The following is a 72089-nucleotide window of genomic DNA, read 5'->3' as shown; positions in this document are numbered from 1 at the left end:
TTTAATGGAGAAAGGGCACATATCCAAAACTAAAAAAAAAACTGTAGAGGCTACAATTAAAAAATTAAATATGTGAAATTTGTGTGGAATATGTATTTCAGTATACTTCTTCAGATAATCTATTAAAAATTCACAATAAACTCGGTTTCTTTAATACAAACGGTTTTTTATTGCTGGTGTAAAATTAGAAAAATGTGACATGTGCCCTTTCTGAAATAAACGATTCAGTTTATAGCATTTTCTAAGGCAAGCAAACAAAGGCCAGTGTTGCTTATTTTGGATGGGCACTCAACCCACACCAAAAGCCTAGAAGTAATTGATTTAGCTAGAGAAAACGGAGTTGTTCTCTTATGCTTGCCTCCCCATACCTCCCATCGGCTTCAGCCGCTTGATCTGATATTTTTCAAACCCCTGAGTGTTTATTACGGGGACGAGCTCCGTAAATGGTTACGTTGCAATCCTGGAAAAGTTGTGACGCTTTGGCAGATATCCAGCATTTTTGGGTCTGCTTTTGTTCAAGCGGCCACAATGTCGACCGCTTAAAAGGCTTTGAAAAAACCGGAATATGGCAACGGAACAAAAATATATTTAGTGAAGCAGACTTCCTGCCTGCGGACACAACAGATGTGAGAGAACAACCTATCACTACCGGTACGCAAAACAAAGAAACAAAGCCCACCGAGCCTTTTATTTCTTCCCAGAATACTAAAGATTTGAATCTTCACCTCATTACTGAAGCAGCATCATCAGACCCAATACCGGGTTGCTCCTGGATGTCAGATGCTGTGGCAGGGGAAAGATCATCTTTTCAAGTACCATCTCCAGAAAATGTGCTACCGTTTCCTGAGAGCAATTCAATGAAAAGGTCAAACCGTAAAGAAGGAAAAACTGCTATTATTACAGAATCCCCTTACAAAACCAAGCTTCAAGCCCAGAAGCAGAAACGGGAGGAAAAAATCAAAGCAAAAGCAGAAAGAGCAAGAATGAAATTATTCAAAGAAGAAAAAAATAAAGATAAAAAGGACAAAGCACAGAAAAAACAGAAGAAAAGGAAACTCCATAAAAATAGAAATGAAAGTAAAGGTAAAAAATTGAAGAAGAAAATACAACCAGAGACTGATGACTCAAGCGATGATAAAGATGATGCCCAATGTTTGTATTGTGGGTACTTTTATTCCAAGTCAAATAAGGGATGGATAAGCTGTGTACGATGTAAGAACTGGGCACATAACTCTTGTGCTAATGTAGACGGTGAAGATGACGAAGTAGTTCTCATTTGCAAAGATTGTCACTCTGACTAGTTTCAGTAGGCCCAGGCCGTCCTGGGTATGATGTTAAACTGCCTCTTCCCACCTAACCATTCCCTAATTCCTACCAAATCCCCCTCCAGAGTCTTTTAAGTACCCGTCCTCTGACCGTTCCAGTACATGGGTCGCTGGGAGTGCTTAAGCCGGCACTAGATGCCCTATCTGGTGTCGGTGAGAGCTGATGTGAGCTTATCTCTGCCGAGGCGTAAGTCATGTACTGGTTCAGAAGCCAGCCACTACGGTCCTTCGTCAGAGAGTGTTCAGTAGGCAGGGGTGTCGGAGCCCTTGTTGCCACGTGCGAGTCCAAGTTGTGCGCGTATTCCCCACTTGGTAATCGATGGAAACCGGGCCTCGGGGAGCTGAGGTAGGGTTGTCCCCCAAGCTACGGTCTTGGGACACCCGAGGGCATGCCCGCTCCCGGTGAATCGGCCCGCACTACTAAACACGATGCGCTGGTGACCTTATCTATGGATATTACAACCACACCACCCTTAGGGCAAGAATTCGGAGGAAGAGATCCTAATGATCTAGAGAAAAAGCGACAGTTGTCAGATTCTGAAAATGAATCGTATATCAAACAAAGGAAAGTGGAAGAAAAAGTAAGACTTGAAAATATGAACGTTCCAACTCCACTATATCTAATCGTTAGTCATAAGGATGAGGGCAAAACTCTAACGAAGGTTAGTCCTTTCCTTATTAACAAAGCGTTTGTTTCCTCAGGCGGTCAACCTAAAGCTGTGAGCAAATTAAGGAATGGAACTATCTTGGTGGAGGCTGCGAACTACATCCAAGCCAAAAAAATTCCTTCAGATGACGAGTTTTTTCGATCAGGTGGAAGTCTTCGTTGAACCGCACTCTTCACTGAACACCTCCAAGGGGATCGTCTTCTGCCGTGACCTGATGGAGTGTAGTGAGGAGGAAATCAAGGACGAGCTGCAGTGTGAAATGGTAACCGATGTGGTCAGGATGCTTCGGACGGAGAATGGGAGAAAGGTCCCTACTCCCGGTCTAATTCTGACCTTTGCATTTCCCCAACCCCCAAAAACTATTAGGGCTGGATACTTATCCTTGACGGTACGGCCTTACTTCAAAAATCCGCAGAGGTGTTTCCGTTGTCAGAGATTCAGGCACTCTACCAAGACGTGCTCGGGACCTGAGACATGTTCCCGTTGCAGCGATGTTAATAACAGCAATCCCAGAGACGCCTTATTCGAGGGAAGGACAGGCAATGCAAAGTCCTATCACAAAATGTGAATGGGGGAAACAATTCAATATGTTGACGTGTGTTCACTCTACCCGTTCGTCTGTAAGAGGGGATGTACCCTAAGAGCCACCCTACTATCTACGTGGGCGACCGGGAATTTAGACAAAGAGGCCTCTAAGTAGAGGGTCTCCTCAAATGCAAGGTCCTACTCCCGCTAAATTTGTTCCATCCTGTTCTCCCCACACGTATGAACAATAAATTAATGTTTCTTTTGTGTAGAACTTGTATGGAGGAAATGTGATCGAGCGACTGCGATCACTCTAGTAAGGAAAGAGCACTGACCGGGACGTGGACTATGAACGAAATCCGGAAAGCTGTGAGTAGGGGTTACGTAATCCTGGATTTGTTTGAGCTATGGGAGTACGAGGTGGTACGGTACGAGACCGGCCGACTGTTTACCGACTTCATCAACAAATTTCTAAGTGCTGGAAACCATGGTACTTGATGTAAGCACAGCTCACTCCACGGCCGAAGGCCTCTAGCGGACGGAGAAAACTTGGTTGGTTCGTCTTTTGTCCCGTCCTCGTCATGCTCCTCTTTTGGTTCACCTTTAATATTGGGGTCTTTGGTTTTCTTTCGCAGTTCCAAGAGGAGGGGTTTGTACTGTTTTTCCAGACGGACTTCAGAGGACAGGTTTCCTTGTGTGAACTCCTTATACTTTCGTTTAATAGCTGTTCTCAATTTAGATATCTCGGCCGTTAGCTGTTTCTCGTGTCGCTCCATTATTAATAATTATGACGCGTCCTGTTCTTTGGACACTTATATACACTCACTTTTCAAGGTAGTTCGACTTGACTGAAGAACAATGCTCGTTTTTGTATTTTCGAAGGAAGTGAATGATTTCACAAAGTGACGCCTCCGTACCCAGTTTCTTGAAGTATACCGATCTCGGTACCTGTACTCGTGCCCTAAACACGAAGGTTCTCTTCCAGCCGTCCCTCCACTGGGGGATCTCGGCCACTGTATACTTGTCGTTCTCTACAGTCTTATCCATAAACTCTTTTAACTGCGCGATAGGGTTTCTTACTCTACCGTGTATGTGAATTAGGTCAGAGTTGAGTAGCCAGAACTCACTCGGATTAGCTCATGTGAACCGCTTCCACGCCTGAAATACAGTTTATAATGCTATACACCCCGTCCCGCAGACTTATTCCGAATCTATCGCAATACATGGGCACCGTTGATAAAGCCGCCTTGAGAAATTCAGAGGTAAAGAGGCTCTGACACAATTGTTTACGCCTGCAAACTCTTCGTTCCTCTAGCCTCTCGGCAGTCCGTCAGAGACCGGACCGTACGCTACGTTGTAGCTGACGTCACTGTAACACTTTGATGCCAGTACGTGTCTGTAGATCGTAACGGGCTTCCTAATTGGCATTGTTCGCTCCGTAAGGATGATGCAACGTGAAGTGTGAGGGATCTTACAGCCGTACTCGAGCATCTTTATGCAGACTTGAGCAAAGTCAATACTGCCGTGTGAGTTCCTCAATGGTACAAACTTTCCGAATTAGTCTGGGAAGGGTCTAAATCTGGACAACAGATTTTGCGGGTCCCGCACCGTACACTTTAGCATGTCTTCGTGATACACGACGAGTTCAAATGGTACGCATTTCTCCTGGCTCTTTTTTTAAAACTCTATCCAAGTATCGCGGTTATAGAACCGTTCGTTAGCCGAAATCATTAACAGTACTACGGGAGGGATAGTACCGCTGTACTCTCCTTGGCGTTTGTGTCTCCAACACCTTCTATTAAACAGGAAACCGTGGGGTGGACGTCTGCAGTAGTTACCCCAAAACTTCCCCTTGTCAGGATAGTACCAGGTACACAGGTTTGTGTTGACCTTGCAGGGTCTCTTGGTCGAAAACCCTCTGATATCATTATAGGCGTAGACCCTCACCTTTTATATTCTACTGTGTTAGGGCGAATAATGTCTTTGAAGTTTATCCAGCTATCGTGAGTATGGTCAAAGCCACGCCACCGCACCAAGGCCTTGGAGCCTTTCCGCTGAAGGACTTTATCGACGAGATAGACATTTCCTGTTGCGGTTCTTATCAGCTCTTGCTCGTAGAACCCGCCTTGCAAAATGTTGCCTCGTATGTCTTGTAAAATATACGTTACGGGTTTTGTAGGTTTTTATTGCGAAGATTGTAAACGTCTCGTTTGACCAGTTGGGTAAATAACCCCTTTTAAAAACTCCTTTGTGTTTGCTTATCTTAACTCGGTCGTTCACATTGTATTTAGGTTTTGTAGGCTTGATGGGTCTAGTTTTGTTCATTCGGTCGAGAATTTGTTTACATGTTTCTGTCTAACATCTTTTGGTTTCATGCCGGTCGTCCTATGTACTGTACTCCTTAACTATAATCGGTAGGATACTTAACCATTCGTAGCTGCCGCGTGCCGTAAACCTTTTATACATTTTTTCTTTAAGAGTTCTGTTTAGTCGTTCTACAATGGAACTTTTCAAATGTGATTGAGTGGAGTACAGGTTAATGTTGTGTTTCCTTATGAGTTTCTTAACGTGGATGTTGTACCACTCTTTACCTTGGTCCGTTTGAAAGTTTTCCTCTTATGTTTAGCTAGTATGGGCCCTAGTGCGGCTGCAACCTCTGCACCGGTTTTTTTCTTTATGGGGACGGCAAATACGAATTTTGTGAAACAGTTGAGCATCGTTAATATATACTTGTACTCTTTGTTCACTCTTGCGTGTGGAATTATCTCTACAAAATCGGCCTGATAGAAATCGTTAAGTTCTTTCAGGGTGACCTTGCGTCTAGGATAATTTCGTCTGGCCGGTTGGTGCAGTTCTCTCGCTATAGCGTCCATGTTGGGAAATGATCCTTAGGTGGTAATACAAGTGTATTTATAAATGTTTAAGTGGTGTGGTTTTTGAAACATCCACGTCAGGCACGCGAGTGTCTGACGTCCAGGTTAAACATTATTGGGTTTGGAAATCCGTCCAGAAGTGACTGGTTGACACTCCGTGACCAATAATAATGCCTTATCCCTTATTTATTAGACACACACACACACACATTCATGGTCCCAGGATTTTCAGGAGTTTAGTCCGTCCTTAGAGGCCAGATCCGTACCGAACCGTTTGAGGCCCTAGTCTTGTTCATCTCCATGCCCAAGTCCAAACCCCTTACCGAGCCCCACCGTTCATACATACCCATTTACACAGGGACGGTTTAACACGACTATATTGTGCAGCCCAAGTGACGCGGTCTACCGCCCTACATCACACGTATCGCACGTACACATTGGTTTTACCATGTGTATACAGGTGTTGTTGGAAAGAGAACAAGAAAATACGGTTTGGATCTTACGCAAGTTTCCTTTTTGAAGTACTATATCTACCTTCACGTTAAGGTTCTTACCCAAACAGAGATTATACCAGAATTCTATACAGTACATTGCTCCCTGGTTGGAAGTGATATACCACTGTCATTGTTCGACAGTTTTCGTGGTGGATTTCTTCTAGCTAGGATTCTATTTCGTGGGTATGGAATTGTCGTAAATGTGAGATTAGTGCTTCCCCCATTTCAAACTGCTCACAGTATTTTGCTCCGCCCAAATTGGCAAGGGGTGGCACTATACATCTATCGGTTACACCGTTTGGAGGCACCCCATAACCAAACCGGTAGTCGCAACAACACCTACAGCGTACGGTTGTTTTAAACGGATTATTACACGATTTACAGAGGAATTTAGATCGGCTTTGTTCCCATACTCCCTTTTGGGTATATATACGTCTATCTACGGAAGGGCGGGTGTAAAGGCACCGTAAGTCCCGGAAAACACCGTGGGTAAACGTATTCCTCCAACACTCCTTGCAGTACTCTTCACCACCCTGGAGGTAGGATTCAGGGCGTACGGTTATACAGTTCGAGGTGTGAGCGTTAGTCAAAATGCCGGAAATTTTGCGAAGGGATCTGTGCCATGTCCGAGAGAGAGAGAGAGAGAATGATCAAACATAATGTTGCACTATCGCATCGCGCATACTCCCCACGTGAGTCCCCTACCAATGGAATACAGTGCGATAAAGCAGTTGAACCGCACTCCTAGCCGTACGGTGTTGGCTACGCTACTGACGGTTCTACGATTGCTTGTGCATTTACCCATACTCCTGTCGTCACCACCGTCACCATCCATCTCTGACGGGGTATGGACACGGGCTCGTAGCCAACTGGAGCAGGATGCACTCTGCGAGTGGTTACGTTACTTTGGAGGGTCGTCACCGTAGCCGTCGCAGCAGCCACCAGGTAGTGGAGTACGGTTTAACCCTGTCGGGGCCGTGGGTGCCCCTACCCGACCCCTGTATTATTCCGACCTGGATCCCGTGGGACGAGGTCCCTACTCTACAAGTTGGTACGACTATGTTCCAACACATAGTCTTCTCTACAGTAACTTTTTGTCTTTTGTCCGCCTTATTTTATTTTCTTCAATATTTACTGCATCTGATGAACTACTCAGGACTAGTGCTTTTAGAGTTTCAAGATTCAATTGTTTGCTAGTTTTAAAATTTAGCGTTAGCCCCTTAATTTTACAAACTTCGACGAGAGCGTTCTTGTTAGTGGACCACACTAGGTATGCATACGTTTTGGGACCACCGGAAACAAACTCCATTATATACGAGCCTTGGCTGTAGTCAGACAATTCGTCTGTCATTTCGCCCAAATAATCCCCTGTGGGGACTTTGTGCATGCCCTCCTTGTATACATACAGAACACGTCTGTGTCATAGTAGAAAACTTGGTTCTCAAGGGCTTCGAGGTGTTCGTACAACTTGAGTCTTGCTTGGAAGGTTGTATAGGCGGCTAGTACGACGTTTACCGTTCTGAGAGACTCACTGACCTCATTTATGTACTGTCAGCTGACGAGCAGAACCTCGTCATTAATTTCATGTATGGTATTTACCTTGATCCCCGGACTTCTTAATAGTGAGTAAAGTGCGTCTGGTTCTCTGATTATTAAGTTTTTAGTCTTATTCTCTCGTTGGCCGAATTTACCCCAAAATGAATTGTATAGTAAATGAAAATAGTAGTATACACTATAACGCTTATTAACTGTATACTAGCGTACTGGCTAAATTTTTGTATTAAAATTACTTAAAACTACCTAATTAGTAGGTTAGTGGGTTAGATTTCGAAACTATCGAAATACACTAGTTTACTTGGATATGTTACTGTGGTGTGCTGCAATCTAGCGCGCCTCTGCCACAACTAACTGGAATGGAATAAGTTCGGTCTCTTATAAGGACCCAGTCACAAGGATCCAGGATACGGCATTGATTACTGTGACCCTGGGCGGACGGGCTAATCTTGCCAAGCGGAACTGGACCAGGATACGGCGTTGCTTGCGGCTTTGATTAACGGCTGTGTTTCCCGGACGCGGTGATCCTGGGCGGACGGCATTCCCAGACGGGAGTGCGGTAGACATTCGCGGGTGTGGTGCGCTCGAGCCGGATGCGGTTGCCTCAAAAATCTCAAAAAAATAAAAACACTGTAATACCCCATTTGAAACTAATATTACAGCACGTTTTGGTAAATATTCCAATTGATGATTTTACTAAGGTCCGTCAAAATGTTTAGCAAATTTCCCCTGTAGGGTGGAAGCTATTAACGTAGGTCGCATGGAAGGCTTAAACCATGTTATGATCATGTTTAGCATCATTACCTTTAACAAAAATACGCTACCATAAAGATTGTGTATCAATAATCACTTATCGCTGCAAACCCTACCTGATTAGATGGCTTATCTTGCATATAAATGGAGTGAGCATTAATCAAATATTATTTAACAAAATAATAATTTTTTTCAGCTAAACATGTTATGAAGAAATGGTCTAACATTCGAGACTCTTTCCAAAGAAGTGAGAGAAATTTCAAAAAATCCATGAAGTCTGGAAACGCGAGGAAGCCAAAGAAGTGCTTTATTTATGGCAAGCAACTTAAATTTTTTGAAAAAAAAAAACAATTGTACCCCACGACACAGATGAAAGTTTTCAAGACAGTGGGAAACGTACTCAGATGCAAGAGGTATCTGGCAATTCGGACAATGAAAATGGGCAGGTCAGTAATAATGATAGTAACAAATCAGAAGGCGTTGCAGGATATAGTGCTTCTTTAAAAAAACCGGAGAAACAGAAGAGCATTAAAAGGAAAGCTGATCCTGTTGAGCTGGAGCTACTAAATGTAATCAAGCGAAATGATCGGCACTCTTCATTTTTTGCTGGTATTATTTCGTCATTGGAAACATTTGATGATGACGAAGTTGTCGAATTCCAGCTAAAGGTGTTACAAACAGTCTCTGATATTAAGAAACGCAAACAAAATGCTAATTCCGCCAACAAAAACACCACATGTTTGCCTACCCCAGACAAACAAAATGACATTATAACAGTTGAAGATCGTCAATATCTAAATTTACAGCCAAGGCCCTCTACGTCTTCTACTGCTGCTCAATATTACCAAAAAGTCGGATCATCTCCAAGCTCCATTGAATTATCAGAACAGTTTTCTGAAAATTCATCATTGGACGATTTTCACTTTTAAATCATTATTTAGGTTTTATCTTAAACTACGTCATTATATGAGTTTTGAAGTACATTACATTTTGTCATAACTTTTTTATTGTTATTTTGTTTTCATTAATTTACTACAATACATGTACTTTTCTCTCATTGTTAATGTACCTATTCGATATTATGATTTACAATAAATAATCAAAATAAATCCATGGTTTTATTGATGCGCTTACCTTATTGTAACTGCCAACATTTCTACTGGTTGTATGCACTCTCTGAAAGTAGTGTTGTGGCGTTGTATGGAACCCTTGATGGTATTATGTAAAGCGTCGAACGTTTCAATACTCATCCTAAAATAATTAAAGAATTTTTCACTGTCACTTCTAAGTCACCAAAAAGAATATAAAAAGCCCAACTTGCTTTCTTTTCACGTTTAAGGGTGTACCCAGAGCACTCGATTACAGTAGAGTCCCGCCAATCCGAACTAATTGGGACCGAACCTTGTTCGGATTGACGGGAAATTCGGACTAGGCGGATTTTTGTTAAATAGTACCATTTATCAACTTTCAAGTGCAATTTACGTGGTTTTAAAACAATTAAATGCATACAATAATCAAATGCAATAAACAATAGTAAGTACGTATTAAACGTAATAATAATATTACAGCTTCCTGTCTTTGTACGGTAACATCGCGTGGTCGAAACTGAGTGCCATTGTTTGTGCGTAATGAATCTAGTAGAAGCCACCTGTCTGTGGTGGGCGGGGCGAGTTGGTCGGTGACCTTGAAACAGTGTGGCGCGCAAAACTATTGGACTGCCACTACCTCACCCCTATCCCCTCCACCACCCACCCCGGTGACGAGTGGCGAGACGACAGTTTAGTGCAATCTTCCATACGCGCAGCACGTGCTCTTACTGTGTATTCTGTAGTTTGTGGTTTGCAGTTTTGTTTGTTCTTTGCTCTGCTCTGTGCGTATATCCGATATCATTATGGCTAGTAAACGTAAACACAACTCGTGTACGTTAAAAGAAAAACTCGAAGTTCTCAAAAGACTAGACAATGGTGAAAGTGCTACTCAACTTTCAATTGAATTTGGTGTCGGTAAAGCGACGATCAGTGACTGGAAAAAGAAGCGGGCAAAAATCGAACAATTTTGCTCTGTTACAAGTGAAAACACTCTAGAAAAACGTCAAACTACTACTGTGTCATCGTATGACAAACTCGATGAAGCACTTTACTTGTGGTTTTCTCAAGAGAGACAAAAAGGCATTCCCATTACCGGCCCTCTTATTAAAGAAAAGGCGCTTCTACTAAACATCCTTATGGGAGGCGATCCGTCATTTTCGGCTAGTTGCGGTTTTTTAGATCGGTGGAAAAAAAAGGCACGGTATCAGGCAACTGACTGTAACTGGCGAAAATATGTCTGCAGACAGCAACGCAGCCGCAGAGTATCTTCAGGAGTTCAAAGAAATTACATCCTCCTACTCACCCCAGCAAGTGTACAACGCTGATGAAACGGGGCTAAATTTCAAAGAGTTGCCAACAAAGAGCCTAGCTTCAAGAGAAGAAAAGTCCGCTCCAGGATTTAAAATGGATAAGCAACGACTAACCGTATTAGCATGCAGCAACGCTTCCGCCACCAATAAGATACCTTTGATGGTTATCGGTAAATCCAAAAAACCTCGATGTTTTAAAAACATGAATATGAACGCTCTGCCGGTTTACTATAAAAACCAAAAGAAAGCTTGGATGGATCGTGCTTTGTTTCAAGAATGGTTTGAGAAACAATTTGTGCCCAACGTGAGAGCCTACAATGAAGAAAATGGACTGCCTGATAGAGCGTTGTTACTCATAGATAACGCTCCGTCCCATCCGGATGACTTAGAGCTGGTTATTGGTGATATAAAAGCCATTTTTCTACCACCGAACGTTACTTCGATCATACAACCAATGGACCAAGGAGTTCTACAAGCGTTGAAGCAAAATTATCGGAAAAAGCTGCTCCGAAGCCTGCTTGAGGAAAATGAAGACCTCACAATTCTCCAAAAGCTTAAGAAAATCACGATCAAAGATGTAATTTTCTGGGTGGCAGAGGCTTGGGAGAACAAAGCGTAGGAGCTCTGCAGAAATCTTGGAAAAATCTTTGGCCTGATCTGCAGTTTGTTGAAGAGGTTGTTCCACCGGTAAATGAATGCGAACTTCTTCCTCTTGTAAAAAAAATACCGGGATGCGAAAATGTAGAGAAGGAGTGTGTTGATGAGTGGACGGCTGTAGATGACAAAGGCTTCGAGGAGTACACATACGAAGACATCGTGGCACAGGTGCAAGGAGTCCCAGCTGATGACTCATGTAGCAGTGAGGATGAGGGAGACACCCAAACTACCGATATTGTTCCACACAGCGCAGCTGCAAGTGCCTTTGACCTCGCTCTACGCTACGTCGAGCAACATGCCGCTGCTACTCCCAATGACGTAATGTTCATTCGGCGTTGGCGAAACGTTGCAACGTCCAGTCGTTTTAGTGTGTTGCGTCAAAAGAAGATCACTGACTTTAGGTCTTAAGAAAGTGTTGGGTTTTGCAGTGTTTTGTTTTACGTTTTTATCCCTTATTGTGTCCAAGTTAAAGTACAAATTATTTGCTAAGCCTTGCGTAGGGGTTTGTACATTATAAATACAGTACAGTACAGTACTATGTTTCATTTATTAACAGTATAAATTCCGTACAATGTATGTATCATCTAACGTTTCAAATGTAATTTCAGTTTCTATATGTCAGTAAGTAAATGCTTTGAGAAATAAAACTTACGTTTTACTATAATAACTGGTTTTAATTTATTTTCCTGCCTTTTTAACAATTTTATATTTTCTCCTAGCCGTGTTCGGATTAGGCGGATTTTCGGATTGGCGGGGTTCGGATCGGCGGGACTCTACTGTATTTCTTTTTCTTCTTTTCAACCGTCTATACAAAAGTAACATTGCAACGGCTTTCTTACGTTCTATTGAAGCACAAGCTGGTGTACGACTGCTGGAGTGCACACTGTGTGTTACCCGGCACGGTGTCGGCGTAATGTGAACAGTGCACCCGTGCCGGTGCCAGCTAGGAATAGGGTTAACGGCTTGCCGGGTAAATGTGAAACAGGCCTTACTGATTGATTATTGTGTTTTGTTTCAGGTGGCGGCTTGTACAGCTGACGATAAACTCTTATAGTAAAGCCATAGGATATATCCAGTCGTTTCATTTCACAATCCCGCCACTTTTTTGTTCCCGCCACTTTTCCCGCACGTGAGGTAATTTTCCCGCCAATATTTTTGTTCCCGCCAAACCGCGACATGGGCGCCGCCATCTTGAATCACGTGATCTGCTTTCGACCAATCAGAGCGCTGGGCTATACTCCGGGTTAGTCTACTAGTTTGGTTATGTTATTGTTTTCGTGAATCAAACTATAATTTGTATTAGGCTGTAATAAATTAACTTTATTCGACTAATATTCTATTCATATGAATAAAATGAAAATACATTTATATTTTACATAGTATATTATTATGTTACATATGCTGAAAACAGTACTGACAGCGAAAGTGATATGTGGACAGAAACAGACAATGTTCCAGAAATTGACGTGTTTTGTGGGGAATCTGGACTAACTGAAATACCAGAATTAGATAAGGACAGCACTATTCTTGAGTTTTTTACACATTTTATAGACAATAATCTACTCCATCACATAAAAGAGCAAACTAACCTGTAAGCTCAACAGAACTTGAGAAACCAAAAATCTACAGATAAGTTAATTCTAACAAGTAGGATGAATTCTTGGAAAACTATGACACTTGGGGAGTTGAAAAAATGTTTGGTCATTATTTTCCACATGAGTATCAACCAAAAGCCCAAGATATATCATCATTGGTCAACCGACTCTGTAGTGTCATGTAACTTTTGCCCTAATCTTATGAGTAGAGATAGGTTTTGGCTTCTCTTGGCCAATTTTCCACTTAAATTACAACAGGCTTTTTATTGAAAAGGGGCTACAAGGCCATGACCCTTTACATTAAGTCCGTCCCTTGTTGGAAACTTATACGGATTCGTTTCCAAAAAGCCTACCTCCCAGGCGAAAATGTTACCATTGACGAAGAGATGTGTAAATTCCGTGGAAGGCTGCATTTCAAGCAGTATATGCCCCAGAAACCCAGTAAGTACGGGATTAAACTGTTTATGGTATCAGAATCAAACTCTGGTTACATTTGGAATTTTAAATTGTACTCTGGCCATAGCAATACAACTATACAACTAGTTGACAATCTAATGGGTGACTTGACAGGTTGTGGACGTACTTTGTATACTGACAGATTCTACACTAGCCCTGCTTTAGCTAACTGATCTTGGAAGTAAAAAAACAGGACTTGTTGGAACAACAATGAAAAACAGGAAAGAAATACCTCCAGGTGTAAAAGAGGCTAAGCTGAAAAAGGGGGAGCAGATTTTTAGGAGAAAAGGCAATGTTCTCGTAGTACGCTGGAAGGATAAGAGGGATGTATTTAGGGTTTCTTCTAGGCACACTGCTGAAATGGTGACTTATTCTGAAAGTGTAATAGGGAAAATACCAAGAGGGCCTGTGTTGTGAGCTACAACAAAAACAAGTTTGTAGTTGACCAAACGTATGTCCTACGGTGCATTTGATCATAGGTCAGTGAAGTGGTGGAGAAAATTATCATTCCACATGTTTCTTATTTGTTTGGTTAATGCTTGTATTTTGTGCAATAAAACTACAAACAAGAAGATATATACAACTGATTTTATCATAGGGCTTTGTGCAGCACTAGCACCAGCGAGATGGAAAATCCGCGGCCGAACAGTAATGGCAGCAGTAGAACTCGGCTCAGCCGACTTTCCACGGGTAAACATTTTCTGGAAAATATTCCAGTGCCACCAAGGAAGACCAAAATGGAAAGGATGTGCAAGGTTGATAAAGGAAAAATCCCTAACAATTCGATTGTTTGTTGGTTTTGAACAAAACACTAAACCGGTTGTATCTCAGAATCACCCCAAGTGCAGTTACTGTTTTTTTTAGCTTAACAGGGCAGATTACACTTTGTGCAGGTCATCTGTGTTGTCTTTGTGTGTGTGTGTGTGTGTGTGTGTGTGTGTGTGTGTGTGTGTGTGTGTGTGTCAGAGAGAGAGCGAGCACAACGACCTTTCTTCTCAGCCAATGTCCCTGGTTGTCAAACCTAGTTTCGTCTACAGGAAGCAGTCATTTTGCCCCCATTTTAGGTGTTGGCGGGGGGTGAATCTTGGCCTCGCAGCTTTTTCCTCTCGGAAACTACACCTGCAGTACATAATGCTCTGTACGTCTGAAACTGTAATAAGGTATAATCAACGCTGTGGTCCATCTGCCTCATGTGACGGCGATATAGAAGCCATCCATTTACAACCGATATATTAAATACCCAGTGCACTATTCTCATATAACCTCTTCTGCTGCGGACATGAATCCTGCACAACGCAATCAGCATTCCAAATATGTCCACGCCTCCCATGGATTCATTATACACTTCTACAATGTGTGGTCTTGTAACTGCAATTCTCCGATTATCTTGTTCAGACCATCTCGAGCACACCCCAACCGGCTCAACGCTGTGAACAGCTGACAGCATGGTGATGCGCTTGTTGTCGTCTAACCATCGTACAGCAACCAAAGAGTTTTTTTTAATCAACTACGCTGTCATAGGACCCTCTTCCTTGCTCCTTCATCTCTTGGTCGCTTTGGAGAGGGGCGTTGTATGTTCTGTCAACACGAACCACCTCAGTAGCCCACAATCCTCTATCTTTTAGGTATCTGACCAATTTAATGGATGAAAACCAATTGTCTCAAAATACTCTGTGGCCAATGTTGTGAGCCAGATCCAGACACAAATGAACCACGATATCACCCGAATACCCCAAGTTGTACTGTGGACAAGTTTTCTCCTGGCCCACGTACACAGCAGTCACCACATCTCAAAAGTTTTGTAACCCCACTTTTTTGTTTCCTTTTTACATATTGTTTCATTCTGGAGGTCCCTTTGAAAGGGATCATGTGCTCATCCACTGACTGGTTTTGCTCAGAGGGGATGTTTTTGCAAACATATTGCAGATGGTTGAGCAACGGTGCTACTTTAAATAATCTGTCTGCGCCTGGAACTCGTGTGGTGTTATCAACCACATGAAGATATTTTAAAATTAATTCAAATCTGTCACGTGACATAACATTTGCCACAGGGGGAAAACGGGTTTCACTGGCCCAAAACATTCTATACTGGGGCATCGGAGTAATCCCAGTGAAGAGGAGAATGCCAACAAACTGTTTTATTTCAATATCAATTACTTCCAGTATCCTACCTTGTTGTTGGGCCTACAAATTACTCTGTTGTGTAAATAATTAAATTGTTTCATCGTCAATGAAAATCTTAAAATAGTCTAGCGGAGATTTATTTATCGTATCAGCTGGTGCTTAAGGGATATTTCCACTCTAATTTGCGTCTGAAGGAATAAATTGTTGCTTCCTCCATATTGCTGCTGGAGATACATGACGTTCACGTCCACCTCGACATCTAATACCTCTGATCCTTACTCTTCCTCTTTGCCTTGGTTCCACATAAGGAGTGGTAGCAGCAGTTTGCCTTCCTTCCCTAACTCTAGGCCTACCACGAGTCGGTCTTTGGGAGGAAAGTCCTCGTACAACTTCTGCCTGATCTTCAACCTTTTCACAAATTACCTCAACCCTGCTGGTAACCTCTTCTTCACGAATAACTTCCTCAACCCTGCCGTCAATCTCCTCTTCACCTTCTTCTGCCTCCTCTTCTACACCTTCTGGCCCTTGGACAGTTTTCTGTGCTTCCTCATCTTCAGCAATTGGATACTGAAAAACCACATATAAATTAGAAATTGGTACTAAACTTACTTAGTACATAGGACTAGTATAATAAGCGGTCATAACCACAATAGAATAATCGTATATCGATTACAAATATCACTGTTTCAAACCTTTTAACTTTTTTGTTGTAACAGTTCTGTAACCATTTCATTTACGAGAGTCACGACAAAGCAGTTCGTCATTTTTGCATCGGCTCATGTCTAGTCAAAAGCTCTCAAATACGTTTATTCATCAAAATAATTCAAATTATGAAGGAAACAGGATTTTTCAGAACATTTGCCATCGTTCAGTGAAACAAGAAATCATGTTTCTTGTTTCACTGAACGATGGTAAATGTCCGGAAAAATCCTGTTTCCTTCACAATCCTTCCATCGTCAAAAATAACCTTCAAACAAAGAGTTCAAATCAACTAAATGTTACAGTTTTGTTTTTTGAATTATATAAATACACACAACCAAGATAGTTTTATATCTCTTGTTAAACTATTAAGATTTGTATATATATAAGCAGGGGACCTATACTATGAATTTTAAATATCTATGATGTAATTATTCTGTAGATAATCATGAATATCAATAAATTCAATACTTATTTATACAATTATTCGATTGTGATGGCCGCTTATTGTACTACAGCCTAGGCTGTATTACATTTTATGCTCCAGGGTGTAAAACGATATAGGCCTACATTGGGCCAAAAGAAACTATCTGCTGTATAAATATAAACTAAAACAAGATCCACATAAGTAAATGTAGTTGTATAAGTGCATGTTAAATTATGGTACATAATTTGCATAACCTCTTCCAAATTATGGTTCTGGGCTAATTGGCGTTCCAGTTCTGCGTTAACATTTTTGTTGAAAACCAGCTCATCTGCCTCATCATCAGACATATCTTCTAAATCAGAGACATCACTGCTTGGCAACAACAGCCAATCCTCAATATTATCCTTATCCATCTGAAATAATACGACTATTATAATAACTAGGAAGTCAATTATAAATATTTGTTACATATTTTACAATAATTACAGAAATAATAACTGCTGAACTAATTAACGAAGCACTAAAGCTGGAATCGCAAGACACAAGTATAATAGATTTTCCTTCCTCACCCGGTAGAAAATTCAACCCAAAAGTTAAAAAATGTCTTTTACCTAATGGAATAACCAAAGATAGGAAGTTGCTTGTTTACAGTAGACATTCTGATGCTGTATTTTGTTTGCATTGTTTGATATTTGCTTTGCCATCAGAAAGAACAATTTGGGGTACCACAGGTTATAGGGGTTGGACGGATCATAGAGGAGATCAAGATATTGAACTTCATGAAAAATCAAAAATCCATATTTCTTCTCAGATTGGTAGATTGCAATGGATATCCAAAAAAAGAGTTGATACTTGTGGTGTACATATCTGAATCCAATATAAATAGTCAGCTATCTAAAATATATTTGTTAAGATAGGAATGTTGATTGTCAATCTGGCCGTTGGCGGTTACATGTATGTGACGTCATAGGAGACCATACTTTTTGAAATAGATCCTATTGGCTACTGAGGTCACGCCACTTCTCCCCGCCAACGTTCCTTACCGTTCCAGCAGCGAGTGTTCTCTCCCAGTCCAGTTTTACCCACGGTCCGTGAAACCCGCGTCCTCCCGACCAAGATGTAGTCCAATAGTTTTCCTTAATTGGTGTAATTTTATTACCCAGTTTTATTACCACCGGCCACGAACATCACAAATGGCGACGAGGATTTGTGGAAATTAGTGCGAAATTCCGAGTGTACATCGCCGCTGGACATCAACAGTGAACATCACAAAATGGCGAGTGAACATCACGGAGATTAACAGTACGAATTTTCTTTAGTTTCAAACCAATTAGTGTGGGAGGAAGTGTAGTGTGCAACCAAATTATTTTAGCTACTAGTTGATGTGGCAAGTACAATTAGACGAATTACCGTTTCCTGCAACTAATATAATGGCGCAAATAGGAGTTATCGGGGAATATGACGGGTCAGTTGAAACCTGGGCGTCATACATCGAACGTTTTGAGCTGTATGTGGACTGTAATAGCATTGACGCAGGTAAAAAGGTCAGCACGCTTGTAACTGTGATAGGAGTAATAACGTATAGTTTGTTGAGAGACCTGTGCACTCCTAATAAACCGTCGGAAAAGACATTTAATGAACTGGTGCAACTTGTGCAAAAACATTTATTCCCGACTCCTAGCTTCATCGCGGAGCGATATCGTTTTAGTAAGCGAGTACAGTTGGAAGGCAAGTTGGTTGCCGAGTATATTGCAAATTTGAAAAAAATGACAACCCATTGTGACTTTGGCGCGTCGCTAAATGATTACTTGAGAGACAGACTGGTGAGTGGCATCAGAAGTGAAAGTGCCAAACAAAAACTTTTATCGGAAGCCTCGTTAACGTTCGAGCAAGCGACCAAAATAGTGCTTTCAATGGAGCAAGCAGAAAAATCGGCGGCAGCTCTATCAGTCGGAAGACCCGAGCGGATCCATCAGTTGAGCAGCGTGGTGGCCAGGAGGGGGAGATTCGGCAATGGCGCACCGCATTCCCAGACAGCACGGAGCGACAACGCTGGAGCGGCCTGGAGGGGAGCAGGGGGGACAGCCAAGGTCAGCGGCGGCACGTCATCTGGCCCTGCTGGATGGCAGCGGCGATCCCCGCCAGGTGGCAGTGGCAGTGCGCAATGTTTATGTTGTGGCCTCACAGGGCATTTCCGTTCACAGTGCAGGTTATTAGGTGTGAAGTGTCATTTCTGTGGTAAACAAAACCACATAGCAAAAGTGTGTCGTTCTAAGTTAGCTGGTCGGGAAGGTAAAAATGTAAATAGAGATAAGACTAATTTTAGAGATAGTAAAAGCACTGGGAATTCCAAAAATTATCGCAAACATAACTACCTAGAAGGTGTTGATGACAGTAATCAGGTGTCAGGGGACACTGAGCAATTTGTGGATGATGTAGCCAATTTATTTAGGATGAATGAAAAGGTGACTGACAGGGTCAAGGTAGACCCAATTCTGCTTGATTTAATTGTTAATGGTAAAAGCTTAACGTTTGAGGTTGATACAGGGGCTTCTGTGAGTGTTTGCAGTGAGAAATATTACAATTCTCATTTCCAGATGTGTAAATTAGAACCTAGTGAGTTGACACTCAGCTCTTATACCGATCAACCTATCACACCTGTAGGCAAGATCGAAGTTGAAGTTAATTATAACAAAGTAAACAAAGTAATGGACTTGTATGTCATCAAGTCTGGTGCTCATCCACTTATAGGTAGGGAATGGTTGTGCTCTAGGGGTTGAAATTTCGTTTTAAAAATAATGACAGGTTATTTGAGATAAGTAAAACCGATGCCGATAGTTGTCTTGAACTTAAGAACAAGTTGTTCAAAGAAGTTCCACGAACATCACAATACTGATTTGACTGAGCTAAATGATAAATTAGTCAGTCATCACCGTGAGGTTCTATCGGTCGTTATAGACTGCTATCGGTATCTGACCGAGGAGATGTTGGCTTTTCGAAATAAAGAGCCTCTAAACGCAAAACTAGTAAATTTATTTCGATTGCTTGCTAAGTATAACCCAGACGCAACTTTATTTGGAGAAGCTTGATAAGTCAAAAGAAAATAAAACTGAACTTGGTTCCAATTTTCTGAGTTACAGAAACATTCATGATTTAATAAATCTCATGAATAGAATTGTTGTTTCAAGAATTGTGGATCATGTTAATGAAACTAATACGTATTCTATAATTCTTGACTCCGCACAAGATGTTAGCAAGAAGGAATGCACAACAGTGCTAATTCGATGTATCGATCACAGAGATACATTCGGAGAAATCAAAGAGAATGTGAAGCCAGAAGAGCTGCTTGTTAACGTTTTTACTAGCGGAGACACAACTGGCAAAAACTTATCAATTGAGCTATTAAAAACTCTCCAGGAAATTGGATTTGATAAGAATGGTATGATTGGGCAGAGCATGGATGGTGCGGGAAACATGCGTGGTCCATTTAGTGGGGTCATATCATTTGTCCTCAAGGAATGCCCTAAAGCATTCTACATTTTGTGTTGTTCGAATAGATTTGCCTTAGTTGTCGAAAAATCAATGGAATTGTGCCCACAAATAAGGGACATGTTCTCAACTCTACAAGAACTGTACAATTTCATGTCTGGACATAAAAGACATCATATTTTCGTAGAGAAGTTTGAAAAGAGTCAATACGACAAGGTGGTCAAGCAAAAACGATGCCGTAAAAAACCGTTATAACTTGCTATGATGTCCTAAGAGAAACCCTGGAAGACATAATCTGATAACACTCAATCTGAAACGGACTCAAGAACATCAGCAAAAGGACTTCTGAAAGCACTATTTGATTATGAATCTGCTGCAGTTATGATCATTGCTGTCGAACTAATCAAAATTCTGTCACCAGTGACTGTTTGTTTACAGTCTAAAATTATTGACTATGGAATGATTCCGACAGTGGTGTCTGAAACTATTTCTAAACTCCAATCTACGAGAACCGACGGGGGATGGGACAAAATGGTGGGCAGTATTAATCATTTTGCTCAAGAACACAATCTCCAGAAAACTTCAAACAAACGAATCCGAAAGAGAAAAAGATTCATGGACGAACTTGCCATTGATTAAATAATATTATATCCTATGGCAAAACTGAGGACAGAAGTCTTAAAGTGCTTGATTCCGTGATCACACAACTACATGATCGTTTTCCTGAAAGGTCATTAAATTTTGTGCAGCAAATGACTCATTTTTCTCACGAAAAGCTGCTAAACACTGAGGACGACACCCTAAACCCAGACATTGTCAGTGACCTGTGTGGTTACTATGGATTGGATACCGAGAAACTTTGTGAGGAGTTTGATGTTTTCAGCCAGTTATACAAAGGCAGCTATCAAAATATTGACCTGTCAGATGTCCTTTCTTCAAAAGATGATAAATACAAAAATGCAAGACTAACCAATGAAGAAGTTGAAACCTAAGATTCTTCTGATGAAACATTGGATTGTACAAGTACAATTGCAAAGCAACGATATCTTGATCAATGGATCAAGAAGGGCTTTATAAGACCCTATCGCTGTTTATTGAACATACCTGGGTTTCCATATTTGACATCATTGTATCAGATGTTCTCGCCCTGCCAACAACAAGTTGCTCAGCTGAAAGAGCAATGAGCAAACTTGAAATCGTTAAAAATATATTGAGAAGCAGTATGGGTGATAACTGGTTGTCTGGTATGTTGGTTTTGGCATCCGAAAAGGATATTTTACAATCAATTCCAAACAGTGAGATCATAGACAAATTTGGCATTTCAAGTGAGAACAGGAAAAAACTACTGCTTTACAAAGGTCATCAAGGGTAATCAAGGGTTAAGTTCATCAAGTTAGTTACCTTTTTGAAACACCTCTAGCCATTTTTACTTTTAATTATAGTACTGTACATTGATTTATTATTTTGTATGGCATATGTGTTGTTTAAACATTTTATTAAAAAAATTTGACAATAATTATACTGTATAATTTATACACCCCGATGAACTGTAAATTTTGGGGGGGGGGGAATGCGCCATAGCCTTTGGGGCGGATGGGCACCCCTGGAGGTGGCCGCGTGTATACCCTTGCAGTTCACGCATCTGACATCGTTCTTGCATCCTTCTTCTTGGTGGCGTTCATCGCCGCAGCGGGAACATGTCTCAGGGCCCGAGCACGTCTTAGTAGAGTGCCCGAATCTATGACAACGGAAACACCGCTGAGGATTTTTGAAGTAAGGCCGTACAGTCAGGGATAAGTATCCAGCCTAAATAGTTTTTGGGGGTTGGGGAAACGCAAAGGTCAGAATTAGACCAGGAGTAGGAACCTTTCTCCCATTCTCCGTCCGAAGCATCCTGACCACATCGGTCACCATTTCACACTGCAGCTCGTCCTTGATTTCCTCCTCACTACACTCCATCAGGTCACGGCAGAAGACGATTCCCTTGGAGGTGTTCAGTGAGGAGTGCGGTTGAACGACGACTTCCACCTGATCGAAAAAACTCGTCATCTGAAGGAATTTTTTTGGCTTGGATGTGGTTCGCAGCCTCCACCAAGATAGTTCCATCCTTAATTTGTTTATGTATTTAGGCTGACCGCCTGAGGGAACAAATGCTTTGTTAATAAGGAAAGGACTAACCTTCGTTAGAGTTTTGCCCTCATCCTTATGACTCACGATTAGGTATAGTGGAGTTGGAATGTTCACATTTACTTTTTCTTCCACTTTTCTTTGTTTTAAATATGATTCATTTTCAGAATCTGACAACTGTCGTTTTTTCTCGGGATCATTATAATCCCTTCCTCCGAATTCTTGCCCTAAGGGTGAGGTGGTTTGGATGTCCATAGATAAGGTCACCAGCGCATCGTGTTTAGTAGTACGGGCCGATTCACCAGGAGCGGGCATGCCCTTGGGTGTCCCACAGACCGTAACTTGGGGGACAACCCTACCTCAGTTCCCCGAGGCCCGGTTTCCATCGATTACCAAGTCGGGAATACGCGCACAACTTGGACTCGCACGTGGCAATATGGGCTCCGACACCCCTGCCTACTGAACACTTCCTGACCAAAGACCGAAGTGGCTGGCTTCTGAACCAGTCACTTACGCCTCGGCAGAGACAATCTCACATCAGCTCTCACCGACACCAGATAGGGCACCTAGTGCCGGCTTAAGCACTCCCAGCGAGCCATGTACTGGAACGGTCGAACAGAGCGGGTACTAATAAGACCCTGGAGGGGGATTTGGTAGGAATTAGGAAATGGTTAGGTGGGAAGAGGCACCTAAAATACGAATAGGAATAGGAAGCTTTATAAAATACGAACTGTAATTGAGACAGTTGGAAGTTTTTGTCTAGCTATGTTATTAACCAAGACCTAGCAGTCGACGAAAATTTGATGCTATGGAAGGGGACGTTGTTTCCGACAGTACATTCTCAACAAACGGAAAAGGTTTGTTATCAAGCTTTATGTCTTGTGTAACTGTAAATCAGGTATCGTTCTTGATTTTCTGGCCTATACTGAAAAGGGCACCCAGTACACAGAAACTGATAATACTAGAGGTGTTTCAAGTTAAGTAGTAAAAACCACGTTTAATATGTTGATAAACATATAGGGCCATGCGGCCCTAACTTTGCCTGTAAAAATAAAGAATTTTTCATTTCATTTCAAAACATGGTAACAGGCAATTTGGACTATTGCTGGGCCTTAGTGCAACACACTGCAACCGCTGTGACCCACATAGACGTCTTGAAATCAGAAAATCTTCATTTCTTTGTAATCACACATCACAATAAGAATAAAGAACCATACGGGACAAATACATTTTACTTTTCTTGTTTTGTTCTGTACAAAAATGACTGTAGTCTACCTTCAATTGAGAGAGGACATAATTATTCAATAAATCAAACAAGAACTATATGCAACAGTTCTCCGTGAAGGGAAGCGAAAATATAAAATTAGATCTTCTATTTTAAATTGAAATGCAGAACATAATTTTATCTCAAAAAATTACCATCAGGTTTTAATTCCGTCAGACAATAGTGATCATGTGGATTGTGACGAACTGGACTTATCGAAGAGTAAACAAAATCTTGATTTGTGCTGACAGTCATGCAAGAGACTTGTCATGGCATCTGAATGCACAAATAAATGAACTTAACAAGAAGGAAATGGATAACAATAAGAAATTTGTAAAAACAATGGTTGGCAGAGAAGATTTGTGAGGAAGCTGGGATTGGATCCTTTCAACTTGAGCACGTGCCTTCCTCTAAACTAAGAACACCGGTAGACTCCACTCTCAATTTGGGAAATGGCAAGTCGACACAATAGGACCCCTCACCATTGGTGTTGCAGCCTTCAATAACAATGTCTTGAGTATATTTCACCTTAATTTAGAATCAATTAGGAATACATTATTTTCTTTAGACTTAGTGTTGGATAGGTTAAGCTGTAATGTTTCATGTATTAATGAGCATTGGCTATGCCAGGATGAAAGCCTGCTCTACATTCTGGCTGGGTTCACTTGGTTGGGTTCTAGCTGCTACTTATTGTAGAAAACCACCACTCACCAAAGGTGGCTGTTATATCTTTGTGAAAAATGGATTAGATTATAGGATTATTAATGTACAGAACTTTTATGTATAAAAAGAGTTTGTAGTATCACCTATCTACTTGCAGTGTTAAAACTGTAATTGTAAGCATTTACCGAACCTCTGGATTCAGATGTTGCTATGTTCAATAACATTTTTCTAAACCTTCTACGATCTTAAAATCTGTATTGCCTAAATAAAGAAAACACAAGAAATTAAGTCTACATCCTTAAGAGAGAAAAAAAAGTCAGATGGTTTACTCCTGAACTTATAAAATCAAGAGAGACCTTGTTGTTTTTGAATGATAGGTTTCAGAAATGCAATAATTATTTACAGAAAAATAGGTTTAAGAATGACTATATGGTGGTAAAAAGATTATATACATTTAAAATAAAGCAGGCAAAAATAGCAGCTAATCATACCTACATTTAAGTCTAATAACAAGTGTAAAGTAGGACGGAACATTATTAAAGCTGAAACTTGTCAAAATGATTAAGGAGGTGAAACAAATAATATTAAATCAAAACAACTTAATGAGTATTTTACTGACGCTGCTTATCTTTTGAATAATAATATAAAGGATGAGACCAGTGCTTTAAATTCTTTAAACCAGTACATTGTATCTAGTCATAATAACATATCTTGTAATTTTAGATGGCGCAACATTACAGAATATGATGTCTTAAAATGTGTAAAAGAGTTGTTCTTCTTGTGAAGACATATTTGGATCTTCCAATAACATTTTAAAGAAAGTCATATGATTTATATTGGAACCCTTATTAGTATACTTATACAATATTATGCTTCAGCAAGATATTTTTCCAAGTGTTTTGAGAGTTGTTAAAGTCACCCCTATCTACAAGAAGGGTGACTAATCCTGCTAGTTATCGTCCTATATCATTGGTTCCAATTTTTAGCAAGGTATTTGAGTATTGCATTAAGAATCAATGATATTTTTATATGTCAAACAAGGGGTATATTTGTCCAGAACAGTTTGGTTTCTAGCCGTAATACAATTCAAGCTGTGGAGTTTCTAATGTTTTAAATGACTTTGAAAATAAAATTATTTGTTCAGCTACCTTAGTAGATTTATCTAAAGCTTTTGATTGTATTCCACATAAATTACTCTACAAAAAAAAAAAAAACAAGAAGGTTACGGTGTAAAAGATGAGGAATTGAAGCTCTTCTCATCATATCTCAATGGTAGAAAACAAATGGTTGGACAAGGTAGAGGCAAATCGGATCTTAAAAATGTTACAATGGGGGTACCACAAGATTCAGTGTTAGGGCTTTTTGTGTTGGTAGTGGCTGTGAATGAATTAGAACACAATATACCATGTTATTCTGTACTATATGTTGATGACACCACCCTAGGGAGGAGCAATAAAAAAAAGATCAATTATTGATAAATCGTAGGAGGCTGCTAGATGACGCAAATGACTGGTTCACATCTAATTCTCTAGTTGTAAACCATGATAAAACATGAATCTATATATGTTATTCAATTGACGAGTATTTGTCCTTTATCACTAGTGAAATAAAATTTTATTCTATTGTTTTTATATATCTTGTTTCTTTTAAAATTTATTTATTATTTCTCATTGGACAAAGCCTTCGATGAGCATTTGTCCTGTGTCAATTTTAAGGCCACCGTTACAGATTTGTTGAGTTGTTGTTTGTTTTATTCTTTGTTATTCTTATATATTTTATTTCTTGTTGTTTTGTTATGAACTTATTTATTGTAGTTGAACACTAGTTTTTAATTACCGTAAAATGGGGTGAATAGCAACACTGGGGTGAATAGCAACAAAACTTCCGAAAATCTTTTACAAAATGGTAGAAAGGCACAAAACTGATAATCCACCGCGGGATATTTTTTTTTTGAAGCTGCAAACCTTGAAAGTTACAGGGAAAAATAACGTTGTTGTGTTGGCATCACTTTACTGCTGTGTATTGAAGACGACACATGTGCTTTTAATAACCTCAACAATTGAATCTTTCTAAACTTCTCATGTAAGTACCAAACTAAGTTCTTTCATACAACCAAGTAGGTTTTTTTATTGTGCTAAAACATCTATGAGATCAATTACAGGAGTTAACAAATCTATCTATTCTGAAACATGTTGTTCAATAATTTTTAGGTTATCATGTCGGATATTTTTAAATCACGGGGTGAATAGAAACAGAGAATTGTTGTGTTTCTTTTCACCCCACGGATTACAAAATTAGATAGTAAGGTTATAAAATTATATATATACAATATTTTGGTGTTATTTTAGTGCTTGTTTACTGTCTCAGTTAGTATGGAGTTATATAGTATGCTTAAAATTAAGGCTACTATGAATGTTACTAAAAGTAACCAATTTTCAACAGGTCTAGGCCCAGGTAACCTAAATTAAATCTCAGTACCTATGGTACATATCTCTCTTTCTCGTTTTAACAACTGTGTAGTAATGTTTAACATATATTACGTATCGTACTGTACATATAACATATCCATGTGTGTATGTTTAACATATGTACGGTAACTTAAGAAACATTTTTATGTTCGATATGAAACATATGTTTCAAGCACATTTTAAAAACAATTAGGTCTAATACAAATGTTTTTTTCCAGCATGCCGAGAAACTATATATCTCTCAACAAACATAAAAAAACACTCGGCTGAAGACTTAAAAAGGGCTCTGAGTTTAATTAATGATGGTATGAGCTTAAGAGTAGCGGCAGATTGCTCTGGCATTCATTACAGTGTGCTTTATAGACACATGAAGAAAGGTAGCGAGATGAAGAAGAAAGGGGGACAAACTGTATTGTCAGAAGAGGAAGAAAAAATTATTGTTGACAGACTAAAAACAGTCGGTGAATGGGGTTACCCGATTGATTCGATCACTCTACGGCTGTTGGTGAAAGAATATCTCGATAGGCGTGGAAAGACAGTGATCAAGTTTAAAGACAATCTTCCAGGAAAAGATTTTGTGTATTCGTTTCTACAACGCTACAAAGCTCAATTATCTTTCCGAATGTGCCAAAACATCAAACGGTCTAGGGCAGCCGTAACACCTGAACTCATCAATGAGTATTTTGATAACTTGGAAGTCGAGTTAAAGGATGTCCCTAAATCACACATTGTTAACTACGATGAAACTAACCTGTGTGACGACCCTGGCCGAACAAAAGTAATAACAAGGAGGGGCTGCAAATATCCTGAAAGAGTAATGAACTCGACCAAAGCGTCAACTTCTGTGATGTTTGCTGCGTCAGGTGATGGAACCATATTACCACCATATGTGGTATATAAAGCTCAGCATCTTTACGACAGCTGGAGGGAAGGAGGTCCAGCCAACTCCGGGTATAATCGTACTAAAAGTGGATGGTTCGATTCCTTCTGTTTTTCAGATTGGGTTGAAACTGTGGCTTTACCTTACTTTAGACAGTTTGATAGTGTGAAGTATCTCATTGGGGACAACTTGTCCAGCCACCTGTCACTAGACGTTATAAAAAAATGCAACGAGAGCAAAGTTAAGTTTATCTTTCTACCGAGCAACTCAACTCACATAACCCAACCACTAGACGTCGCATTTTTTCGACCGCTTAAGATATCATGGCGCGCTATCCTCAAAGATTGGAAAAATGGGCCAGGTAGGTACGAGGCTACTGTCCCGAAAGATAAGTTCCCCAGCCTCTTAAAAAAAGTTTTTGAGACTTGCAAACCTGATAACATTATATCAGGTTTCAAAAAGTGTGGAATAATCCCTATAAACCGCAAACCAGTGTTGGCAATGCTTCCAGGTTATGGCGTTTCCGATAGCGCTGCCGTGAGTTCAGCCCAGTCGTCGGCTGCCAATACACCTGGTACTGTATGTGAAATACCTATTGAAGCAATTGATTCTTGTTTCAAAGAGCTTTTGCAACAATTGAGGCAAGGTGACTCCCAAAACCGAGGAAGAAAAGAGTGAAGGTTTCGGTAGCAGCTGGGAAGAGTGTCGGCGTCCAAGATTTTGTTGAGATGTCTGAAGATAATCCCGAAATAGTTGACCAAGCTGGGACTAGTACCGGTACCAGTACCGGAGTTAGGAAGGCAGGCACCAAGATTACAAAAAAAAACAAAAAAGAAGGCAACCCAACCATCATCGTCTGACAGTGACATGTCAGACTATTCTGTCCAAGACACAGACAAAGAATTAATCTTGTCATCTCCAGACGAAGAGTCAGGTGTAGAGGAGCCCTTAAATACGCAATTGTCATTTCTTCCCGGAGATTTCGCTGTGGTAAAGGTCTATGGGAAAACTATAGCCCACTTCAGACTATATGTTTGCCAAGTCAAAGATTATGAAGAAGGTGGTTACATCTGCCAGTTCTACAAAAAACAACCTTTTGCGAGAAAATTTGCTGTTACAGATGAAGACTCCTTCGTAAGCAAAATCGATGTTGTCCGTAAACTTGGTGTTCCAATTGTTGCCCCAAGCACATCACGTTTTAACAATGCCATTAGTTTTGATGATGATCTCAGTGGACTGACATTATATTAAGTAGTAGAAGTCAATCAAAAACCTAGCTAATGTTTGCTGCTTGTTTATTTTGTACCGGTAACTATTTTTTGTATTAATAAATTGTTTACATGAAAAAGTGCATTTAAAAATCTGTTCCCATGTTTTTTTATATTGTAACATGTAAAAGGTCATAAAACAGTGTGTTTCCATTCATCCCAACACTGGGAAATAGAAATATCTAGCAAAAACAACAGATGTTTCTATTCACCCCTTTCTGTGGGGTGAATAGAAACAGTAACATTTTAATTTTTTTGGTGAAGGATATTTAAAAATAATTAATACTGCTTAATAGAAGAAGGCAAGACCGGAAAACTGAGGTAATTTTCACTGGTTTAACATTAAATTTAATAACTGTTTTTTAGCTCCAAAGTTGAAAACTGTTGCTATTCACCCCGATTTACGGTATTTTATTATAGGCTTATTGAACAATTTTGTATACAAGAAAATAAGGAATTTGGTATTGGCTAGTTATACAACAAGTTTAATTTAAAAGTAAAGAATTTTGAATTTGAATTTTAACATGTTTAACAATATTGTATTAACTACTTTGGAGACTAGTGGGTTTGTCTTAAGAAGCAGGTGGTGCAGACATTCTCTGTGATGAACCGAATCTTCACTAGACCTAGAACAATAATATTGAATATGTAATTTAATAGGTAGAAGACTTCTATGCCAACAAAAATGCCAATATGAAATTAACCATAACAAATTTTAAACCAAAATGTTATGAACGCCCACAAGTTTACATGGTTTAAATCATCTGTCACAACCTAATTTAAAAAAAGATAGATATAATCTCTTAATTACCAATTCACTCATTTATTGACAAAATATAATGAACATTTCCATATGTATGGTATCACATACTTCAATTTTTATACACTTGTATAATTTGGAAAGCAATCAACATGTAAAGTTAGATTACCAATAGTTTGTTTGTTGTTTATTTAGGGTCAATTAAATTTAAAATAACATTCGCCACACATAATTCCTATAAAATAACTAACTGGCACCATAATAACGGTTTTTACGTCTTAGATTGATAAAGAGAGTTTCATTTTTACAAGTGGAATAAGTTAATTTTGAAAATCTGAGTCCAAAAAACCATATAAAAGATAATAAAAACTTGCACTATGAATCTTATAAAATAACCTTTAAGTATTATATAAAATTAAAGATGTATATTTTTCCACAAAAGTATACAGGGTGAGTCAACTAAGGTATCCTAAAGGTATATTAAGAGAATGACTAGAGATAAATCAAAGAACCAAAATGCAAGATCCCTAAACCACATACAAGTAATCTTTTTTAAATGTTATCATCAAATTTAAGGAAGAGTGTGTGCTAATTTTAAACATCTATAAAATAGAGTTATTTTATACTGAACAATGTGTTTTATCTTTGTCTTTTTGAGTGAAAATTAAAAAATAATTTTTTAATGTTTAAAATTAAAACATATCTAGTATTATTACTGTTGATTATGATGACTACATCTTCAAACACAACTCTGTGCCACATGGTATGTGGGCTTAACACTATGGTAAGCCACTTCTTTAATTAATATTGAAATTAAACAGTTTCAAAATGGAAGACCACAAGATAACAAGTTTGATAGTTTAAAAAATATTGTTTGTTTTCCATAACTGGAAGACACTAGCCTCTTCTCCCTTCCACAATTTTATACTCATTTATTACTGGAAAAGATTACACGGCAATTTGTCAAACACTGTGACAATGAAACACATAGTTGTACAATTCGATGTTAGGAGCAATGCAAATGCTCCAGTTCATCCAAACTTCTAAAAGAAGTAATACATTAAATAAATAAATAAAAACAATTAAATTAATTAATGAAAACAACAACTCTTTACAACACCGAGAACAGAGTTTCTTAAGATTAACAAAAATTATTTAATTCAACAGTAATCCCCAAAAAATTCATCCACTTCATAAAATGGGTGTTCCTAGAGGAAAAAACCCAATTTTTCTTTTGAATATACCAAATGGCAGCGATCTTAACCTATTTTGGCAGTGCATTCCATAACTTTGGTCCAAGACATAAGTTGCCAATGAATAGGAGTCAGTTTTTTGGTTACAATATTTTTTGCACCCTTTGTGTTATATTGGTGGATATTTTGATATGTTAAGTTGTATGACATAGCCAAATAAAGCAATAGTTAATAACAACTAAACAATAAACTGTCATAAAATGATTTTTTTTTAGGGCCATAAAACACAAGAGGTTATCAATGGCCTCTACACACATGGCAACCGTCTACTGTTGTAGCGTTGTCATTTAATCATGCTATCGGGGTGACTGCAGATGGGCCACTCTGGCAATAGTTAAAATCTAAATAAGGAGAGTAACACATATAATAAATAACAATATGCAAAACTCAACGATGTTATTGCCCAAGTGACTGTAAATGGGCCACTCTGACAAATATTAAAAACTAAACAACAAGGGAATAAACACTAAATAACAGAACAACAAAAATTAAAACTTAACTATCGGCATGGCTGTAAATGGGCCATACTGGTAACTGTCAATCTAACAAACAGGAGAAATAAACATTAAAAACCAACTAGCAAGGGTATCTCAGAACAAATTAGCGTAAAAGATAACAAAATACACATTAATAAATTAAATTATATTCGACCTAAAAGGGAGGTTTCGTTTAAGAAAGCGAAGAGCCTCCCAATTATAGCCTCGTTGTCACCCAAGAGATCATCAGTTAACGAAGGTGGCAGATTAAGAACGCTACGGAACCTTGTGTAGCGAGGGCAGTCAACAAGCACATGATCCACTGTTAAACAGTGTAGCAAGTGTCACAGACTGGAGGGTTATCTCTGTTCATGAGGAAGCCGTGAGTCAGCAGTGTGTGACCTAAACGCAGAAGACACAACACCACCTCTCACGACGATTGCTGCGGCTGGCTGTACCCCGTGGTTTGACACAGTCCTGTATACGGCACAGCTTGTTATTCCAGACAGGCCTGCAACTCAGAACTCCACTTTGCTTTTATTTTAGCCTTCATCACCGGAGTAATGTCGAATTCCATCATCCGTGTACTAAAAGGCTGAAGTTCCAGTGCATCCTTCGCTCCTTCATCCGCCAGCTCGTTTCCTGAAATACCAATGTGCCTTGGTACCTAAATAAAAACTACGACGATGCCTTCAGATTGTAGTGAATGTATGGATTTCTATATATCACGTACTATAATGTTCTTTGAATACATATCATTGATACCCTGTAAGCTGCTGTGCGAGTCTGTACAGTCCATTAACCTCCCAGTTCTAGACCAAGTGATGTTGAGAGCCTTCTCTATGGCTGTTAGTTCCACTGTAAATATTGAGGAATCATTAGCGAGACGGAAGCCGTACAGACTAACCGTTGTAACGATGCACACCTAGTCCTCGAATTGTTTATGACAGTAGTATTATCTTATATTTACTATGGATGATATAAGTCAGGAGTTCAAACTATTTAGTTTATATTGGTTACTCAAAGTTAGTTTTCTATGACATTGTGTGACAGCATATTTACTGTATCTGAAGGAACAAAACCAGGGGGGGACTGGGCACTAATATTTCAACTAAATATTCGATCTGTGACTACAATTTGAGGAAACAAACAAATGCAATGATCCCATAGCTATTGTGACTGGAATCATTAAGTGCAATTTATTATGGCAGTAAACTATTAAAGAAGGTAGTGGGCACTGAATAGTCATATGATAATGATTAGGCATATACAAATTGATATAATTACTGGACCATGCCATGAAAATACCATGATATAAAGAACATAGACTAGAAAGCAAGAGAATACAGTGTACTGTAACAGCGTTTCAAATATTCCGACCTCAGCCATTCTTTTATAAATACAACTCATGTAAAAACAATTGTTTTTGTAGTTTCAACTATGTAACTTGATGTACAAAACATACATATAATTTAAAAAAAAATAAAACTATGCCTTTTTTACATTTTTATAATTGATTTCAGTTTGTACTGAAACAGCTAGTTATTGATTATTGAAATCACTTGTCTTTTAGTCAGCTGTGAAATAATGAGTCGCTATTATTGTCCAGCTTAACTGCAACAAACTTCAAGTGTAAAGATCCAAGAAGAATTAATTCTACAAAATTGGAACTTTTTATGTGATTATATTTGATCCAAAACTTTGTTTATGGAGTTGCTGTGCCATGCCCTTTACAAAAATATTACTTAAGTATTAATACAATCTAACACGGATTACATGGATAGCCTGAGCATCAACATATTAAATCAACTTAAACAAAATTATTATTATATTACTACCCTTTGGAAATACACTTCATCAATATACAGAAAAATGAAGTTTATTTTTCTATTTCGTAAGTTTTTTTACATTTTCTTACTGGTGCTTGTTTAGGGGAGGCTGAGTAATTTTAATCATAATTAGCCAACCTACTTTTTTTGCGTAGGACCAGCTGATTGCTGCTATTGTTGATGTCATTAGTTGATTGAAGATTCTTCTTTAAGAACTTGATATATCCAAAGATGAGATATTATTACTATTGTTTATAATCTACATGAAATTAGTCCATGTCAAATTGTAACACTCGTTATACAAAACATACAAAAGTTTGTCTAGTATAAAAGCTATAATTGTTTTAGTAAGTAAACATTTGCTGAAGACAGTTACTTATCTATAATCTTTTTGAAATCACAAGTACTTAAAGATAATTTATTCATTGCAGAAGATCAAGGCATCAAAGATATACAATTTGAGCAAATAATAGAAAACTGTCTGATCTAACTTAAACCTGTCTATTTTCCAATATTTTTTATATAGTGATAAAGAACACTACCATATATTTACTAGAATAACTAATTATATCAAACCTGGCAGTTTCAGATTTCATGATTATTAAAAAAGTGTCTTCCTTCAGATAATTGTCTTGGGCCTTTTCTTTGTTAATCTTTTGAGTACCGTTTTCTTCTTGGATGGACTAGAAGGTAGTTTATATTTAGCTTTTTTATTGCTTTTTCCAGTGTGCATGGGCTTTTACATATTCCGAGGTAAGTTTCATTGTATGCTTTGATGTTTTCATCATTACTTTTCTTTAGCTGCTGCGCCTTTTTCTTTCTGTAAAGTAGTTGTCTTTCCCTGTTCTTGTGTCTTTTATGCTCCAATATTGGTTTATTAGCTTTTAATTTCTTTTTATCTTATTTTCTTTGCTTCTTTTTCCCTTCAGTCCATTTTCAGGATCCTTGAAAATGTTTTCTCTATATTTAGCCTTTCTATTAATAGGAGCAATGAATGATCTAAAACAAAGCAAAAATCATTTTGGTTAGGTAGATTTAGTATAAAGTCACCAAGAAATGAGCTTTTACATTATGTAACATACGATACAGTTACAGTCTTGTCATATCCGTTACATTTAATAATGTAATAGTTAACATGAAAATTTCTAAAAATGTATATTATAATAACAGAAGTAGTTAACCTTAAGTTTTTCCAAGTTGGAAGTTTCCTATTAGTTATAGGTTAGCTTGGAGGGTAGGATTCCATTGTAACGGGTGCTACAGTTATACATGTTTTTAATTACGTAAACCTTATAAAAATACACAAATATAAAGTAACATTAGAATTTATTTGGAGTGTATGACCCTAAATTGTTATCCGAAGCATCGTATTAATACATTTTTCCAGCTGGGATTGTAGTTACACATTAAAAGCCGGTTTTAACGGGTGTTACACAATTTGGACATGGTCAGAGAGGTGTTGGTAAATAATTCCAAAACTCTGTGAAGTTACTCAGTATACAAATCTGAAAAAATATTTACTTTCAATAAGGATGAAATCAGCTGCCAGGCTCCTGGTAAAAGAGACGTGAAATCAATCAAAATCCCAAAACTAATAAAAAAATAACATACAAATTGTGTCAAGAACCTGAAGCACAAGTACTCGAAGAGCCTGTATCTGCAGAGCGTTTGCGATACACTTATGTGTATTCAAATTCTTCCGAGAATGAAGACAAAAACATAAAGTAATAGAAGTAAACCACTTTATTTAAATTCAATGACCTTGTCTGGTATTTTTCCAGAAACACATGTACTTGTAAAAATGTTCAGTGAAAAGAGTTTAAGTACGTAGCAGTCTGCCAGAGTTGTGTCAAAGAAAATAAAGATGTTGAGGTGTGATTTTAAAATTCATATAACAATAGCCATAACGTATTTAAAATTAATGTAATTTAAAACAATTTTTCTAAGTTATTTTTAAATTTTATAGGAGTTTGACAAACTAATCATGACAAATTATTGATTGTGTTACTGAAACAACTTTTGTGTTATATCATTATTTTCCATTAACAAAACTAAGAAAACAAGTATCTATTAATGTAGCAACTAAGTATTTGATTTCAGTTCATAAATAAAAATTATATCAGATATGTTAAATGTTTTCTATTTATTACCATGCTTGTCACATCTGTTACAAAACTATGTCACTCCTTTATGTCAGATTATTTTTTCCATTTAATAGAAATAAAATTATAAAACCTAATTACTTGAAAAGCTTATATACAAGGGGTATAAGAAAAATAAGGTTCCCTATGCCACCGAGACAGAATGCGATATGTTGGGGGAAATCTGGCAACACTGTCTTACTCATCAGCTGTGCCTCTCTCTATCCATACCACTCGCGCCTCGCTACATCCAACAGTGCCGGCCTAGCTGCTTTCGAAGATGGAGCTCCCTATCGTTGTTACCGCGCCAGATGCGAAATTCGTGCTGTGACAAGTTTTTGAATGCAAAACAGTTCACCTATTGAAATTCATCGTCAGTTAATCGAATTTTATGGGGAAAAACTGCATATCTGTTCAACACGTTCGGAAATGGTGTAGAGAATTCAGTGAAGGCCGCATGGAAATTCACGATGAAATCCGAAGTGAACGGCCTTCAGTTTCAGATGGAGTTGTTGAAAAAGTTGAGACAATATTGGTTGAAGATCGGCCATCCCCCCTACAGCCCAGACCTAACCCCAAATGATTATCACTTATTCCCAAAATTAAAGGAACACTTGGATGGCCAACGCTTCAGTTCCGATGATGAAGTAGAGAAAGACAACAAGCTGAGTGGCCTGCAAAGTAGGGATTTTAACCCTTTAACGAGTATAGGTGTTTGTTACAAAATAGTATTGACGTTCCAGAACGTCATATTAAAAATCATGTGAAAATAGTAAGGGCGTTTTAGAACATCAATAATTATGACTTATATTACAAGTACTAGCTCTTATGTTTTTCCTCTATGGAAGAAATCCGCCCACTGTTCCTAACCGTTAATAACTGAGCGCAGTTTCCCGCGTAAATATTGTCAGCTGCTTTCAACTACAGAGCGGCTGTAAAGGTTTTTTCCGCACACGGATTCCCGCGATTTCTACTGTCAACAGCAATTAGCGCTAACAACTTCTAGTCGCATTCTGTTGCTATGCTGTAAACATTCACTTTGTGCAGTTTCTTCTACAATGATGAAATAGTGTAGTTTATTGTTTTCAAGTCAGTTTCCTTTTGTGTTGTGAAATGGATCCAGAACGTAACTTACGTAGTGACGACATAAGAAGGGGGCTGTACGAGTGGAGTGAAGGAGATTAAATCTCAGACAATAACAATGACGTTTTAGGCTCCGACGATGAGAATGTGTTTGGTGATAGTGGGGATGACAAGATGAAACCGCAGAAGATATCCTCGCTGCTTCTTACTTTGACAATGAACTTGACGTGGAGATCCAAGAACCTGCATTACCAGTAAGTGATTCTGATATTTGTCCAATTTGCAAATGGAAACATGTTGACTGTTTTGAACCAAAAGACTTTATATTTGATGATTCTAATTCTGGCCTACAAGTTGACTTTGAGGATAATATTGAAAAGGAAATAGATTTCTTTCATAAACTGTTCGATTACGATTTAGTTTCGCACATTGCTAAGTATGCCCAGCAGCAAATGAAAAATGAGGCAGGAATAAAAGAATTCTCCAAAGTCAGACGCTGGACAGAAACAAACCCTGATGAGATGTATTTTTTTTTGCGATTTTGCTTCTAATGCCCCATTGAAAGAAATATTCACTAAAACTCTACTGGAGTACAGATCCACTCCTCAACACTCCCATATTCCCTCAGGTGTTCAGTCAGGATAGATTCCTATTGTTGCTTCGAGTATTACATCTTGACGACAATTCACTAGAGGCGGGGAGAGATAAATTATACAAAATCAGAACGGTTATTGAAACCCTACGGACAAAAATTTTTTTTTGCCTACTCTCCTAATAAGAACCTGGTCATCGATGAGAGCCTCATGCTATAGAAGGGTCGCCTGGGTTTCAAACAGTACATTCCGTCTAAACGCAAGCGGTTCGGAATAAAACTTTATGTATTGTGTGACAGCAGTTCAGGCATCGTTCTTGACTTTATTGTTTATACTGGCAAGACCACTGACTTTTTGAATGAAAACGAAGACGTCGGAGTGTCAGCAAAGGTTATCAGAACACTAATGCAACCCTACTTAGGACGTAAACATGTGTTGTACATTGATAACTGGTACAGCAGTCCCGGCTTGTTCAACTGGCTTCTTGAAAATGAAACAGCAGCTTGTGGAACTGTAAGACAAAACCGGAAAGGTCTCCCTTGCTTACCCAAAAAAATGAATAAGGGAGATTGTGAAATTAGGAGCCAAAAACACATGCTTTGTGTAAAATGGTGTGACCGCCGTAATGTAACAATGCTAACAACAATCCACAAGCATGAAATAATTCCTGTGACTAAGCTTGGAAAGACTGTAATCAAACCAAGCTCAGTCATAGAATATAATAAGGATATGGGAGCAGTCGACCGCTCTGACATGATGATATTTTTCAACGACAGTGCAAAGAAATCAAAGAAGTGGTACCGTAAATTATTTTTCCACTTGATTGATATTGTTGTTTTGAATACATACAACATGTTCGTAATCAAACAAAACAAGAAAAGTGGGTTTTGTGACTTTAGACTAAACCTCATCCGAAAAATATTGTAAACACATTACACTCCAAGAGAAGGAAGGCTGGTGGCGTGGCGCCGAGGGTCGTGCCAGCCGCTACCAGAGACCAACATCCGCTCCAACTGACCGGCAGACACTTCCCCCGCCCACTGCCGACGCCAGAAGGTCTGTATTGTTGTCTTATCCTCGCCCCCCTGGACATTGTCATTCGGGCTATGGCCAGGAGGAGTGCCTACTGTCTTCAGCAGATGGGACTCTGGTCGGGCTGCAGCGGTGGGCACTGCAGATTTAGCACTCTGATACAGGAGGATGTTCTGCACATTATCTCTGATCAGATGCCACAAAAATTTTCCTTTGACAAACCCTTTAGAATTATTTTACCCTCAAGGGATGATTGGTCAGAGGGAAAGAAACCTCTTCCACCAGTGGAGCTCGAATGGTTCACAGACGGCTCTAAAACAAAAAGCGGCACAGGCGCTGGAATTCTGGGAGTGAGACCATGTAGGGAGCTGGTGGTCCCTATGGGTCCGTATCCGACAGTCTTTCAAGCAGAGGTCGCAGCTATTATGGAATGTGCTCGTGAGAATCTTCGCCTGCGATATAGGATCAAGACGATTAATATTTTCATGGACAGTCAGGCAGCGCTGATGGCGCTGGATTCTTGCGTGATCAAATCCAAACTGGTTTGGGATTGCTATCAGGTCGTTTCCTCCCTTGCCAGAATCAAAAATGTAACCGTTTGTTGGGTTCCTGACCATGAGGGGATTCTTGGGAACGAAAGAGCTGATGCCCTGGCCAACCAGGGCTCAGCGACAATTATGACGGGCCCTCAACCGTTCTGCGGTGTTCCAAGGTGTGAATCCTCTAGGGTTATCTCGAAATGGATTCGCGCGGAGCATGAGAGAAGGTGGAGGTTGCATCCGGGTTTGAGAGTGAGTAGAATGGTATTACAGTCACCTTCCTCCAAGGTGGCTTCGGACCTTCTCTCATTAAACATATCAATGTCTTCTAAGGTCATTGGTCTCATTACGGGGCATGGTCACCTGAGGAAGCATCTTCACAGAGTCGGCATCCTTCAGGAGGATCCGCTCTGTGGAAGGTGCAAGAGGAGACTGCTGAGGACCTGCTCTTTGATTGCCCTGCAATAGCAAGAAACCGGTATGCAATCTTTGGTAGTTTGGACAGGAGTGGTGAATTTTCCCAGGAGGACTCGATAGGTTGTTTTCGGCGGTTTGTTGAACTGCTGAAGTTGTAGACTGGTGGGTCTCATGGTGTGTTTCCGGGATGCGCAAAAAGCCCTTGAGGCCTAAGTGCATGGCAGTAGGCCGCCCCAAGGGGGAAAAAAACCTACTCACTACATAAATGAAATACCAGCTGACAATGACGTCACTATCCTACTCAGTACGTAACAAAATAAAAACATCTAGCAATGATTAATTGTGAATATCTATATGTCAATGTTGTATTCTATAGTATGAATATTTATAATTGATGATCATGATCAGATTTTGGTGGTGGTTGCTTATTATACTGCAGCCTAATTTTACAATAAATAAATACTAATTTTGAATTTGGTTGAAATATTTGGTTTAGTTTGAGGTTCCAGAAAGCATAAAGGGAAACGTAGACATCACTGTCAAGGCCTAGGTTGTCTTGAGTCTTACAGGTCAACAATGTCATTAATACCATTATTGAAATGTGAGCCTAAAATACAGAATTGCACTGCACTGCTCAATAACCTAGGCTTACTAATTACAACACATCACATATAAAACCATGAAATTACCAACAAAAATAGTACGTATTGATTATGTAGTGATGATATCGATAATAAATTTGTTTATAAGTAATTAACACTATTTCATGAAATAAATACCTTTTGTGACTAAATCTAAATACCAAAACAGATAAACACCTGCTTCAAAATGGCTAAATGAAGAATAGTTTTGGCAAGTTTATAACACTGTGACGTATGAACTGTCAAAACAATGTGCGTGTCAGACCAACATAATAATGTCGGTTGATACTCCCAAATCTGTTCAGATACTGTAGACATTATAATGTAGATTGCCAGTTCCAGGGTTAATGCACGTAGGTCTAAAATATATTGTTTAACTGTCGCATAATTACAGAAGATCTCTTTCTTGCAATAAAGCAAGGATATAGAATATTAGTTTTTTGCAATAACATTAGTCTTAAAATTATTAACTGAGATCTCTTTACACTGTTCATACTTAATACAGCCTAATGTCCAAGATTGCAATGATGTTTCATACTATAATAACCTTGTAAGTAATTATGTTATGGTTTATTTTTTCTGGTATTTTACTATTTAAAAGTACAATACACTGTAACAAAATGTTAATTCTAAATTTTATCCTAGTTTACGTTAAAATCATTACCTTAGTGCTTGGAAGGTCACGCTCAAGGCCCAGTCTTGTCTTTTAGTGCACTCAGATATTCAATGTGATGCGCTGTCCTCCCCCCACTAGACTCGCCACATGTTCTCCTACCCAGTAGGCATTCTCTACTTGCCGCTGAACACTGACAGATCAGATTTATTTTTCTGGGTAGCTCCAAATTGGCTTCACCTGAATCAATTTTAAATGACAATAATAGATTTAATTTAATTTAAATTTCTCTTACACCAATTTTAGTTTTCCTTTTTTTTACAGTACCTCTTCATTGTTAATGCTACATGATTAACAGTATTTTAGAGGCACTGAACACCACAGCTCCAGAGTGCTAAATTTTGACACTGTATTTTTTTGTGTTTACAGTTTCATTTTCAGACACATTCATTTTTTATTTACATGGCCTCATCTATATGTTAGCAAGCATAATACTGGACATTTAAGATTAAAATAACCTAATATTCAGACCATTTTAATATATTTGTATATCAGAGGTATTTAAAAAAACATAACCATTTTTATCTGTTTAACTTTTTTTTGGAATCTTGCAGAAAACAAAGAATGGAAAAAGTCAGAGCAAGTCTAGATGAGGTATATCAGTAAAAAAAAGTAAAAGATAAGACTAATGAATAAATATATAATAGACAAACTTTCATAGTTTACTTACTGTTCATTACAACTTTTTAAGTGTTACTGTTTCCACATTTTCTTTGTTTTCCGCAACTGTAACTTTTAATGTACATATACCTTTATCTTAGTAGCTGTTAGTAGTATAGACATGAAATTTTCTACGTATCTTTAGGCTATCATAACACAACTTTATACCAGAGGGTTTGTAAAAATATCACTTACAAAAAACAAAAACAAAATGTTAAACTTTATTTTTTTACATTTTTTGACATTATTAACAATAAAAAATCATGGTACTTTGGGATTATACCGACCACACCAGTATGAAGAACACAAAAATATAAATTTATAGAAACAAACATGATAGAACGAAAAAACAAACTGTTTAATTATAAAATTACAAACTTACAAGTGTTTCCAGGTATTGTGATCGGTATCGTTGTCGCTGTTATCTTATCTTTCTCGAGAATCCCGATTACGGCAGGCCACACGGCATCACATGATTTGTATAGTACATAATTGCCTTTCCATTACAATTAAATTTATATTTCTGATCAGCCCCTCTAGAATTTGATATTTTACTGATAGGTACTATCTCGAGGGATGTTTTTCTTTCGTCGGCATCAGCAAGGGGCAGCACCAAAGGTGCTGCCGAAATCCGCGCTGATGGCCGGAGGCACTCGCATTTTGGGTGGCGGAATGTGATCAAGAATAAAAACAAGTTTTGAGTGTTATTTCAATAAAGAGTTTATTAATGTTTGTTTTTGTTGAATTTTTGTGTTTGGAGAAATGTAGAGGTAAAACACGGAAGTACAACAAAGCGACGAACCAGCTGAACGGGCGGCGAGACTCTGCGATCACGTTAACTACTAGACCGCTCGACTTTGACCTCTGTCTGAGGATGGGGAGGGGTTTGCGATAAGACAATTCCTGTTTTATATTGACGAAATATTGTTCTACGCTAATCTAGTAATCAGTAGAAGCAAAATGTCAAATAACGATTCATGTCTGAGTGTGGTCGGTATAATCCCAAAGTACCAAAATCATAAATACAAAGTTAAAATATATTTTACAAAATCCTCTGGTGAGAATATGTATAAAAGGTCAATGCAATACATGCAGTTTCAATCCTTCATCTTTAGTAGTTTTTTAGTAATGCGTACATAAGTTAACATGGCAGAGATAGGGATAATAAAAGTGGCCTGCTCACATTAACACTTCATCAAAACATAATAGTATTGTATGAAACTATTTGTTATGTATAAAGATACAAATACAAACACTACAAGCCCTACAGGCCTTGTTTCCTTGAGTTTTATACTCAAGGAAACAATATACTAAAGTTTTAATTATTGTTGGGTGTCTGATTTGTTACATGGTCAAGTAGCACTACACAAGGTCGCTGCTAGATATAAGAATATAACATTAAGCCAGTTTAGATCGTATAACACCAATAACTTTAATAGCTTGTAGTACTAGCCTCATTACAATACCGATTTTGGTGCAATAATGTTGTTTCTGCTGCAATTTATTTCAGTGTTCCATCTCTATCGGTTTCAGAAATTTAATATCCAATCATTTAAACATTTATATATGCTTCCATAATCTGAGTTTGAATTGAGGTCCTATCTCGAGGGATGTTTTTCTTTTTTTTCACCACAAGAGCGGGGTGGTCTCAAAGCCTACGCTTCTGGCTAAGGGTATGGGGTGGTGCCAAAATCAAACGAAACAGCCTACTTTGAGATTAAATTCATGCTCAGATCACATAAGCGATACAGCACAAATGCAGACACTCAACAATATTCAAAAGTAATAGTACATTATCAATTTTCCAGGAAAAAACCCATAACTTTATAACAAGTACTAAATTTTGTTCACAGTAGATTGTGGCAGAGTGCAATAAACGGACCCAGTTTTATAACGCTTAGTATAATCATCGATACATAATATTTGTATATTGAATATGAATATCAAGATTATCAATTGAGTAGGCCAGTTTCAAAACTTGTTAAGTGCATTATTTTTCGATTTTGAGTTATGACCGCCATTTTGTCTTTGGGTTAATACACATGTTTTTATGCAAAAATTAGGCTGCAAAGCTCGTTATTTTCCTGTTAAAATCAAACACAATAACAAGTAATGTTGCAAAAGTCGTTAAGTGCAGTGTGCATACTGTTGCAGAACTCGTTGTTGTATCTGACTCAAAGCTGTAACAGAACGCGTTATGTTTCTATGGAACTTAAATACCGTTCTAGGAATACTTTTGCAAATAACTTTATGTTCGTGTGGCTGATGAAACAAGTAAGTTTGTTATAACGCCAATGCCTTGTATTTTATTAAACTGCAGTGTTTATGAATAATATGAGATTGGCACCCCTGTATTACTTTCCACCTGCATCAACAAAAAAAACGTGCGTGAAATTTGTTCAATTTTGCTGAGAAGCAAACATTAAAACACTCTGTTTCACTAGCAAATCAAAATTGATTCTGAAACAGCAGAGTTTTGTTGAGATCAACAACTGCGTCCAACATTTCAACAGCCTCAATCTTAAGACAAATTCTGCAAAATCTAATTTTCTAAATTTTGCTTTGCAATCAGTAGACAGGCATGACGAGCCAGCTGTTATGTTGGCTGACACAATGCTGGAAGAAGTCTACTGCTCGAAATTCCTGGGAATATACCTAGATCGAAGGTTGACTTGGAATAATCACATCGATCACGTTTGCTCCAAATTGGCCTCAGGCATTTATGTTTTGAGGTCTCTAGCCAAATACTGCCCTATTCAGGTTCTAATGATGGCGTATTATGGCTTGATTTACCCCCATCTCACTTACGGGTTGGTGTTGTGGGGAGCTTGTGCAAACAATCAATTTATGAGAGTGTTCAAGCTGCAAAAACAAGCGATCCGCATTATCGCTCTGTTGAAATTTAGAGAGATGTGCATGGAAGCCTTCAAAAATTTACAACTGTTGACGCTGCCCAGTCTCTACATCTTGGAAACAACTCTGTTTTGTATGTCTAAATGTACCATGACAAATGGCCGAGACATACATGCGTATGAGACTAGAGGCAAAGATACCTACCAAACTGGTAGACACAGAACGGTGGTTTATGAACGCTTGCCTTCACAGGCAGGTGTTCATTTCGTCAACAAATTACCAAATTCAATAAAAAACGCTCCAATGCCCAAGATGTTAAAAACTCATTTGAAACGCTTTTTAGTGTCACAAGCATTTTATAATATAGACGAGTTTTTAGCATATGATTGGGAGACCACCAATTAAAAAGACTGACTGAATCCATCGCTGGAAGTGGGAATCATTGGCGAATGAATGGATGTATGTAAATTTGTAAATTGTATGTCTGAATGAGATCTATTGTGGGGTGGATGACAAAATTCTAGAAAGTAAAAAGTTGACTTTTGCCATGCATGCTTTTGAATGTTCCGGCAATAAAAATCTGATTTGATTTTATTTGTCTTTTGTTGTTATACAGCTGTTTATTAGAACAAACATTGAATGTTTTACCAGTGGGAATGGGTCGTAAGAAAAGGAAGAATGTTGCAGAATGGAAGAGATCTAAGGAAAAAAGAATGAGGTATGTAGTATTCTGACATTTTTGTTCACCTAAAACATTTGATTGTTTAGTTTATATTTTAGACCTAGGCCTATTATAAACTTCAGATGACTGACATTCTGTACTGTTCCTGTATCTTATAGATTTTACTGGAAATATGGCTTAACGTGTATTAGAACATAGTTTTTTGTTTTAGGTACAGTTCTTTGGGGTTACCACCTCAACCTTCCTGTAACCATCGGACTTCGCAGGCCATGAAGTGGTGCAGACATTACAATGCAAGATGTAAGACGCTTCCATGAAAAGTTTTATGCTAAACCAGACCGTATTGAACAGCACAACTTTATTCTACGCCATGTTACTGTGGAAACTCCAAAACGTAGAAAGTATTTTATTCCTAGTCGACAAGGTGACTCAGTGGTGAATCTGCCTGTGTGTAAAAGCCTTTATATAAAGACTCTAGGAATATCTCGTGACAGAGTACAGAATGTATGTAAGAAATTTTTTGAAACTAGAAATGCACCCCTTGAATCTCGTGGAGGTGATCAAAAAGGGGAATTGTATTTAGGAAGAAAAAAATCCGTGAAGAAATTTATTGAATCAGTTCCAGTGTTAGAAAGTCACTACTGTCGTGGAAAAAATATTTACCGGCAGTATGTTTCAAGCGATCTAAGTATTAAAAAACTGTGGGATTACTATTAAACTTCTTGTGATCCAGATGTTACTGTAAAGTATGATTACTTCCGTAATATCTTTATAACGAATACAATATCGGATTTTGAGCTCCTGCAACTGACTGTTGTTCTACTTGCTTGCGTCTAAAGGGAGAAATTAAGTTTGTCACTGGCTTAGATAAAAAACAAGCATTGTCTACAGAACTGAGAGTACACAAATGAAAGCTACAGCTTTTTTTGATGAAGTTCGTTTGGAAACACAAGGGGAGCTCATTTTGAGTTTGATTGCCAAGAAAATCAGGTGATTCCTAAAATACCTGATCAATCTGCTTATTACCTTCGCCAAATGTATATTTATAACTTCACTGCCTGTCAAGGGTCATCTCAATCGCCGCTTACAAAAGCCACAGTATTCTCCTATGTTTGGTTAGAGAGTGAGTTTAAGAAAGGATTTAACCAAATTGCTTCCGCAGTGTACCACCGTTTAAAATTCCCTAGATTTAACAGGCATTCGCACTATAAAACTGGTTGCTGATGGCTGTGGAGGCCAGAAAAAAACTCCATGCTAATCTGAAGGCTTTGTAAATTCTTGTTATCTGAAGCCCCAGTAACAGTGAAGATAATAAAAGTAATTTTCCCAGTAGTCGGGCATTCTTTTATACCCCCTGATAGGGTGTTTGGTATTATTGAAAGAGATGTTAAAAAACATGACACACTCTTAACTGATCAAGACTAAATCAACATTTTTAATCTGCACGCTACAGTGATACACCTAGGGGAAGACTGCAAAGTTTACGACTGGAAGACTGCAGTGTCCAATGTAATGAAGAAACCCTCTAATTGGAATTTTAAAATGCAACCTTGCAAGAGGATTGTTGTAAGTAGAGTTAAAAATAACTGCAACAGGTGTGTTATTAGAGGGGAAGTAAACTACACAACCAATGTAGGAGAAGGCAAAAGTGTTCTTAAACGAGGTAAACAGTTTCATGACCTACTTCTTCCAGAAATTGAGAAAGGTGTGTTGCTGAAGCCAGAGAAAGTAAAGGATATAAAATCACTACTGTCAGCCCACTTCTCAACAAACTGGGATGAAAGGCCAGAGTTGAGGTTTTTTAAGGATGTTTTCCACCAACAACATGAGTTACATGAAGTATCCCAACCAAACAAAGAGTCTGTTGAGGACTCAGACACTGGGGATATATTGGATGATGAAGAAGTTCTTGCAATTTAAACAATTCAACATGTAAAATGTTTAGATTATGACTTTTTATCAAATTATGGTAAATTTTCTCATTAAAAAAACAAGGGTCCTGTTTTCCTTGTATGTTTATAGATTTTTCATTGTAATATAAGAAAATAAATTTTATACTTTGTACTAAAATGGATGCACTTATTTACAACCATAAATATTTACTGTGTTCAAACAATAAGTTTAGTCCAGAGTCAAATTTTATGTATAAAATACATTTAAAAAAATAGCTGAAACAAAAATCGTTTTGTTGGGGAATGCTGCATAAGTCGTTAAGAACAATATACTGCTGCAAACGCTGTTATGTTGAAAATGTTTTTTTTATATTTCCAGGAAGTTAAAGGTGATATTTTTGTAAGCTTTGGTTTTAAGTAAGGTTATTTTTGAGTTGATTTTTTATTGTTTATTTCAAGTTTTCATCTTTTCAAATAACCTAACCACAGTTTTTTGGACTTTCTGGAAAATTTTCATTGATGCAGATAATGAGTTTTGAAACTGGACTACTCAATTGATATCAATGTATCTATAGTCATAATAACAATCATGTTTAAAATTAAAATAATTAGTTTAATATACACAGTGACAATCTCATAAATAATAAAGAAACGATAACAATCAAACAAACGATTAGAACTGGAAACGCTCATAAATAATAATGAATGATAATAACAAAACTAACATTAAGAACAGAAAATAGGGAAGTTACAGAACTATTTATATGTTTTCTACTGAATATCAATGATTAACAGCTTTCAAGAAGTGGAAGCTTTCAAGAAAAAGCTTCAGAAAACCATACCTCTCTTCTCAAGAAAGAATCAAGAATCAGTCTTTATTACCCATAAGGCACAGGTTTACATGCATGAGGTATAGTCAAAAAACAGGAAACATGTTGTTCACAATTGTCAAAAGAAACTATAAAATTGAGATTGAAAGTACACAAATATGAAAGTTTTGTGGTTGAAATTTAAGAAAACAACCTTAATTATTTGGTAAATTAGAACTAAATAACAATGTACAGGCAGTGAGAGAAGTGAAAACCTTAGGTTAATTACTTACAGATTTCAGCAGCAGGAAAGTAAAAAAAATCTTTTACATGATAAAAAGGATTACTTATTAGCCAATTTTGGAGTTTTATTTTAAATTGTTTAAAAGTAAGATTAAGCACTTCTTTAGGCAGCCTATTTAACATTTTTATACCCACTATCCTATGACTAGATTGATTTTTTTCCAAGTCTAACAAAAGGTACATCAAAATTGTTTTTATTTCTGGTGTTGAAGTTGTGTACCTCAGCCCTTTTTGCATGTAGGCTAAGCAGGGGTTCTTAAAACTAGTTAACAGGATATTAAATATGTATAAATTAACAACAGTTAAAATCTTTAACTTAATAAAAATAGGCCTGCAGTGTTCTCTATGGTTAACTTTAGCTATAACTCTTAAAACCTTTTTTTGTATGACTAGAACATTATTTAGGTGTGGGCTATTCCCCCAAAAAACAATTCCATAGCTGAGAACAGATTGAAAGAGTGAGAAGTACACTGTCTTAACACGTTCGCTACCACCATGTTAAGAAAAGTCGTATACCTACAGACCAGCCGGCTCAAATATGAGCCGCACGGTTTCTTCCCGTGCACCGGCGTCCCAAATATGAGCCGCTCGGGGCACCTCAAATAGACTGACGTCCCATATTTGCGCCGCTGTTTGCATGCCACTATTATTGCCATGAAAAATCACTGGTCTATTTTAGAGGCTTGATACTTTTGTATTGGTCTATGGGGATGTCTGGCTCACATGTGGGACGCTTGGTCTCTGGATATCTTAAAAATTACGTCCTATCATGGCCTATCACGCCAACTTGTTATAACCAGTGGCACAATAATTAGACTATGAATATGTGAGCACTTAAATATAATGTAGCGTGGAACATTCTGAATATAAGTGTAAATTTAATAACTTATTTAATAAATGTTCACTTATTTTGTTAAATAGTTATGACATATGGGTTAACAGTCATGTATTATGTCTTGTAGAGTAAAAAGAACCCCATTTGTGTTTTTGTACCATGAAATAAAATAAATTTTATTTCTACTTAATTTTCTTATATTCTACTTTTTTAATTTCTAAACTTAAAATTCTTGTAGGCCTATAGCCTAATAAGATATGTATGATAATACATTCAATGAACTTGTATTTATGACTCTGTTGTTTGAGCTTTTGTACCATGAATTAAAATACTATCATAATAAGATATGCATGTTTGATTGAAACTTACCCTAAAACCTACAGTAATTGAGCAAATAAATAGTGGCTTATGGGACGCTTGGTCTACGCTAAGATTTTGATGCTATAGACAGAGCGTCCCACATATGCGCCGCCGTAAAGATTACGCAAATCAGCAATATATCAAATAAGAACAGTACAGACGTACATTTTAGGTTATTTTGTTGAATTATAGCTCAATTCAACAATATTTTATCCTTGGTCTATGGTTAGTCTCACACCAATCATTCTCGGTCTGTGTAGAACAACCACATTTTGTAACGTTGGTCTGTTACGGTGACCCGGGCGGCGCAAATATGCGCCGCCTGGTAGCGAACGTGTTAACATAGTCATCAGGTAAAATGTCACTTAACCAACGAAAAAGAAATGTTAATCTACTTAGCCTAGTACAAAGATGCTCTATTTGTTTTTTCCAGCTCAAACTTTGGTCAATCCAAACTCCAAGGAACTTAACCTCTTTCCTAGTGTTAAAATTATTTATTGGAGGTACTGATCTCAGTCCAAAAATAATAGTTTGGGTTTTCTCCTTGTTTAATAAGAGCGAGTTTGCAGAGAACCACTCAGAAACAGTTTTAAGTGAATGATTAGCCATGTTTTCAAGTTGATTCAGGTCTCTATTGCATGTAAGTAATGTAGTGTCATCTGCATATAGGTATACATTACTTCTTAGACAATATGGTAAGTCATTAGTGGCTATAATGAACAGAAGGGGTCCAAGGACCGAGCCTTGTGGAACACCACAGTTGCTAGTAGCGACTTCTTCTCCTTCTGTACAACTAGTTAAAGAGAAGAACTTAAAGCAGGTCAGTTGGTATGTTACTTGCCTTCATTTCACGGCTCTCCTTCAGCTTTTGACTAATTTAATAATATGTTTGTCAATATCAATAAAAAAAACCGGGACCGCTCATTGCATTCTACTCATAGATTAGCATATTTTACTGTATAATCTTTCTAATTCCTACATTCGAAATATTGTCAATAAATGACATGAAAAATGTCTCTGTATACTGAAGTTTAAACTCCTGTAAACAATTCCAACATCCATAAATAATCATTGCTTGAAAACGCTCAGTATATTAAGAGGCCACCTCCACAACCAAATCAGGGTGCCAAATTATTGATTAGAATACATAAACAATAAAATACAAAAAAAAAAACTCAAATTATGAATTATTTATTGGCAGCTGTTTTTAAGGCAATGAATAACTATATAATTCCAACATGTTTATCCTTCGGAATAGCAAAATTTAAGTCTATGTTACAATGTTTTGCTCGTTACACTTTATAAATACAGGGTGTATATTATGTCTGGAAACACCCAAATATATCCTTTAATAATTTAAATATAAATTTGAAACCTCTTACAATCGTGATAGAGATTGGGCATCTACTTTTTGGAACAATGTTTTGTTATGTCACACCAACGGGGGACGTCCTGCCGAGGGTATCGTGAATATTCTTAATGGAAGCCTATACCTTGTGATACATAATTTTAAAGGTAATAGCTTACTGAATTGAATGCCACAAACCGCATCTCAAAGGAATTATTCTATCAGAAAATAGAGAATTTTTAGTATTGAAAATTTACTGATGTTCAACAATGTAATTTTAACATGGTTCTTGCCACAAAATGTGTTACACTAATTTTTTAGCATTTTTTTAAATGTTCAATTAAATAAAACAAAAATTTCATTTTAAGCTGGTTCTATTAGCACAAATTTGCCAGTTTTTATTACAGTACAATTATGGAAATACTTATGTTATTGATTTCTTATTACAAATAAAAAATAATGTATGCTGTTAGAAAAGTCTTACAACAAACGTTTTACCTGCATTAGGTGTCAAAGCAATTGTTCGAACTGTGTTCCTTCTACGGTTTGACAATGAGCCAATCTTGTGTAAAATGATTCGACAGAGTTGCCTAACATTTCTTCAGTTATCAAAGCAATCTCCTCTATAATCCTGTTTCTTAGGTCTTCCAAATTATGAGGCTTTCTTCTATAAACATTGGATTTTAAATGACCCCATAGGAAATAATCGATTGGTGACAAATCCGGAGACCTTGGAGGCCATTCGATTTCTCCTCTTCGGCCAATCCATTTATGAGGAAACCTTAAATCCAAATACTCTCTTACCTGTCTCCCATAATGGGGTGGAGCACCATCCTGCTGAAACCATACATTATCAAAGTATTCTCCTGATGCAATTTGAATAGCTGGGATTATTTCATTTTGGAGCATATTGTAGTAAAGTTCGGCATTTAAATTTCCATTGATGAAAAAGGGTCCAACAATTTTGTTACCTAAAATTCCACACCATACGTTCAGTTTTTGTGGTTGCTGTGAATGGGACTCAGTAATCCAATGTGGGTTTTCACTAGCCCAGTAACGGCAATTGTGCCTGTTAACATTGCCATTTAGGAAAAAAGTTGCCTCATCAGAAAATAGTATGTTGGTCAGAAAATCTCTATTGTCATCACATTTGCGCATCACAAGTTCACAAAACTCAACTCTTCTGTCGTAATCATCCTCACTTAACTGTTGGACTAAATGAACTTTAAATGGTTTGTATTTATTAATTTTCAAAATCTTACTCACATACATAGGGTGCATATCATGTTGCTGTGCAGCTTTTCTGAGCGATGTATGTGGGTCTTCAATAAATGTTTGCAAAACATCTAGTGCATGTTCTTCATCTGTTGCAGATTGTATCCTACCCGACTTTGGCCGATTACGTACACTCCCTGTCATTTCAAAACGCTCAATAGTTTTTGATATTGTTGAAACACTTATGGGATTCCTTTCTGGGAAAGTGTCATTAAACAAATTACAAACTTCCCGATAAGATCTTTGACGATCGCCATATCCTCGCATCATCAACAGAGTAATTCGTTCTCTTTCAGACAATTCCATTAAAATGCCAAATAAAAACTGAACTACTGTAATTAGATCACTTGTTGACAGCAATGCTTCAGAGACACTGATTAACTCGACAGGAATGATATGACCTTTGTCCATTTGTAATTCCCAAGCTTAGACCTGTCTAGTGAAAGCTCCATGCTCAATAAACTGAAACCTGTAGACCAGATGATTAATAACACAATAATGTTTCTCATAGGCTAGTGACCTTTGTCTCTTTAAACCTTCCTGCTGACTGGAAAACACCAAGTACAGATTCATAAGTAATCAGAGAAAGTGACTCATAAGTTTTATTCATTGTAATAAAAACTGGTAAATTTGTACTAATGAAACCAGCTTAAAAATAAATTGTTTATTTTATTTTAATTGAACATTTAAAAAATGCTAAAAAATTAGTGTAACACATTTTGTGGCAAGAAACCATGTTAAAATTACATTGTTGAACATCAGTAAATTTTCAATACTAAAAATGCTCTATTTTCTGATAGAATAATTCCTTTGAGATGCGGTTTGTGGCATTCAATTCAGTAAGCTATTACCTTTAAAATTATGTATCACAAGGTATAGGCTTCCATTAAGAATATTCACGATACCCTCGGCAGGACGTTCCCCGTTGGTGTGACATAATAAAACATTGTTCCAAAAAGTAGATGCCCAATCTCTATCACGATTGTAAGAGGTTTCAAATTTATATTTAAATTATTAAAGGATATATTTGGGTGTTTCCAGACATAATATACACCCTGTATATATCCCATGTATTTTTTATTCATCATTAAATTATTACTTTTTTTCAATGTAAAACATTTGAAATGTACTGAAAAGTCAGAACAAACAAAAAAAATGCACTTGTGAAGACTTTTTTGAACACATTCTAAATTTTGTATTTTGAATATACTGTACCATAAATTGTGTACTATTTTAGTTGAAATAAAAAAAGAACTAGGACATTTAAATTAATGAATGTTGTTCTGATAGTACCTGCAGAAATACCACTTCAGATTGGTTAAAGTAATTGTGTGTATTACACTGCTCAAACAGACTTTAATTAAAGTTTAGCTACTTTATGTAATCTGAAACAAATACATTTTTTTTTAAATACATACTTTTCTATATTAACATTTTTAAAGCCTAAAACATTAAATTCAGCTCAACATCATCGTTCAAAATTTATTAAAAGTAAAAACGTGTTTAGAAATAAATTGAAAATTAAAATCTTGTGATTCGTTACAGACTAATGGCGTAAGAACATTGATGTACGTAACTTCTTTGTTTCACAAGAAGTCAGGTTTATCCTTGAAAATACATAAGTTAAGTAAAGGGTACGGTACAATAAGCGGACCCAGTTTTTATATAGATATTGGCAAACAATTAACTTTGTATATAACCAACCGGTACTGATTTTTTAACAATAACTAACTTGCATAAACTGTAAAAACTTTTTCATGTAATAAACATATTTTCTTTTATAGGTAATAACAGACAATCGAAAGCTCATGGAGGACCGTGAAACCGTGAAGTTTAAAAAGTGGCATATCAGAAAACCTGCTTGCAGATCATCTCTGTTTTTGTACAGAGAAGAGAAATACCGTACCGTGTTCTAGAGAAGATGCTTCAACAACTTCTCAAAAGTGGTTAATCACTGTCACCCAGGAGAAAACATATGTAAATAAATACGCATATTTCCTGTTATAAATATTTGTTATGTTATTATTTAATTATTATTTACAAGTTTGTCCTATTTCCAGTTCTAATAGTTGGAACTCATTCATTATTACCACTATGAGCATTATATTATTTTAACTTAAAATATGATTATTATTATTACTATAGATGTGTTGATATGATTTATAAACGCGTATTCGTAAATGAATATTAAGTATCAATGGTTGTATTAACCGATATAAAAACCAGGTCCGCTGATCGTACTTTACCCAAGTAAATGTTATTGTTTTGTTGTAATTATATATTATAATTTAATTTGTAAATTGTATTAATATTTAAACATTAATTTCTAAAATTGAAAAACTAGCTAAACCATATAGTTATTTGAAATACCTATTATGTCATTATGGCATTTTGCTTTTAGTACTTTGGATGGTCATGAATATCAATGATTACATATCATTTAATAATCATCATTTGATTGTGTTGATGGTTGCTTATTATACTGCTGCCCATCACCTACCTATACTGTTTTTCCATGGCTTTTAAGGTTCAGGGTATTGTTAAGCCATGGTGCTAAATTTTTGTAATGTCTTCCTTTATTTATTTTTTGTTATTGTAATTTTCTATAAAATGGTAAGGGTTAAGTATGATAAACGGACCCAGTTTTGATATAGGCCTACATTAGTACAATCATCGATACTTTTTATTCATTTATCGAATAATCGTTTCTAAATCATATCAACATATCTAAATCACAATCATATTCTAAATTAAAATAACTAATACAATGCAGATAGTGGGTAGGGTACGATAAGCGGACCCGGTTTTTTATATCGAAGAATGTAATCATCGATACCTAATATTCGCATCTCAAATCCTAGACTATCAATCGATATAAAGTATCTATAGTTCTCAATAACAATCATATGTGTTAAATTAAAATATGAATCGGTATTTATTTACAATACCGTGACCATGAAAAATGGACTTTTTTCATGGGTTGGGCATTTATAGCCTAGTATTATTATCACAGGTGCATATAAACTGGGGGGAAAGTATATTATTGTATTATATTGATGCCTTTCGGGCATTATTGCGTTAAAGATGGAAAATAACCGACAAAATTTTGTCGAACAACACTTGGAGGGTTAAGGATCAGGGGCATCACGTGATCTGGGATTCGACTTTTGCAAGCTCGAGTTAATTTTTTTTTCTAAAAGAGCAAGCAGTGCGCAGCACTGCGCAGCGGGCAGGCATCGTTGACAGAATTAACGTACTAGTCAGCATAATTTCAGTAAAATTGCCAGAGATACTGTCAAAAACAGAGTTTTCAGAGGATTTCAAAAAATCGTAACTCCTTTGATTTTCGTTGCCGACGAATTTTTTTCTTCGCTATTGTTTTCAGGAAAAATTGTAGTTTTCAGGGGGAAAAAATGAATATACCTTTCCATGGTCACGTTATTGTAAATTGATACCTATGAATCTAATATTTATAGTGATCAAACAAATTATTATAACCAAAATTAGGAAAACTGAAGACGGCCATATTTGCTCCTCTCACAGTTAGCTGTTTCTTTCTCACAAATTTCACATAATGGATTTTTCCGCACGAGTCCAACATGTTGAAGTCATGAAAAACATGTCTTATCATCTTCCAAAGCAATGTCGTGCAGTTTTCTAAAATTGATTGTCATCTTTAATAATCAAATGTTTCTTATATAAAATTGAAATATTACCTTACTTGTATTATTTTATAGTGTTTACAGCTGCTGATATAGATTATTTAAGTTAATTGTTCAAAATAATTAATTAGTATCGATTGATTGTATCAATGGTTATGATTAAGTAATATCGTTTGCCAATTTCGATATAAAAAACCGGGTCCGCTTATCATACCCTACCCCAAATAGTGATAATCTTATAGATAATAAATGAACTCTAACGATGAAATAAACTATTAGAACTGGAAATAGGAAAAACTTATAAATAATGAAATGATAATAACATAAAAACATTTAAAACAGGAATTATAAATTATGCGTAATTAAGTTTATTTATGTTTTCAACTGTATAGCAATAATTAACCATTTTCGAGAGGTTCTTATCTTCTGCACAAATACTCACACAAATGATCTGGAAGCAGGTCGGCTGATATGCCACTTTTTAAACATAGCTTCACGGTCCACCACGAGCTTTTGACTGTCTTAACGTATCAAAATTATTATTATCTATAAATGAAAATGTTTATAGTTGATACAAGTTAGTTACTGTTCAAAATCAGTATCGGTTAGTTATATCGAAGGTTATAATTGAGTAATATCATTTGACTGCAGTATAATAAGAGGCCACCACCGCAATATAATCATAGTATATCCCTAAAAACAGTAAAAAGTAACTAAATGATAAACTGTTTTTTGTTGTTGTTACATTTCATAGATACACAACAAAGATAGTTTTTATATAACATAATTTGTGTCAACATTTTTATTTCTATAGTTTAGATAATCTTAATTAGATTCTATTTTGGTGATGGCCTCTTATTACACTGTAGGCTATCCTATCATTTATCAATATCAATATAAAAAACCAGGTCCGCTTATCTTACCCTACCCAATGGTAAAAACCGTTGGAAATACATTACAGGCATACATTTGACAGTCTGCAGGCATTTTACTTTTCAAAGCTCCTTTTGATCATCCGCAAAGAATTTTGAATTGTTTTTCTGGCATAATTTCCTCCTATTCATCCCCATTTACAAATCCTCGAAAAATTAGTTACTTCTTTTTGTGTTTTGTTTACACTAAACATTACTTTATTACGATGAAATCACATATTAAATTATTGATTTTAGTATCAAATTCTTCATTTGACAAAAACAATGGAAACATTTTATAAAAAAAGGAGTGTAGGCTGCTTGTTAGTCTACTCTACTGAGCCCTATTTATTTGTACATGATAGCGGCAAGCCATTATATTGTGTAAAATTTTAGTTGTTGTCACAGTAGACTAAAATACCATCAGTTTTGTAGTGCTACTTTGCATACGAACTAGGCTAGAAACACGTTAATTGATTTTGGTTTTGATATAACGTCAGGGCTAGTTTAGCTTTCCAAAAAACTAACTTCTCTTTTTGAAATCAGAGTTTAGTTTTCTTAAGCTTCTTGAAATGATATAATCACAAAATATAATATTCACTCGAAACAAAAGAACAAAACCACGAACATAACTATTGTAACAATGTCGTGTGATTGATAAAAACAAACTAATTATTCCGTTCAAACCAAATACACTCGCTACGAACAAGTTACATACAGTGGTCAGTGATGTAACTTTTTGATGTGAATTCTTTTGTCGTAGTAGGGTATTATGAGAAGTGTCAAGAGTACGTATCAAGCCAACAACATATTCCACTGTAATATATATATATATATATATATATATAATTTCAATAAATATTGAATCGCAAAAAGTACTTGCTCCGCCGGGACTCGAACCCGGATCTCTCACTTGCCGGGTGAATGTGCTACCATTACACCACAGAGCCCTCACTTTTTACGATTCAATTGTTTTGTATTTGGCCGTTTCTTTCACATATGTGTTTAAATAACCAAACTAACATATGATCGGAAGACCAAATACCTGTCAAATGACTTCTGTTTACATTCATTAAATTTGTATAACTGTATAATATATATATATATATATATATATATATATATATATATATATATATATATATATATTATATATATATATATATTAATGTAATATTTCATGCTTTATAGCTGGAAAATGTTGTTTTTTGTTAGAATTTTTTCCTTTAAATTAAAGTTTGTAAGGCCAAGAAATGTAGTTCAACTCAAAATAGCAGAATGCCATCACTGTTTGTTCAGTGAACTAAAAGCAATTTCGATTTTAACTTATTTAAAATAATCAATTTTCTGATTCAATTATTTTTGCTTTAATCCTTTGAGGACCAAGCACTTTTGAGGGGGTGGCACTGTCAATGCCAAACATTGTATTTATTTATTTAACGGTCATAACCATTTTAACAAGCCAATATTCTGTCAAATAGCCAGAAACTGCTTACATTCGTAACATGCACAGTGAGATGATAAATAGAAATAACAAGGTGTGATTTAAGCTAAAGGATAAGTTACCACAAATAACAATTAACAACAAGAACCACGTAATAATCATTAATTGGAGTAAGTAGCAACCAATGATTTATTATGCCATTAGGTATAAAAAATATAATAGAGTATGTCATAATTTAATTTAGTTTAAACAAACAATGCAGGTTTCAGTCAGTCCATGCAGTAAAAATCCATGGAAAAATATAATAAAAAGCTTACATTAAGGATTAAACAACTTGTTAAAATTGTTATGCCGTTGAAATAATAATAAAAAAAACTTAACAAATTAAATCAATATAATAAAACTAGTATCTGCATCACAAAATGTCCTGTTAAGGTAGAAGGGGTTTTCCAGGAAACAGTTTGATATAACTTTTAAAAAAATCTATTTTTATGTCAAATTCATATTTGATTACTTAAATAGAGAAGCTGTTAGCAGATTTACTAAACCTACGCCATGGCACAAAAATGTTCATGCGCATTACTACTGTTAAAAAGTCTGCGTTAGAAAGACTAAGTGGCTAATACAATCGCCGGATAGTAAGTTATCAGTTCTCTGCTTACTTAAACAAAGTATTTGTGTCATCGAGTGACGTATAACATAAAATTATATTTCTCTATATTATTGATATTGCTGTAGACCACGTAGTAAACAATATATCGAAACCTCGTGTGATGAAATACTCCAAAATGCATCGGGACATAATATGGCGATATTCTCCTATAGTACGTTTTTTAATTGTATTTGTATATTATTTCATTACTACAAACATGATATTCATACCATATCATTTCCTGTATTTATGATAGACCATAACCTTTTTATTGTTGACAGTCAAAGAAACAACCATGTATACTTAATTAAAAATTGTCTGGCCCCTTAAATATTATAATTCCCTTCGTTGTCATCGGAAGGCACCAGCGTTCATACTATCATAGATTATGAAGCCTTCTGTAGTTTGTAGGAGGTGATTGGTTAATATAATCGCCGGATCGTAAGTTATTAACCCTCTTCTACCATTAAGAAACTCTCTTTGCTAATGTTTTGGTGTTGGACAAAGTAGCAACCAAACGCAATAGCCTATCATATAATAACAGACACTATTCCATTGAAATACTTTCCAACTGTTACACTTATGGATGTAGTAACTACCAATGCGATAGTGTATAAGATATCGCATCCCGGTTACAATGAAAATATTACAATATGGAAATTGTAATGAAATGTACTCTTTCAATATGGAATTTGAAGTAAAATGAATGACTGGTTAGGTTGTCAGATACACAGTTATCAGCCCTCTTCTTCAGGAAAGTGTATGTGGCATCAAGTGGCATATGGCATAAAATTAAATTCCTCGAGATTATTGATATTGTTGTAGACCGTGTAGTTAAAAATACGTCAGAACATGGTGTGATGATATTCTCATATATCCATCGGGACATCATATGACGATAATCTCCTACAGTACGTTTCTAAACTGGTATATTTTTCTATATTATTTCGTTACTAAAAACGTTATCATATTCATATCATATATTTCCTACATTTACGATTGATTACTGTTGTAATGCTGACAGACAAAGAAACAACGATATGCACTCAATTAAAAATTGTCGGGCCCTTTAAATGTAATTCACTTCGTTGTCATCGGATGGCACCAGTGTTCATACTATATACTATATATATATTCTATATTATACTATTTTTGGAAGAGAGAATTGATTTGGAGACATCATAAGCTTTTGCAGCTAGTATCACTTTTCTATAAACGCTTTTATATTTCTAAAAAACATTTTTATGTTTTCATCTGAGATGTGTCTGTAAATTATTGAGAACATTTTTAACTGTTCTTTAAAAACCAGAATGCCTGTTTTGATCAAACTTTTGTTGGTTTTCTTTACGCATACACTGATTGTTTTTGTAGGACATAAGATGTTAATGTGAAAATGCGATATTATTAAACGTTTTGAACTACTGCTCCATCCGCTGATATGAATTAAAAAATCCCTTTAGAAAGGAAGTTGTTGAGGTGAGCGATGTTTTGTGGCCGTACGTATCTCATTGTTTGAGTAATTTTGGACTCCGTCTCTAACTTTACTCCACTAAAGATGGCTTCCTGACCGTATTGGTCAGATATAGCTGTGTTTACTACAGACACTGCGATACCTGGGTGATTGGAGATAATTTTGTCGATAACTGAGTGAGTTGTAGCCGTGACTCGTCGGGGTTTAGCCTAGCAACTCTAGACCATAAGTCCTGAACAAATCGAATAACCAAACTGGATTCATGATTTTTGTCCAACGCGTCGATGTTAAAATCTCCCAATACGACATATTCCTGACGTTAGATGGTTGTTTGTTGGTAATCGTTCGAATTTTGAGAAGAAACTGTTCTTGTTTCCACTGGGTGATTTATAAATACTGTAAATACTGATGACTAGTAATTTGGATTTGTTTGTTTAAAGATTGATTCCGACTGCTTCAAAATCTATTTCTTGGAATCTTGGATCGGAAAGGGGGAAAACATGAAATTTTGTTACAGAGAAATTGCAACAACTCCTTCTTTAGAGTTGAGTCTATAATACGCAACAGTTAAAATTGTAAGCACGAATTTCGCACTGTGCGATGTTTTCCTTGTTGAAGCTGTTTTCACGTTACAACAAAGAGAACTGGTTTTTATCCTCTTACATGGGTTGGATATCTTCCAATGTGTTAGTTGCGAATTACACATTTTGGTGAAGCAGTCGGAATTCTGTTTTTACATGCTTGTTCGCGTTGGTCTGTTTTGGTCGGGTCTTGTTTGTTAATTTTGTCCATTGTCTTAAAGTGTGGGGTCCCTAAAAACACAGATTCAGTCTATGTTGTTGATGAACTAGGCTGTACTTCTAAGATAGGGACAGAAGAAGAAGTTGATTTTAACGTCTGCGTAACTTTCGGTCTGGAGATTGGTGGCCTGGGGTTAAGAGCCGTTGGCCAGTGGTGGAAGGGGGGCGATACTCTACTGTCGCTAGTAGAGTGTCGGGGCTTGGAGCTAGTTGTGTAGGTGGCGTTCCAGGCTGCAGCTCACCCGTAGCATGCGCAGGGAGTTTCGCCAGATGTCCGAGATCAAGGTCGGCCAGTAAACTCTTACCCTCAAACTGAAGGTGCATTCTATGACCAGTGAACCAACTGTTGGTCCAATGAGACTATATAAATCACATTGTAGTGTGTGAATCACGATATTGAAATTTTAAACCAATACTACAATTATTAATAGAAGGGCCATCTCAAATCGCGCAGTTGCAAGTAAGAAAGTTGCGTATGGTACTTAATATATATTCTTTACTAAATATTTTGTTGGTAGAAAGTTTCTGTTAATTGCTAAGAAACCAGCAACACTGCCAACAGCGTAAGACGTGCCACGTGCTAGTCAGGCAAGAAATGCATGCAACCGTGTGCCGGCCTGTTATGACAACAATAGATGTAAAATCCCTTTGTTTTCCTCGTGTGATATTACGTGTGTGAATCTTACTAATTCTTTATGGTTTATCTTATTCCAACATATCACGAGTTAAGTGCTTACTTCCAAATTCTGTTATATATACCCGCGGCTTCGCACGCAATCTTTAGAACCGAAGTCCTTATATTACTTAGTAAAAGCAATTATGAAGTAATATGATGGGAGTCCTATAAAGCTTTTAAAACGTAAGTAGGCATACATCAAGTAGATATTGTTTGCGAGTTTGACTTAATTATTATATCATGTTTGGCACGTGTAGGAGCATTTCTGGTTCTAATTAATTATATACATAACACAGCTGAATCTGTCTTGTCATCCCGATCAAGAAAACACAAATCTTGGATCACACACTCGGAAACTTACTTCGGTCAAAAAGCGTATATTTCAAGTCCTTGTCATATATTTCAGGTCCAAGATATTTCCAGTACCATAGTAGAGTGCCTTGTTGCTCTGACGAAGAAAAAATATATATACTTACGTAGGACCGAGATGCCCACTTCGGTTAAAAAGTGCCTACTTAAGGCCGTTTAAATTCACTTACCTACTATGTCACAGTGTAGCTTGCCACATTGCTTCGATCAAAATACTATATACGTTCGATTATGTAGTTCTCGGATATCTATTCGGTCAAAATCGCGTTGACATAGTTGAGTTGCCTTGTCCTGATGAAGAAAATACACACATAAGTAGGACTGAAAAGCCTATTACGACCTAGGAGGAAGTCCTACCTACTTCGTATGTACTTTTGGTATAAGGGGGGAATCCTTATTAAGGTTATGCAACATTCCAAAATAATCGTTAAAGTTTTGCGTTACACTTGTTTTTTGGACTGTAGCCAGAGAAAGAAAAAGAATGAATAGTTGAGGCATGTGGTATTCATTTCTCTGTTTTTCCATAAGCCATTGTTAAGATGTAATTTAATCAAGGAAGCCCACCAGTTTAAAGTAACTTACGTGAAAACATTAATAACTTTGTCCATTAAGGTTAGTTTTATGACAGTATTATTTTAATGCATTAAATGATTTTAATTCGTCACTGGCGCAACCTGGAGTAAAATTTATATATTAATGTTTTATTTACTACCTGCATTACACTACCGATCAAGCATTGTTTACTTATTATTATTTTTTTTTGACAATTTTATTTACAATCTGTTCAGACATTCTTGGAACAATAAGTAAATTAGATAAAATAATAAATTAACACGAGTTAGACTCTATCCAGCGATAGAGCTAACACAAATAAACAAGAAAGTTTGAAATTAGAACCTAAGAGGTAAGTCCAGGATTGAGTACCTCTTCAGACGTGTAACTGACGCACTATTATCCAACAGGTTCATCGCAAGATAGTTCGGATGAGAATACAGCTTGTCTTGGTACTTCTTGCTGTAGCGAGTTACTTCCTCTTTTACTGTGGGAATTTTGGTGTCTTGATGTATTAATTGATTAGTTATATACCACGGAGCTTCCAGGATGTTCCGAAGGACTTTAGACTGAAAACGTTGGAGAATTTCGATGTTGGAGTTACTGGCTGTACCCCAAAGCTGTATACCATAAGTCCAAACAGGTTTCAAAATCACCTTGTATACTAACAACTTATTTCTTAATGATAATTTCGACCTCTTGTTTAAAAGTCAGTATATTTTTTTGAATTTTGAGTTTAAAAATAATCTTTTGTGCCAGATATGAGAACGCCAAGTTAGTCTTCGGTCTAGATGCATACCCAGATATTTCACTTCTTCAGATTGGGGGAGGAGGACATTATTAAGAGAGACAGGTGGGCAGTTAGCAGGCCTTGTTGTGAAAGTTATATGAGTGGACTTGGTTTCATTAACCTTCACCCTCCATCTCACAAGCCACTCCGACAAGTCATCCAGCTCAGATTGTAGTCGTTGGGATGCAATTCCTGGGACATCATGAGAGGCTAGTATAGCGGTATCATCAGCAAAGGTGGCCATGGTGACATCGGCTCGTACAGGTATGTCAGATGTGAAGAGGGTGTAGAAGATAGGACCCAATACACTGCCTTGTGGAACGCCCGCCTCAATTTTGTGGAGGTCGGAGTATTCGTCTTGAAATTTGACTCGAAAAAACCTGTTTGACAAATAGGACTTGATGACATTAAAGAAAGAATGAGGAACTAGTAGTTTTAATTTATAGAGGAGACCCTCATGCCAAACTTTATCAAAAGTCTGACTGATATCAAGAAAAACAGCCGAGCAGTATCTTTTTGCTTCCAGATCTTCCTTCACTACATTGACCACACGATGAATCTGCTCAATGGTAGAGTGCTTCTGGCGGAAACCAAACTGATGGTTGGGGATAAGGTTGCCGCTATCAATAACTTGCTGAAATCGTTTTAGAAAAAGCTTCTCAAAAAACTTTTGAAGTCACAGGCAATAGACTTATTGGCCTATAAGAACTAACCTGATGTGGAGGCTTCCCAGGTTTAGCTACCATGACAATTTCCGATAATTTCCACTGTGCTGGAAAATGCTCAATTCTCAATATTGCGTTGAAGACAAAAGTCAAAAACATAATAGCTTTCCTCGGCAGTTCTTTTAAAATCCTTCCTGTAATGAGGTCATACCCAGGAGCTTTGTACGGCTTCAATTGTTTCACAATTATTTCAGTTACTTCAGAGGGAGTAAAGGGCTGAACAGAAAGTGATAGTTGGGTAGGTGATTCTAATAAGTATTCAATTTCTGGGTCAGGAGCTTGAGCTGAGTCACTGGGCTTGAACACATCGCGTAAGTGCGTAGCGAATACTTCAGCTTTCTCCTTGTTGTTCTTGGCTCAGCCACCACCTGGCAAGATAATCGGAGGAATCGGCACTCTTGGACTAGTCATGTGTTTAGTAGTTTTCCACATTGAATATTTCGTGTCTTCTGTAGGAGTTAGACTTGCAGTAAAAACCTGAAACCTTTCATTATTGAAGTTAGATAACAAACGTTTCAAATCCCGCGCCGCTCTATTGAAGTTGTTTTTATCACGAGGATTCCTGGAATTTTGCCAAATCCTACGAAGTCTTCTTTTTTGAGCAATCTTTTTCTTGATGCTAAGAGGGTAGTTCAGGCCATTAGTGGTTCCATTTCGTTGATGCGGCGTTGATTGCCAAGCAAACTTCTGGACTGTCCTGTTAAACAATTCAACAGCTTCATCTATTTCACCATTTGTCTTCAAGGAAAACGTGTAAATGCAAGTTTTCATCAAGAAGAGATCGAAATTGGTCCCAGTCAGTATATTTAGAACTTAACCGCAGTGGACCCTCTGTAGTAATGACAGATGAACTTAAAGTGAAGACCAGTGGAGAATGGTCTGAGGATAAATCAAGACAAGATTCTACACGTGTGTACGTTTGGGAAATACCTTTAGTCACGAAGAAATCAAGCAAATCAGGAATTTTTAAGGGATCAGTAGGCCAATAAGTCGGTTCTCCCGTAGAAAAATATTGATAGTTATTGTCGTTGATAGTCTTAAGGAGATTACGGCCTCTGGGATTGCACAGCCGAGAGCCCCACATGGTGTGTTTTCGCATTAAAGTCACCCCCCGCAATAAATCTACAACCCAAGGTATTGAAGAAGTCGCTGTATTGCTGGTATGAAACGTTATGACGAGGAGGGGGTATACACAGAAGATACCGTGAGTGGACCTGACCAGTCTTCAATCACAACACTGGAAGCTTGAATATAATTATACTTATAAGCAGGTATGGCATGGTGTTTTATACTATTTTTAACTAATACCGCACTACCACCATGAGCAGTATTATCTGGATAATTACAGTGATACAGAGAGTAAAAAAGAATTTTGAAATGTGTCATATCTGTGAAGTGAGTTTCGGAGATAAGCATAATATCAACTTTATGAAGACCAAGAAATATTTTAACCTCTTGAGTATGGTTACTCAAGCCATTGGCGTTCCAAAGTGCTATTCTATAAAAATTATTCATTTTAGCTTCGAAATGACGGAAGACAATAGGTTCATTAAAGTACCTATCTGTTCAGCCTGTTGTATCATTATTTTTTCAAATTTGCTGAAAAAGTCGTTAAGTGTTTTACTTAAAGCGTTTAGAGTACTGTTATCTTCAGACATCGAGTTGGATGCCACCTGTGCATATGATCGTCCCGGCAGGATTCGAACAGTGGATGGACTGGGAGGTCTTACCACTTCTTGGGCTCCCCGAGGTGATTGATCATGAGTTTTACTTTCAGATACCTTGGGTCTGATCGGGGGAAACGATTTTTGTTTAAGTTCGCGGTACACAGAACAACTTATCTATATATATAAAAATGAATGTTTGTATGTTTGTCCTTTATGGAATCGTGAACTATTGGACCGATCATGATGAAAATTTGTACGTATATGTATTTTTCCACGGAGAAGGTTTATAAGCTATGCCCATCCCTTTCCCGATTCAGGATTCCGCCCCACTGGTTACAGAAATACCCATAAGAAATGCATTGCAGCAAACATATGTTAACGTCTTTTCAAATTTTTAATCAGCTGTTCTTTGTAAACATATATTACACTTATAGTTTTAAAGCATAGAGTAAGCTTAAGAGAAACGACAAATTTTGTTTAAACTGTTTCTGCAATCACTGTTAAACATAGACTTTACTATCCAGATAATACAATTCAAATTTGACGTAAAAATTCACCTTTAACTGCAATATTTATTTAATATAAACCATGCTCATGCTTGATCAGAAGAGCAATGCAGATATCATAATTACTATCTTACGTTGGCTACAAATATAAAGAATGTTATAAAATCAACCTTAGTTGTTTTTTTTTGACAGAAGTATGGTTCTCAAAACTCCGTGTGTACATATTCTCTCGATCGAGACAACAAAGCAAGCTCAATCGTGGCATCGGAGATATAACTAATTTAATCTAAAATTTATTATAGTAAAAAAAAAATTTACTAAGTAATATAAGGACTTCGGTTCTTAAGATTTGCGTGCGAAGCCGTGGGTAACAGCTAGATAGAGGCAGGAATATGGTACATACCTTCATAATACGCCCAAGAGGCTCACGATGGAACGACTATCAATTATCTCAGCAATGTTTAGAATGTGATAGAAAAAGAATAAGTGAATATAGTGTACTGTTTTCAACGGGAAATTGCGTGCGAAGCCGCGGGCAACTTTTGCAAAAAATTATTGAAATGCGCAGCAAAGCGCGCCGGGCCCGCTAGTTATTGATAAAATTTAAATGTAAGCAGATGTTTTGAACGCTTGTCGAACTATAGCTGTCAACAGCTGTTTAGTGCCAGTTTAATTTGAATTATGAATTGTAAAAACTACAATTTTTTCTGAATTCCAAAATATTCCAGGTAACTTTTTTTAAACTTTTTCTTAATAAAAATCTTCCTCGGATTTCAACGAACATTTTACAAAAAGAATTAACCGAATTGGTCCAGCCGTTCTCGAGATTTGAGCTTACCAACACATTTTGCTATTCATTTTTATTTTTAAGAATTTGTGTGTAAACACACACACATTTATGTTATAAATGAAGGCTTTTTAAAACATTTACTTTCTTGATATAATTTGTATTTCAAGGACAATCAAAGTATTTTTAGTATAAACTTATAAACTAAGTCTAGGCAATTGGGTTACTGAGATATAGCGGTTCACGTATATTAATATTGCTAGATTTTTGTGGATAATCTCGTATTTTTTATAATCACTGAAGAAACGTACTTGTTACAAAATTTGTCAAGTGTATCATTAAAGTACACATACAATTACTTATTCTAGTAACTATAAATTCACTAATCAATTCTTCTCATAATCAATAATTGCGTTGTAGGAAATTCAAGTATTCAAATGTAGTATTTTCTGTATAAAGGTTTTCTTTTGTTAATCTCCCATTTTGCAGAATAATTGAAGTTACGTTCTTGTCACCAAGTTTTGTCAAGTTTATAATTAAAGTAGACAAAATGCTGTACTTCGATATTTTGGAACAAAATTCTTTATTATTGTCTCTGAATATATAGTTTAAGTTATAGTTAGTCTAATATAGTTTTCCCCCCAATTTGCGTACTGGCATCAAAAATCCCCCGTCCAGTGATAAAGTACTTCAGCCCGTATGTAAATCCAGTTCTAATAATATGTACATGGGACGATTATTTTACCTCAAATCAAATCAAATCAAATCAAATCACGTTTATTTCCACACACAAAAAGAACGCATTTAGTAATTAGTAATCCTGTAATTAGTATGCATTTTCTATGTTTCTACAGCAACCGATATAATGTGGCAACACTGTGTCATTTCCTACTACCATCTCTCCTTTCGTTTTCCACATCCTCTTCCTTTGTCCTCCTGTCCTGTTCTGACTGGTAATTTTCTATCATCTATTTAAGATGGCCATTAAGTGCTGTTTTGTACTGGTGTGGTAGCTGTTGGATTTCATTATAAATGTGTTCAAGTGTATACTAGTATTGTGATATTTGTGTGAGTTTAACGAATGTGTTCAAATGTATACTGATATTTATTTATGTATGGTTATACATGGTATTTGTAAGGTATTGTGTTGCCATAAGTGTGCTCGTTGGGAATATTATACGTTTAGTTGTTAGGCCTATCATAGATGTTTTTTCAGAGGAAACTACAGTAATTAATTTTAGTGGTTTGGCTCTTTTATAATAATTCTCGCTGCAACTTGGAGATGATTTTTTTTATTTGGTTCAATTCTGCTTGTCACTCAGTTCATTCACAGTATTAGGGCGAAGTAACAGGACCATTCAGTGTGGATTAGTTTTACAGTACCATACAATCTGTTTTATCCTGACTAATTGGGACTGGAAGAAATCTTAATAAACAAACATAGGGACAAACAAAGGCTAAATATATAATAAGCGTCCAATACTTCCCATTTCAATAATATTGAGTCATTAATATTCATGAGTAAAAAGTCCTCAATGTAACTAGGCTACTTAAACCAAACTATGTTGTAGGTATTTAAAGTTCTAGCATATAAATTAATAGTGTTTTGAGGAATAAGGGTAGACTTTAACCCTTTTACTGCCAGACAATTTTGTTACTACATGCGCCCAACCTGCCAGGCTGTTCATCATGGGCATGTACCCAAACTGCCAGGCCAATTTTGGACATTTTGCAATGTTTCACATAAAAATTCATAGATTTGCTATTTATAGTCATTGAAAGCTAAATAATGCTTTGTTTTTTTTCCTCAAGAAATGTAGTATTTAATACAATATCTAAATGTACAATTCAGGAACTTATAATATTTTTGAAACAAAATATGTACTTACCTTTTATATAAAAAAAATTTTTTTGTTAGTTTGACTTGAGATTATATTTTGTAAACTTCATTCAATATAAATTAGAGTGTTTTATTTTGAAGCTCAATACTATTTTAAGCAAATTAAAAAAGAAATTATGTAAATATCTTTAAAATTATACTTTTTATGAGTGTTTTTTATGACTTATTACAAACTCACAAAATTTAAAGGCAATCTGAAAAACCACACTGTAACAACTGCTTCACCAAGTTATTGTCTTATTCAACTATTCTAAACTGTTTTATTATTCTTTTCAACTTAAAATAGTTCTTAGAATATTTTCTTAGGCTATTTACAATCATTCTTGTCATATTATAGTATAAAAAATGTAAAAATACAGGTACGTAACACTTTTACTAACGTTTTTTCCGTGTTGTAGCTGCATGATGTAGGATGGATCAAATGTTTTACACAATAAAAAAATGTTGTAATAAAACTGTCACTTCAAGAAACAACTAATCTAATATTTACACTGTATTGAGACTGTCTTTTGTCTTAGTAGTGGATTTTAGTGTGATAGCCCGCTTGTCACTGTCAACATTAGTATCCGCGTAATTATGAAAACGTGGACAAATACGCGTGATAGAACCGTCTCCATCCTCAATAACACTATCGACATCAATTTTATCACTTCCAATTTCTATTAATAGTCTATCTCATTCAGGTGATCGTAAATTGTCACCCATTTCATTTACGTACACGCACACGAGGCAAAGGAAAATCGAACGCCACGACTGTACGCCTCAGACAAATTATTTGTCGCAAATTATAACGAGGGAAGTATTTGTGGACGAGTACCAGAGATAAGATAAAAAAGCCAGTCCAGGAAAACAGACTATAAATATCTCCGAGGCTTATAACACCGATAAGCGTTCAAAACAAATGAGTCATCCGTACCACGTCATCCGCGTGAGGGTCACGTCATTGTGCTCTTGGTCCACGCCTCGCTCCGCGTCACCCTCACGTCGTTGATCCGCAATGAGTTAATAGAATATTACTTTACAACGTGTGTTACGTATTCTGTGCTTCATTCTGAACACAGTAAACACAAATAAAAGACAATTATGTGAACTTCTATATTATTAATTAATTATTTTACGAACGTCCGGAAAAAAGGACGCTGGCAGTTTAGGCGTAGATTACCGACGTCCGGTTTTAAGGTCGTTGGCAGTTTAGGTATAATAATAATAATAATATTTTATTGCCATACAAAATTTTTACATTCATCGACAAAGTCAAAGTACAGCCAGTAGCCAAGTCAAACTTAGTTTACTAATCAAAATGTTAGTGTATATAAACTAATTTACCATAAACTATTATCATAAACTATTACAAAATAAAAAATTACATAAAGTATTTTTGGTTAAAAACCAATACAAGGTACAGCAAAAAATTCTTCAATTGAATAAAAAGGATTGGCTAGAAGCCAACTATAGAGCCTATTACAAAAAACATTTCTTGAATATTTATTTACTAACTGAGACAACTTATTATAAATTTTCAATGATAAAACCTGGTGACTATTAACTGATTTATCTAGCCTACAGAAATTAATTGTAGTAAGCCTACTTGCCTTACTCCTCGTATTATAATTGTGGCTGGCATACTTTATAGTACTAGGGTTGCGAAAGGTATACAAAACCAAGTCATACACAAACAAATTAATAATAGTTTGAATTTTTGACTTAATAAATAATGGTCTACAATGTTCTAAAAAATTGGCACCACAAATGATTCTGATAACTTTTTTTTGCAAAATTAATATTTCATTTATCCTGCTGCAGTTTCCGTAAAATATTAAACCGTACCTAAGAATTGACTGAAAGTAAGAAAAATACGCGGATCTAATATAATTTTGTTCAATACGGCTAGTAAGCCTTTTCATTAAGAAGATAACCCTAGACAATTTTGAGCTAATATAATCAATGTGAGGTCCCCAAGATAGATTTTTATCAATTTGTACTCCCAAAAACTTTACTTGATTAGAAAATTGATCAAAATTGGTATTAATATTAATATCAAAAGGTCTTAAAGTAAAAATTATGTTTTGGGTTTTTTCTTCATTCAAAAGAAAACCGTTTGCCTTAAACCAACCCGATGCCCTATCTAAAGCACTTTGTGCCAAGACATTAAGAGTATCGATATTTGAATTGATGTTAACAAATGTTGTATCGTCTGCATACAGGATTGTTTTACAATTTATAAAAGCTGGTAGGTCATTAATAGAAATTAAAAAGAGCAAAGGACCTAAAACCGATCCCTGAGGGACACCATATTTAACTGAAACCTCCTTTGACCAATCGCCATTTACTAAAACCTTCTGCTTACGCTCAAAAAGGTATGATCTAAAAAATTCCATCTGCAAATTAAGAACTCCATAGTATTTCAATTTGAACAATAATTCTGAGTGATTCACACAGTCAAAGGCTTTGCTCAAGTCACAAAGAGTAGCCCGAGCAAAACCCTTACTTTCAAACGCTAGTAGCACTTCATGCACCAGCTTATCTATGGCATCTACTGTGGACTTACCTTTTCTAAAACCAAACTGAGAAAGACTTAAAAGATTGTTTTTTTCAAAATAACTACTTAACTGATCAAAAACTAAAAGTTCAAATACTTTGGATATTACAGGAATAACTGAAATTGGCCTGTAGCTCTCAGGTTTTTTCCTTTGATCCTTTTTTAAACACTGGACTAATCCTTGAAATTTTTAATTCATTAGGAAATATTCCCTCTGAGAGACAAAGGTTAAAGCAGCAGGATAACGGTATAGATAGGTTATAAATGATTTTCTTTAACAAATTATTAGACATTAGGTATACATCATTACAATCAGAGTTTTTTAAACGCTTAGTTGCTTCAATTACATCGAGTGGTGTTATAGTATTCCATGTGAATTGTACATTCGGGACAGGTATACCAGTGGATGCAAGCAACTGCTCAGAGCTAGTAGGAGGAAAGCCTATGCTGTTTTTAATGGTCTCAACCGAATTAAGGAAACAATTATTAAAAGTATCGGGGCATATTAATGAATTTTTAAGACTTACATTGCTATCACTATTATTGCTTTTAATAATATTCCATGCTGTTCTACACTTGTTACTACTCCCTTCTATGACACTTGTGTTATATTTAATTTTGGCTTCTTTAATGCTTTTTCTGTAATGGTGCTTTAAGTCATTGTATGTCTGTTTGATTGCATGGGGATTCCTGATGTTATTTTTTACTAAACTGTCTAAGAAAATTAATCTATTTTTCATGACAGCTAATTCATTATTGAACCAAAGGTTATTACTTTTTTTATAATTATTGGTATTTACTTTTACTGGTTTAGAGAGATAGTTAATGTTATTTGTTAATATATTTAAAATTATGGAACAGACATTCTGAGCATCAAAAACATTAGGGCTCATAATATTATTCCAATCATAGCACCCCAATCTGTCTGCCAACTCGCATATTTTTTGTTTTGGCAAGATAATTTTAAAAAGAGGCATACTACACGATACGTTAGATTGATTAGGATTGATATTCATTTTAAGTGTAAGACCACAGTGGTCTGAAAACGGAAAATTAAAAATACTACAACTAAGATTATTATTTTTATGGGAATTTACAAGAATATTGTCTAAACAGTTATTTCCTCGGGTAGGCTGACTATTTAGGTGATAAAAGTTATACTGTCGCAAAAGATTAAGAAATTGCTTAGAAAAATTACTACCCTTAGTTACATCAAAATTACAATTAAAATCACCCCCAATCACAGTTGTGTAATTAGACCATTTTAAAAAGAATTGCAGTAATTCCTCAAAAGAATCAAGAAAGATATGTGGGTTACCTGATGGAGAGTGATAAACATTTACAACAATCAATTTCAGATTATCGATAAAGATAGCAGCCACCTCCAAATCCAACTCAGAACAAAATTGCTTTACGTCACATTTTCTTACATTAAAATTTGCATGTGTAAAAATTAGAGAACCGCCTCTAATATGGT

The 72089-nt window shown here is 36.6% G+C and overlaps 2 protein-coding genes across 5 annotated transcripts; one reads left to right on the top strand and one right to left on the bottom strand.

Moving 5' to 3' along the window:
- Positions 1 to 12560: 12560 nt before the first annotated feature.
- Positions 12561 to 56456, bottom strand: LOC124370196. Of its 4 annotated transcripts, XM_046828489.1 has the most exons (6): positions 56263 to 56456; positions 52455 to 52546; positions 40136 to 40324; positions 33602 to 34024; positions 16803 to 16961; positions 12561 to 15989 (listed from the first exon to the last, which is right to left on the bottom strand). In XM_046828489.1, the coding sequence occupies exons 5-6, from the start codon at positions 16959 to 16961 to the stop codon at positions 15600 to 15602; spliced, it is 549 nt and encodes a 182-aa protein (XP_046684445.1). In that variant the 5' UTR covers positions 33602 to 34024; positions 40136 to 40324; positions 52455 to 52546; positions 56263 to 56456; the 3' UTR covers positions 12561 to 15599. The 4 variants fall into 4 exon arrangements, 3 of the variants coding, with proteins under 3 accessions (XP_046684445.1, XP_046684444.1, XP_046684443.1); XM_046828488.1 differs by lacking the exon at positions 52455 to 52546 and having other exon boundaries at positions 56156 to 56456; XM_046828487.1 differs by lacking the exon at positions 52455 to 52546.
- Positions 26927 to 28117, top strand: LOC124370202 (MFS-type transporter clz9-like). Its single transcript, XM_046828495.1, has one exon. It carries the CDS (start codon positions 26927 to 26929, stop codon positions 28115 to 28117), a length of 1191 nt encoding a protein of 396 aa, XP_046684451.1.
- Positions 56457 to 72089: the final 15633 nt, after the last annotated feature.

Source organism: Homalodisca vitripennis, unplaced genomic scaffold, assembly GCF_021130785.1.
Source record: "Homalodisca vitripennis isolate AUS2020 unplaced genomic scaffold, UT_GWSS_2.1 ScUCBcl_30;HRSCAF=681, whole genome shotgun sequence".
NCBI classification, from domain to species: domain Eukaryota; kingdom Metazoa; phylum Arthropoda; class Insecta; order Hemiptera; family Cicadellidae; genus Homalodisca; species Homalodisca vitripennis.
The sequence above is the reverse complement of the archived record's forward strand: the minus strand, read 5'-3'. Positions and strand labels throughout refer to the sequence as shown.

Coding starts and splice junctions, on each gene's coding strand:
- LOC124370196 (XM_046828488.1), bottom strand. CDS start 16,961: ATGGATAAGGATAATATTGAGGATTGGCTGTTGTTGCCAAGCAGTGAT. Junction 15,990..16,802: donor AGAACCATAATTTGGAAGAG/GTTATGCAAATT, acceptor GTGGTTTTTCAG/TATCCAATTGCTGAAGATGA.
- LOC124370202 (XM_046828495.1), top strand. CDS start 26,927: ATGAAGAAAGGTAGCGAGATGAAGAAGAAAGGGGGACAAACTGTATTG.